The following is a 72,089-nucleotide window of genomic DNA, read 5'->3' on the forward strand; positions in this document are numbered from 1 at the left end:
TATGGATTTAAGCAAGCTTGTTCAACTGCAGTTATCCTAACTGGCATTCCTTATTATATAGCATGTAATACATAAGATAGGCAAGGCCACGGCAGTAGCCATAGATATATCCAGGGGCTTTTAGAGGCTTTGGCACGAAGGCCTTCTCATGGAAATTAAATCAAATAAGATTACTGAACGCATACTTAATTTATTCAACTCTTTTATACAAGACCAAATGCTAGGTTGTCATTTAAATATTCATCCCCAATCTGTAAAAATGTCACTTCACTCTCTAAGATTCCGGAACTTTCCTAATTTTCAAAACCAACGGATATTTACCGGAATTATTTACTATTTATTCTGCTTTTGGACAACAATTCTTGGAGCTTCAGATATTTTGAATGTTTGCCCCGGACTAGATTTTTTCAAATGTAAAGGATTATTCCATTGCTGTAGTCGTTTTCTTTAGATTATCATTCGTCTGATCTGGCAGAAATATTCTGCAAGCAATGTACCTTAATTCACCATTTTATTGCCTAGAACGGATGATATTCTTCAACTATGCTTTTCAAATAATTTTCAATAACATTTTTAATATATGTGCTGATAAGCAAAATATATGTTTACTCATAATTAATCATTTTGCTAATTACATTTTTCTCTAATGATATGAGCCATTATGGAAAATACATGGATTAAGGAAATGAATATAATTTTTTCCGTATATTCCTTGTTTTAAATAATAAATTCCTGATTTGATTATATTTATTCATTTTTAATCCACAGAATTAAACTATAATTCCTCTTGTCTAGTCGCACTGATGAGCTGTAAAACTGCGAAACCGTACTGTATGCGGATGACTATATATATATATATATATATATATATATATATATATATATATATATATATATAAAAATATATATATATATATATACATATATAGATAGATAGATAGATAGATAGATAGATAGACAGAGAGATAGATTTAAATCGATACGTCGAGTTTTTCTGCTTATCCGTTCTGAGAATTAATAGGATATTGGCCCCGAAGACGTAGAATATCTGGAAACCTTATTATAATAAAGGCAAAAAAAAAATAAAAATAAATGAATTGTATCCACTTCACTCATAGCTATTTTAGTTTCGAGCACAGTTGGAAGGAATGGAGACCAAATTCCGTTCCAATTTGATAAATCTAATCTCCTTTTTTATTCTTTCAGTATACATTTTTATTTATTTATCAGTCTTTGTATCTGTTTACAGATATTTATCTGGATATCTGTAGATTTTTTTCTTTAATGTCTTGTGTTCATATTAATCACAATTTTTGTTCGTTTGCTTAAGCGTTTTTGTCTATCTGTCTGGCTGCCCGCCTGTCTGTATTTAAATATCTGTTCACGTACACATTGCAATACATCCCCACTTCATTCTAACACGCACGCTCTACAACCCACTGATTAAATTATTTCCCATTCTTAACCGAAACTCCTACCGAACACACCCATCACCCACACCGTCCATTTTTACATCATTTCGAATAAAATCAGCGACGCCATTAATTGAAGCCCGGGTCCTCCCATATCTAGAATTAATGGTAAACAGAAGTCATAGCACTGCTGGTAAAGCTCTTGAGACATTCTTCGTTTCGTCCATTTCTCATCACTTTGGCGAGGCCTTAAAAGTTTCCGGCTAAGAACTCCTAATAAAAAAAGTAACAAATAAGAGCCCGATAATCAACGTTCGTTTCCTTGCTATCCATTCCCCTCCAAGTAACACGGAAGAATGAGAAACACATTATTCCAAGATAAATGAGGAAATTCTGACTCTTAAATTATTACAGACGAGTTGTCGATTTAGAGAGACGAGACTTGATAGCACATGTAGGCATCAGTAAATTGCAAAATAACACCACACTTTTATCTGGAGGTAATGGCGGAGATGAGATTGCATTATTATATATATTTAACCTTTTAGCTTCCGATGTCGACAAATGTCGGCACATAACGCAGGCAGTCAAAATCAGTTGACATTTTTTATAAATATATTGGCTTTAATGAGTGTTAGTAAATCTTAAAAAAAATAAAGAATCCAATTCATTCCTTCGTATGAATGATATTATTCAACTGTTAACATTAGTTTCTCTGGTTCTGCTTATAATCTCAAAACGCTTCAGTGTGTATGCCCCATTAGAAGGTTATGGGGAATATATTTACCAGTTTGGCCTTGTGTGGTAATTCCTTCTTGTTCAGCTGTCAATACCTGTGTGATAGTATAATCGACTTTTTTTTTTCAAGACCCAGGAAGATAGACAACAAACCTGTCGGTTAAGATGTGACAAATGACGAAATCGAACAATAAATAACGATATATTAAGTTTTATAACATTGGTGAGTTTCTATAAGCAAGAGACAATAGAAACGATTTAATGACAATAAAGTTGGACTTAACCATTGTGAGTGTCTTTTAACAGTAGTGGGTTGGAATTTTTATGACAGTACATTTAACGACAGTCGACTTAACGACGGTCCAGTTGACGACAGTCAGAGTGTAGTTGAAAGTTTACGAAAGATCAGGGTTCGAGGGTGTTGGAGACAGACCATTGCTTGGGCCAGAAAAGCTTTGGGGGATCGAGGTGAACTGGCAGCAACAAAGCATGGAGACATATACTCAGAGTTTAATCAACCTATATGTGAAATACTGCCGATTCTGACGTATGCGCCAGCAAGTTGAGGGAATGGCGTCAGGAAGGCACTAATGTCTCGATATTGGATTTGCGAAAAGCCTATTTACAGGTGCGAGTTGATAAGACGTTGTGACCGTTCCAGACAGTTTGGTTCCCGGGGCAGAGGTACTGTCTTACACGCCTCGACTTTGGCCTAAATGTGGCACCAAAATCATGAAGACTATTGTCAACACAGTATTGTCCCAAGAAAAGCCCATGAGGGACTCAGCGTCAGCTTACATTGATGACGTATACGTCAATGAAGATGTACAGTCTGCGTCGTGTGTCAAAGAAAAGTTGGCTCAGTTTGGTCTGGAATGCAAGAATCCCGAACGTTTAAGGGAGGAGCACGTGTATTGGGATTGGATGTTTATGAAGAAGATGGCACCCTACAATGGAGGCGTGGCAGTGAAATTCCAAGCATCCCCAACATCGTTACAAGGCGGACCGATTTTTCTTGGTGTGGAAAACTTGTTGGTCACTTACCGGTCTGTGGCTGGCTCTGCGCAGCTGTTGGTGTAATTAAACGCAGAGCAAATTTAACAACCACGGGTTGGGATGACATATCCGATGATGCCCTACTAACTCTGATGATTAAAGAGACACTGGAGAGAGTGAACAAGAAGGACCCTGCCTGTGGGCGGTGGTGTGTTAACGGAGACACCGTAGGTGTGTGGGTTGATGCCAGTTCTTCGGCGTTGGGAGTATCGTTGGAGCAAGGAGGAAACGTGTTCGAGGATGCATGTTGGCTATGGCCCGTAACAGATTCTCAGCATATCAACCTGGCAGAGCTGGACGCTGTTGTAAAGGGGGTAAATCTGGTCCTGCAGTGGCAGTCTAAGAAGTTGACCTTGTACACAGATTCTCTCTGTGTCTACCACTGGGTGTCTGACACACTTTCAGGACGGACACGAACCCGTACCAAGGCAGCAAGCGAAATGTGAATACGGAGAAGGCTAGACACGCTAAAAAACCTGGTATCTGAGTATGGGCTATCACTGAGCGTCACTCTGGTGCCATCACATTGTAATTGTGCTGACCAACTGACCCGAGTATCTCACAAATGGTATGAAGCCGCGAATATGGGAATGAAGATTACTGCTCGATCTTGTGCAGTTGCAATCGACTCATGTCAAATACAAAAAAATCATGCACAGAGCGGACATCCGGGTATCAAGAGGACCCTTTATTTTGTGAGGCGCGTATACCCAGCAGTGACCAAGATGGATGTCAGGCAGATCATCAGAAATTGTGAGGCTTGCCAGTCTATTGATCCTGCACTAGAGCGATGGCAGAAGGGTCGATTGGAAGTTGAGAGTGTGTGGCAGCGGCTGGCCATGGATATTACCCATTACAGTGGCAAGCCCTTTCTAACTCTCATTGATTGCGGGCCTACGAGATTTGCGGTATGGCGGCAGATGACCAGACAGGATTCAGCAAATGTTGTTCGCCACCTATCATCCATTTTTTTTGAGCGAGGTGCGCCGGAAGAGCTCCTGACTGACAATGATGCAGCGTTTTGTAGCCAGCAAGTCCGGCAGTTGTTAGATGAGTGGGGCGTCCGACTACGGTTGCGATGTGCGCATGTGCCGTCAGGAAATGGCATTGCTGAAAGAAGCCATCGCAGAATCAAGAGAATTGCTGCCAGGAAGCGATGTACTATTACGGAAGCCTCATATTGGTACAACATTACGCCAAAGGACGGGACGTCCCCTTCAACCGCACCTGCAAATGCTATTTACACGTACCGAGTCGGAGTGAAGGGAATCAACACTACGCAGCCAGACGACAAGGGAACATATAACAGATATGAATGGGAGATCCAGTGCGGGTGCGGCTCCCAGGAAATCGGTGCACGGACAAGTTTAAGCGAGGACAAATATCTGGAGTGATTAGCCAGCAGTCTGTTTTGGTCGATGGAACCCCACGACATGTGCGAAATCTTCGCCCAGCTATCGAGGTGCGTCAGACAACTACAGAAGAAAGCAGTGAAGCGTCTAGCGATGAGCTGCCGATGCACGGATTCAGTGAGCCCCTTCCAGAGACTGATAGCGATACTTCATCTGATGAGGCGGAACCAGATCCAGAGCCGGAATCTGAAACAGTGAATGTACCTCTTCGCAGAAGCACACGCACTAAAAGGCCGCCCCCAGTGCTCTCTATGTTATCGTAAGATCAGAGGGGAGTGTAATGTGCATCCAGGAGATAAGCGCCCGCGTGTTTGCGTGTTGTGTGGGTGCGTAAGAGAGACGGACGAAAAGGAAAGACTTACCTCGAGACCGGCTCGGCGTCACCGACCGAAAATAGATAAAGAAGGATCAAGATGGCGGCCGCCGTCTTTTGTAAAGGATGATATCTCGCAAAGTCACACGAATTCTCGCAATATGCAAATTAGCCGGCCTACAACGACCATAAAAGCGGGTGATGAAAAAGACGTTGGAGGAGCGACGATTGAGTTGGTCGGGGAATCGTGTTGATGTTGCTTCTCGTGCCGTGTGAGGATATCTTACCGTTGTTGGGTCCGGTCTGAGTAACCGTTCTCGTCCGTCTAGGCACCTTGCTAGTTGGATTCCGTGCAGAACCAGTGTATACTGGTTATTGAATTGCTGCAACATTTATAACATCTTTTCCTGAACTTACCGTGTTAAAGAGAGAGTCGGGCGCCATCTTGAATTTTTCCTTATACATCTACACAGGGCGCGGTAGTCTTTTTTAAAGGACTTTCCTTACACATTTTTCTACACTAGCGTCTGTGTTTTTCTTGTGTTTGGATTTGTTTTTGTTTTTTTATATTTTAATTGTAAGCCCGCGAGTTCCCCAATCGAGTGTTGCTTGTGTGAAAAGACGGCGACACAACCGGAACTCATAATGGTGAAAGAAGAACAGAAGACGAAAAAGAAATCCACGGTACACTACCTTGCGGTAAAAATGTGGCTCACCGGGCAAAAATGCAACACGCATTGATGTTATTGTTTTATTCTCTTTTTTATGTGCAAAACTCAATCATGTTCAGCCAAGTCAAATAAAAGCAACAATTTTCTGTAACAGAACAATCAAACCAAGACCGTAAATAAATATTGAAACACAAACAGCGTAAAAATTAAATTATTTCAAAACTTTATGGATTGGTAACTAAATCACCTACAAGGGGGTTATATAGCATATGACAAAACACAACACACTCTATGAAATAACATTTCACAATAAGAAGAATTTGAAGATAAAACTGCTTAAAAAATTAATGGTTTTGGCATTAGAACACCAAAAATAGTTGATACCTTAAAAAAAAATAAAAAAACTAGCACAATATTTTTCTAATCCAAATATTTTCTAAATTGGAACTGGGTACATATAGGACATCATTGTAAATAACTTGGCTACAATTTCCTCTGTAAACAAAGTATATAATAATAATCATGGACTTTCCAATTCTCTTGATGTAGGGTATTTATTTATATGATTATTACCAGAATCTTGTTCTGTGGGTGGCGGCTCTAATATTGTTCAGTGCCAAATTATCGCAGTGAAAAACTTAGTTCTGAATGCAATAGCAGTGCCACAAAACGAGAAAGCAGCCATTTAGATTCCATGTGGTAGAAGACATCACATCATCATAAGATAAAAATAGACGATTTTGTGTCTAAAAAATAAAATAAAATATGTCATTATGTCGCGTATAAAAAATCCAAAAGGGATTAAAATTAAAGAGAAGTGTCACGTTATAGGCAAGCTATAAAGAATAGTGCGACGTCATATGCAAGTTATAAATTCAATTGACTAAGTCATTGTGTAAGAATTTATTACTGATCAGTACAAAAAAATCCTGTATGGTTTGATATGAGCTTATTTTGCTACACAATGAACGTAAAAAATAAACAGAGGCAAAACTTAAAGCTTTTGGATTTTAAAGATTAAAACCGCTACGGTAAAAAAAGAAAACTACATGTAGTAAGTAAATAACCGCAACCGTCCATAAATACTTACTTTTACGACACACAGAAATGTGACTACATATATATATATATATATATATATATATATATATATATATATATATATATATGTGTGTGTGTGTGTGTGTGTGTGTGTGTGTGTGTGTGTGTGTAGTCATCGACATAATTCCAGTTTCGTTGTATCACAACTCATATATAAAAGGGAAGGAAAAAAGGAAAACTGTAAGTTGAAATGTACAATCAAAATTTATTGTTCGATTGAATACTCCAAAAACAATTTATATATATATATATATATATATATATATATATATATATATATATATATGCATACATTTTGTACACGATTAAACGTATCGACTCGTGCATACACTCAACACCCTAGAGACGAAATGAACGGTGATATAAACATACATGAACGTAGACGAGGTAAATATAGGCATACCTTATATGGATTGCGTATATATAATATAATGGATGGAGTTTGAAAACGAAGTTTACATTTTAATTTCTGCATGTTGTTTCAATTAGTGAAAAAGGAAGCGTAATGGAACATTCAAAGTTTAGCAGTTCAATGAAAAAAGTAGTACTTTAGAAAGTCAGTCTGCATCAGGAAATAGATGTGATTTGGCTGATTGTCAGATTATGCGATTGGGAATCAGTAAACCAAGTGCAGTGTAGCAGACTCTATTCTGATACTATGAAAACAAGAAATGGTATAACAATTAAACGAGAGCAGTGGCTTGCTTGATGGTGTAGACTCTTTTAGAGTAGACACTTTTGGACCTTTTTGTAGAAGTCAGTGATTGTTGCACCGGCCTACGAGGTTAAACAATCGCCCATGCATGCAAAGATGATATCCTTTTAGAGGTATACGATACTAAAAAGCGTCAGAAGTTCTAGAGACGAGTTGCTTTACGCCTCATCTTTGTCGCCTTAAAGAAAACAACACTACAGTTTATTTTTAAAGTTTTATATGCTGTCATAACTTGGGTCAGTAAAGAGCCTGAGTTGTACAGCGACGCGTCTTCGATCTCGCTCGTCATTTTCAGACATGATAGAAGACTCCTATCGCTCTTGGGGTTTGTACAACACTGACAGCTAGTAGATGGATTGCATTCAAAAAGGAAGCCGGTTTTCATCAAATGGAAATGATATCATCTTTTCATTTTTAGGGCGACAATTTTATCGTTCCATCGTGTATATATTTTATACCCGTGAATGTTAAGTCGAAAAAGATTTTTATGATTAGTTATCGATGATTGAAAATGGTTTTATAGTGGAAAGGAAGAGATCATTGTCTTAGTAACCTTAACTGTATATTCTATTTAACCATTATTCAACTTCAGTCTAGAGAACACATTCTAAGTATTAACTCATTACCTTCAATTTGTGCGCCTTCTTTTTTATACTTGTGTGTAGAATATTGTTGATTAATAAACAAATATATCCATCTCGGGCACAATTTCATTTCGAAATCTGTTTATTTTCGATCTAGAGTCCTTTTTACTACGTAATATAATACTTTTTTGCATTATAAAATGTAGGTAGGAATAATATAAAACTATAAAATGCGGAAGTGGAGGTAAGGTAAGGGCTATTATATTGAACTAATATTCATTTGAGGTGAAAAAATGAGGAGAGAGATTGAATTAGATAATATTTAATAATAATTTCTTACATATTTATTTAGGTAAACAGACGTAAATATATCTACAATGAACGATATTTGTAATAATTGTTTTTCTGTAATTTATACAATGCTTGAAAAATACTTAAAATTTATTTCAAGCAGAATAAACAAAAGATGCATAGACAATATGGAAACATAGAAAATGGCGTCTATCGGTCGCACTTAACTTTGGAATATAATTGTATTTCACTCTTTATTTGATATTTTTTGGATCATTTGAAATCCCCTTATTAATGTAGAATGTATACTCACAACTCACAATTCTGGACCGTCTTCAAGTGGAATATTTATATCAAACTAATTAAATCTGTACGGAATTCGAAACGAAAGCATTTATTTTTAGTCGGAGGAAAATTGTTGGTGTTCTACCAGAATAAACCGAATACGAGTTTTAAATAATAGTGGATTGAATTCTTAGAATTTTCAATATAAAGATTTTAGCTTCCGCCTCATGAAGACGATAATATTATTTAGACTATTATCCGTTCCGCAACGTGTTAACGTCATATCGATTGAAACGTTGTAAGTATTAATTTAAACTAGAAAACTGTAGTTTGAATCGTACTTGTAATGCAGAACTTAAAACGTAGAAACACTTTTTCAGTTGTAAAAGGATATTTATTTTGTCTGTCACGTTTTCATTGCTTCTCCAAATAATTATACATGATCTCAGTCAGAGCAGATGAAGTCTGAAATCAATGTTCCTGCGTTGTATCCGCAGTTTCATTGGCAGATTCGATAGCATATCCCTTCTTGAAGACGCATGGATAATGTATATAATAAGTTACTTAATTACTATTCTTATCTCTTCTCTCTAATACTTAATGCACTTTTACTTATACGGAGATAGGTTTTCTGATAAACTTGGATCTACTTCGCTACGAGGATGAGACGGAATTTGTCTCGAACGCATCGGAAACCAAAAATAAAATATATTCATTAATCCAAAGCTTCTTCTCGGGAATTAGTAAGAGTTCTTCTAACAAATAAGTGGAAAGGGAACTCCAATCTAAACTTCTTATGATACGTGAACTAGAATATATATATATATATATATATATATATATATATATATATATATATATATATATATATATATATATATATAAAGAGAGAGAACGGATGAGAGATAAAAGAAGAAAGCAGACAGGGAGAGGGAAATATAGCGATACATTTCGCATACAGTAAGATATGGCGACTGTTTCTCTTGCATTGATTTGATTTTAAAAGTAATAAAAACTACATAATCAAATTACGTCATTTTTGGAATATGCTACCTATATTATGTGACTGGTTCGTACATCATAACAATTTTTGCAATTTCGTTACTTTGAATTTATTACTCTAAATGTAAGCTTAAATAAGCACAACATATGCTTTGTTTAATGAGAAAAAAAATAAATGAAAGAGACACATGAACTCCCACTTTGACACTAAGTTCACCTGATTCTATAATCTGACTTTCTCCTGAGTTTTTTCGTTGGTTTAATTCACATCAATTTACTTAGAGCAATGATGAATAAGCACAAAAAATTATATATTATTAATTATTATGATTTTAAAGGGGTGGCGAACTTGAAATTGCCAATTTATTTTCATCAGTTACAGATTTAGCAACCATTGGTCAGTGTGAATTTGTGAATTACACTTGATTCGACAATTCATCATTTGTGTAAGCAGGGCGGAGCCACATGCCACACAGCAATTTTAGCTTATATATATATATATATATATATATATATATATATATATATAAAATATATCCATTCGCGTGAAATCACTTTTTTCTTCACCCTATTCCCTCTGCTTCACTTTTTGTTATCAAGTAAGATCTTTGACTTACTTGTAGTTTCATCAAATACTTTTGAAAGCTAAATCCTACCCACTGATGAGAAGGAAAGTATTTCTTCGAAACTCCGCGGATTAAGGACTATCTACTTATTTAATGTTTCCTTTTCAAATTAAATATGTTTTTAACTCTTTTTCAAAGTGTTTTAACATGTTTAATTAACTATTTTCTCTTATATCCTTACTTTCATGGATTTCTAAATATATATATATATATATATATATATATGTAGTCATCCACATGCAGTACTGTTTCGCTGTTTCACTGCTCATCAGTGCGGCTAGACTACCTCAAGCCAGCATTGAAACTCGACCATCTGTATGACACTCAACAATCATTACGCTATTAGCGTCTGCTGAGCGAGTAGTGAGTTTAACGATGTTTTGACATCGTCCGAAATACCTCCGCTCGATTTGTTTACACAAGGAACGTCGCTTAGATGCTAATGGTAAATCGTGTATCACTTCTCAATATGCTCAACTCAAGATGAGGAACATTATAGTCATCCACATACATTACTGTTTTGCTGTTTCACAGCTCATCAGTGAGGCTAGACAGGCAACTACCTGAAGCCAGGATTGAAACCTGACCGTCTGTAGATACAGAATTTATATATAGTTTTAAATAAAATAGACGGAAGTTTCTCAAGAGCTCTTTCGGCTATCATCTCATCAGGAGGAAATTGATAGCATAAAAAATAATATTATGTCGAAACTTTAAAGAGTTCTAATGGGGAACTATTGAATGTGCCAAAAGTACGGGGACAACTAAAATTAAGTTTATTAACGTTTAAAAAACGATTAAAATATTGGCACAACCAGGGGGAAAACAGGAGAAAAGATTCAAAGTTCACCAAAGAGAAACAATGCGTTTACTGTTTCCTTTTGCCGGCACAAAGAAAGTTTACGCACCGCAATAGAGACAGACTCCAAAATCTTTAAATGGTTTATAGAGTCCGCTATATATAGCACCTCAAACCAGTCTAGTTTATATCTATCGGCACAGAACCGCTTGTCAACCAAATGCTGGCCGATAGCAGAGTCTAAGGCAGCAGAATGAGGGAGACCCCATCCTCCCTTGTCTGATCTTCGATAGAACATGCTGGTTTATACGAGTCAAAAGATGCAAGGATGTTCGCCCAACATAACCAGAATCGCACTGGCATTTGAATTGATACACAATATTGCTTTTTTGGATGTAAGGCAAACTATCCTTGCGAAAAAAAAGAAAAGCAGGTCTCGTAGTATATACCAAACGCAAACACAGAATAAAAGTAGTCGTAAATACTTCTGCGAATCTGTTTGGAAAGTCTGTTACTCTTTTCCCCAATCCACCGTAATTTTAAATAAATTGGGCATTTCAAAGGTCCATAATTTTTAGGGGATTTAAAATCCGAAACCTTTTTTAAAATACAGTCATAAATAAGGTCAACAGGATAGCAATTATTGATGAATGTTTCCTAGATCCTATCGAGTTCGGCGTCTAATCTCTTAGGCGAACAACTTAGAACTCTTTAAAGTTTCGACATAATAATATTTTTACGCTGATGAGATGATAGCCGAAATAGCTCTTGAAAAACGTCCGCCTATTTTATTTAAAACTATATATATATATATATATATATATATATATATGTGTATATAGTGCCGCCAATATTAAAAGTCTGCAATCGTCAATTTTTTAATAACCTCAAATTTAAGCAAAGTTGATTGTAAATGTTTAAACAATCTATACAATATTTGATTCGACTTGTATTCGTTTATATTTTTACCTGTTCATATTTGATATTTAATTGAAGTATCGTAGTGTTTACCTCAATTTAAAAATATTACTTCAAATCAAGAAGGCGAAAAGAAACTCCGCACAATAGAAAATTTTTTATTTAAATGTAACTTTAGAATATTAATGCAACACAATTACCATCGGAACACAATGAACAAGTTAATATTTAGTAGCATATCCCTTCTGGTATTAATGTACTTGGTCGAATTAATTCAATCTTGCAAGCGAATTATAGCTCTGGACTATTGGCACTAATAACGCTCCACCTCAAAACTGAACATCTATCACTTTGCAGCGTTGAGACTGTGGACCTAAGATTAAAGTGGTCGTATTTCTTTCGACGCATCACTACCTTGTTGATTGATCTTGTTTTCGTCGCTAAAATCACTTTGGAACAATATGAAGAATCATGATATCCATTGGATCTGATGGATTCTAGATGGCGCTTTCTGTTCTTTACAGAAATCTTTTGCTTGTGTCTTGGAACAGACCCTAGCAAATTAAATTCCTTCAGTCTGTTTTTAACTGAAGAAAGGGCACTTTTTAACAAGATTGCACCCTTGTTGGATTTCGGGAACCGTTTCAAATCTTTTTTTCTGGGGCTACAGATCTTGATAGCATTGTCTCCCCTATCAGAAGTACGTCTAACACGAACAGATTTAGGGGCATCACGAACACTGCCGGTGTGTTAATGCTTTTCACAGTCATTCGTACCGTTTTCTCACCTCATTTTAATCTACGACCGATTTCCCAATTGAATAAACCAGAAAAGTGGAAATTAATGCGTGCCTATGGATTACTGAGAGAGGCTCGAGATAATTGAACGACATGTTACGTTGTATAACCTAGAGACAACAGCAATTACGATTAGAGATGTTTACAGGTGGATATTTTATGATTAGAGATGCTAAACGGTGGATATTTAAAGCCGCTTTTAAGCTCATTTGTTGCTGCGGAGTTTATTATTGCCTAAGCTTTTAAACTGAGGTGAACACTAGGATGCTTAAGTAAAAGTCAAATATGAACAGGTTAACTTATACAGAAATAATATGTGAATCAAGTGAGGTATAGAATTTTTACTCAGTTATATTCAATGTAGCTTAAAATTGCGGTTTTGAAAAAAAAATTGACAAGTGCGAACCTTCCTTGTTGGCGGCATTGTATATCAGTTGACTTTACTTAAATCTTCTGCTGCAATATTTGGTTAATCGAAGCCAGCGTTACTGAATATATTAATAAAGTTGCAACTATTAAAAGCAAAATAGGTTAATTAAAAAAATAGTATATTGAATACGTTTCACCAGGTTTTGTAGCAAAATTATTTTCCAGCCGTGTACTCATACCTAAAGATATTATGGTGCTGCGCTTTGTGTTATGTTTTAATATAATCTCGATAAGTTTTCATACAATTGTGCTGTGTTTTCATATTTTTATATTGTGGTTTTATAATTGTGTAGTGTTTTTATATTAATGTGTAGTGGTTTTTTAATTGTGTTGTGTTTTTATATAATAATGCTGTGCATTAATAGGGTATTGTTTTGTTTTGTAGATAATATAGTGTTGTGTTTTCATATAATTTTGTGGTGTTTTTATATAATTGGGTCGCGTTTTATATTATGCGTTCTGTTTTATATCATTGCGTTGTGATTTTTTTTTTATTACATTTTCACCCCAAACAAGGCAAATTGCCACTTTCGTGTAGGGGGCTACTATCAGGCGCAACAACTACTGGGGTACTATGTAGGGATTTGGGCAGCAAGGTGTCGGTTCACGTTACACTTGAACTTCTGCACGTCAGTACTGTTGGGGAAGCTGGGACCTGGAATGTAATTCCAGAGTCTTGCGGTTCTGGGGAAGAAACTATTGGAGTAAAAAGATCTTTTACATCTAGGGATCTCTACAGTGTGGGGGTGGGATCTAGTAGCCTGTCGGGTTTGTCGAGGGTGCTCGCGTCGTGGGGTCACAAGTGATTGCAGTTCGTCAGAGCATTCACCACTAAAATACTTGTAGAAAAGGCAGAGGGATGCAACATTTCGTCGATGGGACAGAGGCTGAAGCTTAGATGCCAGTTCAGGGCCTATCAGGTTTGCGACTCTCTTTTGAACCTTGGCAAGGAGCGAGAGACTAGTAGCAGATGCACCAGCCCAGATGTGGCAGCAATACTCCATACATGGGCGAATGGTGGCCTTATAGAGGTACAGGATATTTTCGGGTGTTAGTAGTTTTCTAGCACGGTAGAGAGAGCCTACCTTTCTTGCAGCGGCCCTGGCAATGCCTTCAATGTAATTGTTCCAACTCATGTTTCCTGTGAACGTTAGGCCAAGGAGTTTGAAAGATGGACTCTCAGATAAAGAGTCGTTGGCCATTGCTATGGGTGGTAGAGAGGATTTCTTGTAATTATTGAATGAAACTATTTTAGTCTTGGCAGCATTGAACGCGACCAACCACTTTTGTCCCCATTCCACTACAGATTGGAGGTCTTCCTCTAGTGTTTCTGCTATTTCTTTAGAAATGTGTTCATTCGTCTTCCTGTCGTGTCTGCCATAGAGTGTAGTGTCATCAGCATATATACCCATCTCAGAGGCAATGTTGTCGGGGAGGTCATTTATGAATATCAGGAACAATAGAGGTCCAAGGATAGAACCCTGGGGCACTCCCGCATTTATATCATATTGTTTAGATGTGCGACCGTCGAGGACTACTTGGATTTTTCTCTTATCTAAGAAGGATTTAATTATGTTAAGTATTCTACCAGTGATACCGTATGATCTGATTTTACTGAGGAGACCCCCATGCCATACCCTGTCAAAAGCCTTAGATATATCTAGAGCTACCGCTCTGCCTTCCCCCGCTTTGTCCAGTGAATGGTATATATTATTCTGTTGTGTTTTATATTATTGCGTTGTGTTGTGTAAGGAGTTTGCTTATAATTTTATTGTATTTTCATACATTTGTGTGATACATTCATATATTTGCATTGTGTTTGCTTATAATTGAGTTATTCTTTTATATAAATCTGTTAATTTTCCAGATAATTCTGTTGTGTTACCATATATTTGTGTTGGTTGTTTTATGTAATTGCGATAATTTCATAAAATTGGGTCATGTTTTCCTATAATTCTGTTGTGTTTTATATAATTGTTATAAGTATTATATTTTCATATAATTGTGTTGCTTACTTATAACTGCGTTGTGCTTTCCTATAATTGTGTTGTGTTTTCTTATAAGTGTGTAGTGTTTTTTTCTTATAAGTGTGCAGTGTTTTTTTTTATATAATTGCGTTGTTTTAGTTATGACTAACAAAACTAGAGTGTAAAGTAAATAAAGGGTTCGGCTCGAAATTTCATTTCGATTCCCGAGGTCGACAGAAAAATTCCTGAGTAGGACAAGATGCAGCTGTAAAATGTCAGAGTTTACATCGACTGAAACGTTGTGAAAATGATACTGAAGATCGGAATCATAGTTTGAAAATTTCAAATGATACGAATATTTGTTTTAACCTCTACGGCCATTTCCTTTTCTAAAGTGTGCTTCTTGAACACAGCTCACAGAAAAAATGTCATTCTGTGACGTTAAAATAAGAAGAGAGTACAGTAAGTACAATACGATTTATTCAGCTCGGTTTAGCTTTTATTGGCGAAAAGAGACAACCATTGTTTGTGTATTTTTTCATGTATTTTGTCTGCATTTGTAAATGATGACTTTGCTTTAATGTTTTTGTGTAATTTATTTATGATTGGTTTGATCCCACTTTGTCTAAAGCAGATGGCGATGGGTGGGTGTTAACGTTGGAAATCAGAGTGATTAAGATGAAGGTGGAAAAAATAGAAGCAGGAAATTAGGAAAGAGAAGAGAAAAAAAGAAGATTAAGAATGCACTGTCAAGAAAGTTTGCAGTAATTCTAATTATAAGAAGTAGAGAAAGAAACGGAACCAGAAATAGAAAAGATTAGAGGAAGGAAAATGCGGGCAAGAAACAGAAAAAAAAATGAAATTAAATGCGGTGTGTATGTGAGCGAAGATTAGAATAAGATAGATAACAAGATTTAATAATAATAATAATAATAATAATAATAATAAAATCAATTTTATTATTATTATAATAATAATAAAAATAACAATGATAATAATAATTATAATAATAAAACATAACAATAACAATAATAATAACATAATAAAAATAATAATAATAATAATAACAAAATTAATAATAATAATAATAATAATAATAATAATAATAATAATAATAATAATAATAATAAGTATAATAATACGGAAATATTCAGGACAACTTTAGCATGCGGAATCTAACAGCACACATAAACTACACACAAAATGAACACAAAGAAACTGCTACAGTTGTAAAACACAAAGAAACATCACATAGAATCATGAGAATTGAAACTGTATAATTGTAAGGTACCCTGCTTTTGGCCACTCCACTTGGTTGTGTGTTTGTCACCATATACTGACAGCAAACCAAATAAATGATGATGGTCCAAGAGAATAAAAAGTCTGAAAAGAGAAGCACTAGACAACCTTCCGCTGGATTAGTGCGAAGAGGACTGGGGGCACGGGGAGGCTTTTTGCTACCCAAATACCAGTGAAGAACAATAGTCACTGCCAATCAAAAATCAATGGTAAGTGAGTGTGGCGATAACGCAAATTCTTTTGCAAAGTTTATCGAAAGTGGTGGACAGTAATATCCATCTGGGGAGACTAGTTGTCACTCAGACACCAGAGAACACCACACGTTGTTATCAAAGATAATTCTTTGATGATGGCCTGTGTGACTTCTGCTAGTGAGTAAATAATAATAATAATAATAATAATAATAATAATAATAATAATAATAATAATAATAATAATAATAATAATAATAATTGGCTTCAGCATCAAATAGTCGTAAGCTGTCAAGGAGGATATAAGACCGAAAAGAAAAATCACTATTCAGACCTCCATTGGATGACTGCGAAAATGGACTGGGAACCTGAGGAGGCTTAGTGTCACCAAAATTCCAGTAAAGACCAATGGTCGTTGACAGCAGAAATTAATGATAAGCGGTTGTTGCAATATCGCAGTTTGTTTGTAAAGGGTATCACAAAAAATTGAGAGTACTGCAAATCTATGTGGCTGGTAATCTAGGCCTCATAGAACACAACAGTTTGTTGATACAGAACTCCTTGATAACTTGTGTTTGAACTGCTGGTGAATAACATTTATAATAATAATAAAAAACACAAATGAAAATAAAACAGAAATAATAAAACCAAGTGAAAAGTATAAAGGAAAGAGTAATTAAAAATCGATTTTTGTCTTTCAAATTCGCGATAACTTTAGGATTCAAATAAAAATAACTTGTTTTAATTCAACTGATAAAAGACATTAAAAACATTTGGATGCTAGATTTTAGCCTAATTTGTTGGTGTTGCATTGGGTGCATTATGGATTATATAAAGAAGTCTATTAATGGTATTATATTTTAATTTTATTATAAAAGAAAACTGAAACGATAAAATAAAAATGTATATATACAAATATATATATATATATATATATACATATACATATATATACGTTTTATATCCATACTATATGCTATATATACTTCAAAAAATAAAAATTGCATTGTTTTATTCTTCCAAACGTATCCATTTATATACGTAATTATTTCCAATTTAAATATTATTCAATACATCCATGATTACCTTTTTTAATTGCATTCTTTTAAGTTTATTATCATCGTGCCATTATATATTTATTGAAAAAAATGACCGGATTACATTCTCACATGCTGTTTGGGTGGGGGCGTGCAGGGAGATGAAGAGAGAAGGTATGTTACGTATCTATCGTATACTTTATGTTTTCAAACTGACAAGCAGGTAAATTAAATATATCTATTAACCACAAAACTACAGGTTTATCAATTCTATTAATGCATGAAGTCCAACCTTATATTTTCGAATTAATTTTCGAAAATGGTAATTAAATGAAATAAATGGAACAGCTCAATACAGGGAGAAACGATGAAAATGTCGTTTTAAAGAAGACATCAGTACAGTTTTATTTAAAAAATTTTTTTTTGAAAACCTAATTCACGTAACTTGATTATGTATTAGAGATGATATCTGTTTAATGCAGTCGCCTTAAACCTCAATCACTGTTTCGATATGTGTCCGAAACTGAAAGCATGTCTTTTCAACAAGTTTCGGGAAGAATCGGCGAATTAGTTGTGACTTGGTGTTGTGGGAGGTCATGTTGGTAATGTTCTTAACGTATGAACAAACGAAGAGTTCAGGTCGGAGGAAGAGGAAACCAGTGAGAAAAGGATACAAAGTCGTAGAAAATGAAGTCAAACCTGGGTCTCTTTGGACTTGTGAAACAGCGCCGAGACCTGCTGTCACATCAAGTTGTTCCACATCCACCTATTTCAACAACATTATTTAGCACACCCAGGTAGACTTCGGTGTTGATTTAAAGCCGACTTCCAATAGGATTAGTGAATTTCTCGACAAAGGCTACCTTTCTATGGCAATTGCTCTTGACATATCAAAGGCCTTCGATAAGATTTGACATAGGGGCCTACTTCACAAGATTTCCAGCTACGGTATAACTGGAAATGTTTTCTCGATCATTAAATCATTTCTCTCTGATAGGTTCATAAGAGTAGTGGTTGATGGGCAGCAATCACAGGCCTAAAGTAGTAATGGTGGAGTCCCCAGGGGTCAATCCTGGGTCCAACCCTCTTCCTGATCTACATCAATGATCTCCCAAAACACATAATTAAATCATTCGTTGGCATCTATGCGAATGACACGACCATCTACGGCAACACATCAAAGGCTGTAAATCACAAAGCTTTCTGATTCTCTCCTCTGATCTTGAGCGCGTGGTTCAGTGGGGAATTGATAGCTGGCTACTTTTAATGCATATGAAACCAAGCTCCTAACTTTACATCATCAACGCTCTGATCCTCATCTAGCATCAATTGAAATGAATGGCTGTCGTCTTGGGGAGGCTTCATGTTTTGACAAGCTTCTGGGATTGACCTTTACTTTAAATGGAACATGTATATCAAGTCTGTTGCTCGGGCCGTTGGGAAAATGGTGGGATCCTTCTACCGCACCAGAAGATATCTCACTACTGATGCAATTCTCTATCCCTATAAAAGCCAAGTACGTCAAAAGATGGAGTACTGCTGCCACATCTGGGCTGGAGCTTCAAAAACAGCCTATCCTGCCTTGACAAAGTACAAAATCGTGGCTTGGTGGGGAATGCTCTCTTCTCTTTCCTGCAACCACTCTCATACAAAAGAGACGTTACGAACCTGTCTTTGTTTTATCGTTATTTCCATGGCAAGTGCTCGTCCGAGCTCCAATCTCTGGTCCCCCTCGCCAATCCTTCATGATGAACACCCGTCTAGCTAAAACCACTGTCAGTAATTTCCCCCAATCTTTATCTGTGCCTAAATCTAAACGTAGATTCTATGAACAGTTTTTTTTTTTGAGAATTGCACGCCTGTGGAATTCTCTTCCGTTTACCTGTTTCCAACCTGGCTACAACTTTGACGTATCCAAGTCTAACATAAACAAATTTCTGATTAATCGCCCCCTTAAGTAAGACACTTTATCAAATCTCCAATACCAACTATTACTACGATATTATCCCATTGATTATTGTACACAAAATAACCCTTATCCCCGATTTGCTTCCGGGTCTTGATAAGTGGTGATTACCATGTAAAAAAAAAAGATGTGAGATGATGATATAATGATAATATGGCGTTTATCTGAAACCACACCATAACCGTGGCCAGAAATGTTGTTTTCATCAACCTGGGCGCGTCCTTGTACTTCCTGTCAATCTACCGATGCATTTTTGAGGATGCTCGCTATTATATTTATGTTATAACTTGAATCGGTAGAGAGCATGAGTTGTACAGCGGCGCATCTCCGATTTCTCTCGTTGAACATTTAGTCACTTTCAAAAATGATAGAAAGCTCCTGTCGCTCATGGAGTTTGTACATAACTGACACACTAGTAAATAATCTGCAATAAAAAACAAACAGGTTTTCATCAAATGGAAATGAAATCATGTCGTCTTTTCTGGAGCGAAATTTTTGTCGTTCTATTATGTATTCAAAACGAATTTCCTAACAATAATAGCAAATAAAATTAATCATTCGAAATATAAATCTACAACTACAAATAAAAATATAACCTCACATCACAACTAAAACAACATTCATATGTTCTGTTGTAATCAAATATAACCGATATTTTGATGGGAACAAGAAGCAATAAAAAAAGTATGATTAAATCTGAAATAATTTTCTTTTAAATTAGAAATACTCGAGGTTATCTTTATTAAAAATCCATCAACCTTTAATTATTTACATTAATTCTAAACATTTTAAAATACTTAATGCCATACAAGTTCAAATGCTGCTAATTCTAGCGTCAGGAAATTTAAACTGTTAACGTCTCTCTTGTAACTTTGTTCGTTTTTTTTAGCATCGAATTGACTTCACGTGCGCAGTTTGAACTGTTTTTTTTTTCGAAGTCTCGTCTTTTTTTTTAAGGATTTCTCTTCATTTGTATTTGTTTCCTGAAAGAATCTTAAGCGATTTTGATATGGAACACGCATTAATTATTTTGATTGAAACGCATAAAAGAACATTAAAAATTAAAAAAAAGATTGTATAATATAGCAAGAAGTCTGCTGTATTGTAAACACATGGCTGCTAAAATTAAAAATCTTGGCAATGCACACACACACACACATACATATATATATATATACATATATATATATGTATATATATATATATATATATATATATATATATATATATATATATATATGTCTCGTGATGCGGGGTTCAAATCGTTCGACTGGTAGTAATCGTAACACCCTGCACTGAAGATTTCCGAAAGGATGAAACACTAGTGTCTGTAGGTATTTAATTATTATAGTAGAAAAATAATTATGGCAGCCCCTTTAAGAAATTCATTTCTTATCGTTGAGCACTTTCAGTTGAATTAAAAGTCGGTCAATTTAGCTCTTATGCGTAGATCATCGTATAACGATTAGATCACTGTCTGCCTGACGTAAATGAACACTTAAAATTAAGATGTTTAAAAATTCAACGTTATTTCAAGCGGTTAATGGTAGCCGAATGGATACGGTCTCCGCTTATCGAGCCAGAGATGTCTCGTGATGCGGGGTTCGAATCGTTCGACTGGTAGTAATCGTGACACCCTGCACTGAAGATTCCCGAAAGGATGAAACACTAGTGTCTGTAGGTATTTAATTATTATAGTAGAAAAATAATTATATATATATATATATATATATATATATATATATATATATATATATATATATATAAATAAATAAAGATACCCGCGCATCGCACGGGACTTTTCTGCACACTTATGTACGCGATTTGTGGGCATCTTTCCAGTAAGTGGATGTTGTAAATTTCAACTCGATGCTTAAATCTTTTCTAACACATTCAATACTGAAAACATACCAAAATCAGATCATATCAGTTTTTCATCATATCCTTTTGTAGAACTTTTCATTGAAGAACCTCGTGTTAAACGACATTTCAGCTTCTTTGATTTGGAGCCAAAATGTAGAGTTTTTCTGAACTTCATGTCCTTATAGAGACGTAGAACATACCCTGACTGTAGCAGTCTGATGTCAGGTGTACGCCAATGGTTTTAAACGTCTGACCTTGTCTTTTATTTATACTCATTGCAAAACACACCTTGACAGGAAACATTTCAAAATAGTACAATTACAAGAACGCCTCCAACACCCCCCCCCCAAATCCGGTTTACGACTTCCGGTTGTGTATGTGTACATACACATTAACCCATAACAGCGTAAACAAATAAACAACCATATTGTGGTCAGCTGAAACTCAGGAAAAAAGAAGATAATTCCATAGGCGTCCAGTTAAAAGAGGGAATATTTGCTCATGAAATCTACGTTTAGGTTTAGGCACAGATAAAGAGTGGGGGAAATTAGTGATAGTGTTTTCTACTAGACGGGTGTTTCTTGTGAAAGTTTGGCGAGGGGGGCCATAGAATGGAGCTCAGCCGAGCACTTGCCATGAAAATAATGATAAAGCAGAGACAAACTCGCAACATCTCTTCTGTGAGAAAGAGGTTGCAAGGAAGAGAAAAGGGCAGCTCCTACGAGTCTACGATGTCTAGTTTGAACTCTATCAAGGCAGGAAGAGTCTTTTCAAGCAGGTCCTGCCCAAATGTGACAATAGTACTCTATCCGTCGACGTACCTGGCTCTTATATAGATAGAGAATTGCATCAGTAGTTAGATATCTACTGGATCGATAAAAGGATCCCACCATTTTTCCAGCGGCCTTGGCAACGGATTTTATGTATGTGTTCCATTTAAGATCAGGAGTAAAGGTCAAGACCAGAATCTTGTCAAAACATGAGGTCTCCCAAAGACGAGAGCCATTCATTTCAGTTGATGCACGATGGGGATCAGAGCGTTGAGGATGTAAAGATAGACTCTTGGTTTTTAGATGCATGAAAAGTAATAAGCTACCTCTTTCCAAAATGTACCACTTGCTCAAGATCAGAGGAGAGAGAATCAGAGAGAACTTGGTCGTTTATGGTCTTTGATGTGCTATAATAGATTGTAGTATCATCAGCATAAATGTCTATGAATGATGTAAGGATGTGATTTGGAAGATCATTAATGTAGATCAGGAAGAAGTTGGGCCCAGGATGGACCCCTGAGGGACTCCAGCATTAATACTGAGAGCTTTTGATTTCTGCCCATCAATCAATACTATTATAAACCTATCAGAGAGAAATGATTTAATAATTGAGAAGACATTCCCAGAAATACCATAGCTGGAGATCTTGTGAAGTGAACATTAATGTCATACTCTATCAAAAGCCGTTAATATGTCAAGAGCAACTGCACTTGAAATATGGCCTCCAACGAGAGATTCGCTGATTCTATGAGATATAACTGTAAGCACATCTGCTGTAGATCTAGCAGAACTGAAACCATATTGTGTCACTAAGAAGGTTATTTTTGCTGAGATGGTTGATTACTTCTCTATTTAACACAGATTCTAGCAATTTATTCAGGACGCACAGGAGACTTATTGACCTGTACTGAGAGAGAGAGAGAGAGAGAGAGAGAGAGATAGAGAGAGAGAGAGAGAGGGGGGGGAGATATGAGCGATCACCTGAATTTTTAAATACAGGGCATACTGATGAGATTTTCCAGGGTAATGGAAAGTAATTTTCCACACACACACACACACACATATATATATATATATATATATATATATATATATATATATATATATATATATATATAAAGCTGAACGTCTGTGTTTGTGTGTGTGTATGTCTTGTCACAAATAGGCTCCTATATGGTTGACTATTTTAAAAACCTGATTACATATACTAATAGAATATGTATCGTGGATCAGGAATTGATATGTTCGATCTGGCAGAATGGTGTTTCATAAAAATTGTGGGGTTTGCGTTCGCGCCTGGCCCCCAAAATATGAAAATAAAAAATGAAAAAAAAAACGTTTACAGAGGTTTTTGATATAGATTTACATAAGAATACTTTGATAAGTGGGTTTCAACTTTAATAGGGATGGTATAATAAAATTGTTGGGTCTGCGTTCGCGCCTTTACTCCATGGAAACAAACTTTTACAAAGATTTTCATATCTATTGTCGTAAGTATACTTTGATAATTATGTTTCAGTTTGAAGAAATATGGTATAATAAAATTATTTGATATTTGTTAGAGAATGTCCTCCATAGAATATAAATATGTCACAAAGTTTAAAAAGGTATTTTTAAAAGGGGTGAGGGTCCGCAATAACACCTTAACTTTAATCTTAATTCACGTTTTAAATGATGATTTTGTACCCACCCACCCTGCTATCGTTTACACCATCCCTATTAGTTTATATCTCAGGTTCCTTTTTAAGGGATACTAGGTGGTTTCTATATCTGTCCTAAAACACTGTTCCCGTGGCTCCAAGATATATCTTCTTTTTTTTTACACAGTGATCACCACTTATCAAGGCCCGGAAGCCACTCAGGGATAAGGGTTATTGCAAGTACATTACGTTAGTGTGGAGATTTGATGAAGTGTTTACTTAAGGGGGGTTCATTAGGAATTTGTTAACATTGGACTTGAAGACATCCAAGTTGTAGTCCGGTGGGAAGCAGGCAGACGGAACAGAGTACCACAGGCGTGCAGTTCTAAGAAAGAAGCTTTGTTCATGGAATCGGCGTTTTCATTTAGGCACAGATATAGAGTGGGGGTACTTTTTCACAGTGGATTCAGCTAGACGGGTGTTTTTCGTGAAATTAGTGAGGGGGGACCAGAGATTGGAGTTCAGACGAGCACCTGCCATGGAAATAACGATAAAACAAGGATAGGCACGCAACGTCTCTTCTGTGGGAGAGAGGTTGCAGGGAAGAGAAAAGGGAATCCCCCACTAAGCCACGAAGTCTATTTTGTACTCTGTCAAGGCATGATAGGCTGTTTTTTGCCGCTCCTGCCCAGATATTGCAACAGTATTCCATCCTTGGACGTACTTGGCTTTTATATAGATAGAAAATTGCATCAGTAGTGAGATATCTTCTGGTACGGTCGAAGGATCCCACCATTTTTCCTGCGACATTGGTCACAGACTTGATGTATGTGCTCCATTTAAGATCAGGTGTAAAGGTCAAACCCAGGTGCTTATCAAATCCTGGGGCCTCCCTTAGACGAGAGCCATCCATTTCAATTGATGCCAGATGGGGATCAGAGCGTTTACGATGTGGGGATAGGGGCTTGGCCTTAGATGCATTAAAGGTAACCAGCCATCTCTTTCCCCACTATACCACGCGCTCAAGATCAGAGGAGAGAGAATCAGAGACAACATCATCATTTATGGCCTTTGATGTGTTGACATAGATGGTCGTGTCATCAGCATAGATGTCAACAAAAGATTTTAGTATGTGCTTAGGGAGATCATTGATGTAGATCAGGAAGAGAGTTGGGCCCAGGATTGACCCATGAGGGACTCCAGCATTTATATTGCAGGCCTCCGATTTTTGTCCATCTACCACTACTCTTATGAGCCTATCTGAGAGAAATGATTTAATGATTGAGAAAACATTTCCAGTTATACCGTAGCTGGAAATCTTGTGAAGTAGACCCTTATGCCATACCTTGTCGAAGGCCTTTTATATGTCAAGAGCAATTGCCCTAGAAAGGAGGCCTTTGTCAAGAGATTCACTAATCCTGTGGGATATAACCGTCAGCACATCTGCGGTAGATCTTGCAGAGCGGAAACCATATTGTGTGTCACTAAGAAGGTTATTCCTGCTGAGGTGGTTGACTATTTCTCTATTTAATATGGATTCCAGCAACTTACTCATAACACAGAGGAGACTTATTGGTCTGTACTGAGAGGGAGATGACTTATCACCTGAATTCTTAAATACAGAGCAAACTGATGAGGTCTTCCAGGGAATCGGAAAGCACTTCTCCCTAAGGCAGCGCTTAAATAGATTCGTAAGTATGGGAGCAAGTTCTGGTTGAAGGTTTTTTAACACTATAATTGGGATGCCATCGGGGCAAGTTGCTTTACTGGAATCTAGGTTCTTGATTAGCTTATGACCTCATGCACGGATATTTGTATGTTACCTAGCTTGTTCTGTGTTATAGGAGGAAATATGGGGAGTTGATGGTCATCGACGCATAGGGTAGAATTAGCTGCAAAGTTCTTGGTAAATAGTTTGGCCTTGTCTGACGCTGACGAGATGACCTCTGGTCCATTGATAATGCTTGGGATAGAACACACACTTCTGTTTAGGATCTTATTTGTTATTTGTCAAAACTGGTGGGAACCAAGCCGCTGATCAGCTAGCTTGGATTTAACAGACTGGGCATATAGCTGTCTTGCATGTTTTATTACTCTTTTACAGTGGTTGCTGGCAGTCCTGAAAGCAGCCTTAGTCTCAGTGCATCTATTACGTTGGTAGCTATGGAAAAAAGTGATTTCTGTGCGCGATAGCAGCAGAACATTCTGGGGAGAACCATGGCTGGCTGTTAGGTTTTTGTTGGAATTTTTAGATGGTATGAATTGGTCTATACCTACAATTAACTATTCGGTCAGATCTGATACTATAGAGGACACTTCCTTTTTAAACATGGAGTGCAGAGGTAAATCAGATATGAATGTAAGTGTTGTCGATTTTTATCTCGCAGTCATACACTATTTTCGAGGATAGAAATTTCCCATCCAACGGACAATTCCCAGGTATTCTGCAATTACATTTTCTGTTTTTGATACTTTCATTTTAAATTTTAATGCAGACTTAAATAGCTAGGAATTTTATAATCTAATTGAAGGATCAAAATCTAACATGCGAATATAGTTTCTATTATTCTAAACCGGGGAAGAATTATAAATAAAGTATAAAGCTCATCTGAGAATAGACTTTTTACCATAACGGTTAGAATTTTTGTACTCAGTTGTAGCAGTATTGATGGTGACATAAGTGATACTCTCTTCAAATCAATAAAGCAACTTAACAACAAACTAGTTATTATAACTAATTGAATTTGCAATTTGATGGCTGAAAATTACTTATTGATTTTGTCATCTGACATCTGAAGTTGGTAGAATTCGTGCTGATTTACTTATTTAATTACTTTACTCCCTAAATGTTTTTACCCATAAATACAGCTGTAGATATCTTCTCATCGGAGTGAAACACCTTTGTAGCTATTGGGGTGTTTTGCTGTCAGAATACTAATTAGAAAATACAACACACGAATTAAAAGACATGGGCAGCATAAGTGATTAATAACATATGTGGGTTAAACCAATGGGTAAACACCAATTTTTTAAGATTAAAAACATAATATATAGCCTTAATTTGTTAAATAAGCCATCGGAGCACGGTCTGGATCTGCCTGATTAAATTAGTTATTAAATCATAGACGCCTTCTACATAATCAATAGACCGAAAACATCAAAACGTCTGAATTATCTCCCTTTAACTGTTATCGGAAATAAAATCGACCTCGTTTCCAACAGAATTAACTAGTAGCAATTAACAACATAATTGGATTATCTTCCTTCATAATTGTCTTTAGTAACGATATGAAAGCATATTTAAGTAGAATGACAATAAACATTAAATAATAATAAATAGATTAGAATACCTTACTCGAAATGTTGGTCAAGGATTTATATATATATATATATATATATATATATATATATATATATATATATATAATGCAGCCTTTTTATTTATACTCATATTCAATTAAACTTTAAACCTAAAATGGTTTTAAATCTAAGAACAAAAACAACGATAATTTGAAACTAAATATGCCAATAATATGAAACTAAAATTAACCGTAACCTTATTGCAAGGGTGTACCGGCTATACTATAAAAATAGAAATAAAAAAATAATTATTGGGAAATAAAGAAACAGCGAGATCTAATTTAGGAACTCAACAGATGGGATATATTAAAAAAAAAATTTAATGACTTAGGGTTTTCTGTGAAAACTTCTCATGACTCTGTTCTTAAATAAGGATACGAAAATTCGGCGATATATTAATATTTAAATGGGCTTCTTCATAGCTACCACAAAGGTAAATGTTTCTCAGATGCTGTTCCCGTTAAGTGATTTTTTTCTTTTTCTTTCTTTTTCTTTTCTCTTCAAAAATGCTCTATTGCCAAAAGTGTTTTTATTCATAAAGTCTGAAGAAATGCTGGGTTTTGAAAATTTTAAAACGATATAATGTTTGAAATTGTTGACTGGACAATGGCCACCAAAAAGTGTATTTTATTTTACGTTACATTTTACGTAAGATATATATATATATATATATATATATATATATATATATATATATATATATATATATATATATATATATATATATATATAACTACATAATTTACTCACATAAAATTAATATACGAAAGTATAGATTTAAGCATAAACATTAAGTATTTACTTCAAAAGTGCTCAATACGTAGACAGAGCAAGTTAGTAAGTTATAAAATATATATGACGATTAAGCTACACTGAATATTCCGCGTTTAATCCACCCTAGGACTTTTCAGGCTTATGCGCGAATTTTGTGGTTGTTTGTCGTTTTTATATGCGCATATTCAATTGAGATTTTAGTTAGCCAATCTCAATAGAAGATGCGCATATAAAAACGACAAACAACCACTGAATTCGTGCATAAGCCTGAAGACTCCTAGAGTGGATGAAACGCAGAATATTCAGTGTAGCTTAATCGCCATATACATTTTATAACTTACTATATATATAATAGGATAACAAGAGTATGAAATAAAGACACAAAACTATATAGTGGTAGATATAGAATAGATCATTTATTGAATAATGGAATACAGGCAAAATGTTGGGGATAGAAGGGACTCTTTATGCCAGTGCATTTCGAAGCCTATTGCTTCTCATCGGATGAGTAGATAAGGTGCTAGGTAGCATATGGGGGAGATGCCGCGTCTAGCGTAAGGTTCATTAGGGATGAAAAAGATTAAGAGGAATTATAGAATGTTGGGGGAAGCTTTATTGAATTCTAAATAAATAAGGAGAAGATTATTATATATAGTATGATATATAAGATTGTATATGGTCTTTAACATTGCCATCCGCACCTTTTTTGAAGTCTTGATTTTGCTTTCACAGTATATATATACATATATATATATATATATATATATATATATATATATATATATATATATATATAGATAGATAGATAGATAGATATACTTTTGCTGAAACCTTATTTTGTTTAAATTCTACGTAATTATAAAGAATGGAGAATATATATATATATATATATATATATATATATATATATATATATATATAATTGATCTAAAAGACCACAGGCAGTTATTTTGGAGATATGATTCTTATCTTAAAGATGAATATCATTTTCTTGTGTTTGATTAATTATTTATTAGATTTATATATATATATAGACGCATTTATATATATATATATATATATATATATATATATATATGCGTCTAATAATTGATATGAAACACTATGCGTGTCAGTCGCATGTTTTAGGCGAATTTGAAATAGAATTATAGCTTTGCAAACAGACTTTGTATAGCCATTATTATTGTACGTTCGTCACGCGTGTTTTACTTATCTAACGCATTTTATTATTGATCACTTATGTGTAAGGTTTCAAAGGTATTTCAATCGACATGCGCGTAAATTGAATGGACACATCTTTTAAATAAACGATTCATAAATGAACAAAATAATTCATGCAAGCAAAAGTAGATGCAAAGTAAATTTAATCAGCGTAAAATCGTCATAATACAAAGATAATCATTTTTCTGTTTTGTTTTGTTTTTATTGACAAAATCAAATATCTTCGTTGGTAATTATTGTAATGCTGATTCCCAGATGTACATTTTGACACAGAGCTTTCTTCGGTAATCTGATTTTAAATTGTCAAAACGCAAATTTAGTCGGAAGACAGTTCCAAGAAAAAACATAGAATATTGTTCCAAGAACATTGCCAATTTTTTCTCGATTTTTAATTATGAACAACAACAACAACAAACACTACAACAAATACCACAACAACAACAACGACAACAACAACGACAACAACAACGACAACCACAACGGTAACGACAACAACAACAACAACAACAACAACAACAACGGCAACAACAACAACGACAACAGCAACAACAACAACAACAACGACAACAACAACAACAACGACAACGACAACGACAACAACACCAACGACAACAATAACAACGACAACAACAACAACAACAACGACAAAAACAACCACGACAACAGCAACAACAACGCCAACAGCAACAACGACAACAGCAACAACAACGATAACAACATCGACAACAACAACATCGACAACAACAACAACGACAACAACGACAACAACAACGAAAACAACGACAACAACAACAACAATAACAACGACAATAACAACGACAACAACGACAACAACAACAATGACAACAACGGCAATGACAACAACAACGACAACAAAAACAATGACAACAACAACGACAACAACAGCAATGACAACGACAACGACAACAACAGTGACGACAACAACGACAACAACATCAACAACAACGACAACGACAACAACAATAACAACGACAACGACAACAACAACAAACACAATGACACCAACAACAACAACAACGACAACAACAACGACAACAACAACAACGACAACAACTACAACTACAACAACACGAACAACAACAACGACAACAACAACAACAACGAAAATAACAACAACAAAGACAACAACAACAACGACAACAACAACAACAACAAAAAACTACAACTACAACAATTACAACGACAACAACAATAACAACGACAAAAACAACTACAACAACAACGCCTACTTGAGCCTTCAACAGTTTAGGTGGTACTAGTCCTGCTTATTATTATTATTATTATTATTATTATTATTATTATTATTATTATTAATGTTATTATTATTATTCCATGTCCTCTTTACGTCTTTCGATAATCTTTACTAAAGAATTTGCTTTATTGCAAAGGCCGCTGGCCATTGCTTTTTTGTTGGAAGCGGCCATTTGTCCTCATTGTAATTTATGTGGCAATAAGCCTTCCTCAGATCCGTGTCCTATTTACTCAGCGGAAGTTTGGCTAGTGCTTTCTCTCCTCGCATAAAATGAACTTTGTGTGTCTGTGAGACGTTTCTCTATGGACTCGATTGAAGATTTTTTACGAAATCTTCTACGGAGATACTGGCAGTTTTCCTAGATATACTTTGTATCGGAATATCTCAGATAAGTATCAATGATCGATAATCGAAATAATCCGATAAAAAGGGAACGGGTGATTTTGACCAAGTTAATACCTTACATAACCTGACATTACAAGTGCATTTGAGAAGTCTTATAACAACACAAACCGAAACGTTCGATATATAATCTAGAATATGTTATTTCATAGTAGCACGTTCAAAACCACTGTTTCTATTTAGAGCACAATTAAAATATGATATTTGACTTTTCTATTTTATATTTTCATTTAAGCTTTTATAAAAAAAAATAATAAAATCGATAGTAGGTTCTCTAAAATGTAATATAGTCTACAATGTTCTGTGAACTAAGTCACTGCGAGAGGTATGTGAGCTTTCCTCTGATGTCTCGAACTAGAAACGCATATCAATCGATTTGATTGAAAAATAGGCAGTTTCATCAATCCAATGACATTACAAATATGGGAGTGTGAAACAGTCGTCGAGCATCACTACATCCCGAGAAACACTGAGAGTTACCTAATATATATATATATATATATATATATATATATATATATATATATATATATCAAAACATCGTTAAACTCACTACTCGTTCACGCAGCCGCCAATAGCGTAATGGTTTGAAGCCTTGACTGCCGTATAAACGGTCGGGTTTCAATCCTGGCTAGAGGTAGTTGCCTGTCTAGCCGCACTGATGAGCTGTGAAACAGCGAAACAGTACTGTATGTGGATGACTATATATATATATATATTATTCATAATAATGAAATACAATGAACTACTGATGTTCAAATTCATTACAGCATTTAGTATACACTTTTAATTCGAAGTTAAATATCTTTTTTCCTGCATCAATATACAATTTCTCTTATTCTATGTAGTTATTATGATTTAAAAACTTTAAAAATTAGCGATAAAGTTGGCAAATTGAAACCTAGAGATACATACATTCTACTCAAAGACCACAAATGTGACTTCAATAATAATCCCAGCACCCACTTGATAAACCCAACAAAACCATAAATAGGAAGATTTAGCAAAGCAATACTTTTTAGAGTAAACAAACAAACCTAACATGACCTAGAATTTAACCAGTGTGCAAATACTGCCGAAGCAATCACTTGGTTTAAAAATATAGAAAACAAAAATAAATGTACGTTTATACAGTTCGACACCATAGACTTTAAACATTTTATATCCGGAGAACATTTTAACATTGCCCTAGAATTTGCCGAGGCATACACTGATATATCCTCGGAAGAAATCAACATCATTATAAAAATGTAGAAAATCAGTTCTAATAAATAACAATAACCAATGGATAAAGACTAAAATGACAAATTCGTTTGATTTGGCGATCGGTGCCCTGGATTCTCCAGAGGCATCAGACTTTGTGGATTATTCATTCTATATACCCTCACAAGCATATTTGATACTACGGATAACGGCTTATATAGAGATAGTCGATTAGCTATAATAAAAAACTCCAACAAAGTCAAGGGAGATAACTTTAAGAAAATCATACACAATGGAATGAAAACATTAGGCCTAAAAGCAGATGTGTCCGCTAACATTAAAAAAAAACGTCCTGGGCGTAACGTTAAATTTAGATAAAAACACATAGGAACACTACTTAAAAGATAATGCTACTCCAATATACGTAAATTCTAAGTCCAATCAATTATAAAACAGATTCCTAACTCGATCGTAAATAGACTCAGCAATAACTCAAGCGATGAAAATATATTTAACAGACAAACCAATATCTACGAAACAGCCCTAAAAAAATAGTGGATGCAAAATTATTGATATAAAATATAAGCACCAAACACCAATAACTATAATAAAATTAAAAATAGAAGAAAAAGAAATATAATCTGGTATACGGCGCCATACAATCAAATGTTAAATACAAAACGTGGCAAGAAATTTCTAGATCTTATAGAAAAGCACTTTATCGCTTACACAAAATTTTCAATAAAAGTACCCTAAAGTTATATTACAGCTGCTGCGAAAATTTAGGGATGATAATTAAAGAACATATTAACAAAGCATTAAATAAAAACAAGGAAAACAACAACAAAAATAAACAATAAAAAAGTGGCCAATATGACAAAAATAAAACTAACACAAAGGACACATATATAACTAGCAGAAATAATAATAATAATAAACCAATTCCAGACAACAACAACAAGAAATAAAAATAAATATACTAATAACGAACAATGTAAATGCAACTGTAGATACCGCACGCATTGCCCACTTCAAAATAAATGTCTAACCAAAAGCATAGTTTACCAGGCCACAATATTTGCGAAAGAACCCCCGAATAACAGGAAATATTACGTAGCTATGACGTCCTTAGATTTCAAATCTCGATATTATGACCACAAAAGTGCATTCAATAATAAAAACACCATATGAAAAAAACACTAACAAACAAATACTGGGAACTCAACGAAAGCGGACGTTCGCCGATGGTCGAATGGAAAATAATAAGACAAGCAGACACGTGTAGAGACCTAGATGATTCAAGTAGAGTATGGTTTCATGAAAAATTTGCTTTCCTATACTTTAAAGAACCGCAACATCTATTAAACTGTGGGAGAGAAATAACGAACTACTGTGTTCACAGGATAAAATTTACTCTAGGATAAAGATACAAAATAATTGTATAACTAACAATAACAATAGAAAATATACAAATAAAAAGAAATAAATAAATAAACATCTATAGACATAAACTAGCCCATATATATATATTTATATATATATATATGCATACATATATATATATATATATATATATATATATATATAAACTAACATAATAAACAAAGTTAACCTAGATTTAAAACAGGTCAAGAGACTAGATATCTACACTAAATGGCACACAAAAATGAACCGGTAAACTGGGGTCAACTGGGCATTTGTCCTGTAAGTACCTGCTCATTGGCTGATTAGAAAGGGTGCAATGTATACTAGAAAGTTGATTGGCTTACTACAAACTACATAGAAGGTGCGTATATAAAACGCGAGACAACCACAAAATTCTCGCATAAGCCTGAAGAATCCTAGAGTGGATGAAACGCGGAATATTCAGTGTAGCTTAATCGCCATATATATTTTATAACTTACTTACTATATATATATATATATGTGTGTGTGTGTGTGTGTGTGTGTGTGTGTGTGTGTGTGTGTGTGTGTGTGTGTGTGTAGAAGCTGTTCTCTGAAAGATTATTCAAGTAAATATATATATAAATTATGAGATGGATAAGATATAAGGTTTCATTACGCCAATTTTCAACAGAATGATGCAATAGTTATTAGTGACTTTCAGAAAAATGAATTAGATTTTTAAATAATAAAAACAGTTTGGTAGCTATTTACTTAAGAGATTTTTAAAATAGTTCTCTTGGGCCACTAATATTCTCAAACAAAATTTCACTCTTAAACTAAAGGTAATATAAGAAAAAAACAAGCTTGAGACATGTATAAGAATGATTGTCTGTATGAAATGCAAAGACAAAAACAAGCGAATGTGTTAGGGTCGTTCCAAAAGTAAACCTTCCTATATTTTACCTCCAAAAATTGTACGTAGACGGAAGTGGTACGATTACATTGAGTGATCTTTTGTGCACCAGAACTATTTTTCTACATAGTCACTAACATTTTCAATTCATTTTTGTTAGGAAATAAATGATGTATCACTGCTGCTAACGCCTGCCCCTGATAGAAGTAACTTTCTCAGAGTCTCATACCGTCAATATTTGCGAGTGAAAGATGGAATTTTGGGGTCAGGAATGCATAAGTCTAATCATCGTAAGCATGCAATTTGCTATGTATTTCTATTCATTCGGACGATATAAAAATTACAAGGCATTTATTTTGGAACCTTACTTTATATATATATATATATATATATATATATATATATATATATATATATATATATGTATATATATATGTGTGTGTGTGTGTGTATGTGTATGTGCGTATATATATATATATATATATATATATATATATATATATATATATATATATGTGTGTGTGTGTGTGGGTGTGTATGTGTGTGTGCGTATATATATATATATATATATATATATATATATATATATATATATATATATTAATAGAATGAACGAACTGAAGATATTTTGGAGAAAATTTAATAAAATATTTAAATTTATCTCTGTGTTCTTATTATATATTCTCTAAGAATGCAGGTATTTGTTTATTTTAGTCTCGTAGCTGAATAAATACATCTATTTGTTTGTATTTTTCGTCGACACTTCTACGGCAAGGAAATACAATTTTTTGTTGCAGCCACCTACACGCCGGTAAAACACAGTGTTTATTTTCTATCACATTTCAGAGATGTTATCGATGCATTAAATTTTTTTAAAGAAAAAAACGCGTAAAAGTTTATGATAATTCAACGCGAACAATTCAAAGTTTGATTTCTGTCTGAAATGTTTATAGGTGTTAGATTTGACACGTGCAACTCCTTGCCTTTTTTCGGAGTATTTTTTAAAACAGTTTGTGTGTGTGTGTGTGTGTGTGTGTGTGTGTGTGTGTGTGTGTGTGTGTGTGTGTGCTACTGTGTAACCAAAGTAAATATTTAATGAGGAGAACGGACATTCTAAAACCACGTCCATTCATCATAGTATGAAAATTCAGGAATTGTTATTAGACGCAACTGCTATTATGCAAAGAAGCCTTAGCTTATAACGAGATGCACCTCTTTGAAAGCTAATTAAAACTTTTAGTGTAACGTACAAAGTTCACATATCGACAGGCTCGTGAATATTTGCTTCGTCATGTGTTGTTCTCTGGCTCGTTCCCGGTGCAATGTTTCCAAAAATGGAGGGTTAATTTCTGTTTTCGGTGTTGTCTAATGTTTTGAGTTGATCTAAATGGAGATTGTCAATACTTTCTCAATATTCCTCATCACTTAACAATTAACCCTCTTAATCATTTTACTCGCGTATGTTGTTTTTTACGAGTGGTTCAGTGGGGGAAGTCGTGACTGGTTACCTTTAATGCATCTAAAACCAAACTTCTATATTTACATCATCAACGCTCTGATCCCCATTTGGCATCAATTGAAATGATGGCTCTCGTCTAGGAGAAGCCCCATATTTTGACAAGCTTCTGGGCTTGATCTTAACTCCTGATCTGAAATTGAACACGTACATCAAGTCTGTCGCTGGAAAGATGGTGGGATCCTTCCACCGCTCAAGAAGGTTTCACACTACTGATGCAATTCTCTATCTATATAAAAGCCAAGTACGTCCAAGGATGGAATACTGTTGCCATATCTGGGTAGGAGCTGCAAAAATGCCTATCCTGCCTTGACAGAGTACAAAATAGACTTCGTGGCTTAGTGGGGATGCCCTTTTCTCTTCCCTACAATCTCTCTCCCACAGAAGAGACGTTGCGAGCCTATCCTTGTTTTATCGTTATTTCCATGGCAGGTGCTCGTCTGAACTCCAATCTCTGGTCCCCCCTCGCCAATCTTTTACAAAAAACACCCGTCTAGCTGAATCCACTGTGAAAAACTTTCCCCACTCTTTATCTATGCCTAAATGAAAACGCCGATTCCATGAACAAAGCTTCTTTTTTAGTACTGCACGCCTGTGGAACTCTGTTCCGTCTGCCCGCTTCCCTCCTGACTACAATTTGGATGTCTTCAAGTTCAACGTAAACAAATTCCTGATGAACCGCCCCCTTAAGTAGACACTTTAAATCTCCACACTAACGTACTGTACTTACAATACCTCTTATCGCTGAGTGGCTTCCGGGCCTTGATAAGTGGTGACCACCTTGTAAAAAAATAATAGTAATAGGTGACCCATTAGTAAATAACTATCGCCATATTTCAGTTGGATGTTCATCAATATCTAAAGTATTTGATTTTGAAATATTTATAAGCGTAAGTGTGAAAAAAAATAAACTTAAATTTAAAACGTAAATGTAACCGAATGCAAAACGATATATGGATTTAGCTTAAAAGATTATTTTGAATTAAAGTGGGGCAGAGCTATTAATCCCTTTAAAAGCGCCTAATATAATAAATCGATAAAACTTAATATTAAATCGCAGATAGTTAGATTTTTGTGCGCTTCATATACAAATTTTAAATCGAGTCGTAACTCATGAAAATGTCATTTTGAAATTAAATATTAACGGGCACAGCAGGTGAAAAAACGTTTACAACGGTGGCAATAATATTTCAAACTTACATAAGCCCGGAGAATAATCCTCTATTCAATGTTGCAATTTTATATTAAAGTACTTAGTTTGCTGTCAGACAAATGTGACGTCATACTACCAGGGCGACATGAATCGGTCGTTCTGAATGACTCATGTAAAAATAAGGACATTCTAAATAGAAAAAAAAAACGATAAAACAATCGAGAAAAAATAAAAAATTGAACCAGTGCATTTCAATTTTATTAATAAAGTGATTTTCATTTCAAATATTTATTGCTACTTTTTTGTGTAAATTAAATATATCTAGCCAAAGTGACATTTAAAGCAATTACATTCTCTGGTCAGAGAGTTGATATAATATTCCAATCTCATTGGTCAGACTTTAAGGACGTGATAACGGGTGTGTTTAGTTATCATGGACTTTAAATAAATAAAGAGATCTGGGCGAAGTAATAACATTTTCTGTATTTCTTACTGACACTGAGCGCGGACACGGTGGCTATATGTGCTAAGTGACGTCACGGTAAGGAAAAAGAAGGCGGCTATGAATAGAACATGTGCACAGACCGACGAGCACGTTAGAGAAGACGATCATGGTAGAGCCATAGCTTAAGTCACTTGTGACGGGAAATGAAAAATAAATGTATTTTCTTAAAACCTAAAACAGTGAGTCGACGTTTTTTTTTTGTTTTTTTTTCATTTTCCTTATCTTCTGCTTTTGCATCGTGTTCTCATAATAAAGACTTCCTTGCATTACCTCGGGTTACTCCAAAAAGTACGAAGGAACGAAAACGAGGTTAAGTGACCAATGAAAAACGCCATTGGTTTGGTATTTTATTACAAACGTCTTCCCTATGCTGAGAGAGTGCTAATTAATTGACGACTAGAAAGAGGATACCGATCTATGCGCTCTCAATCTCATTCTTTAGAATAGGGAATGTGGGTAGTTATATAGTAACGCTAGTGGAACGTTGATGTCGGAACTCTCGCTTCTCTTGTATTGTCTTTTATTCCTGACAGCCATGAGTGATATTTCTGATAATCTAGGAAATATTGTTTTCTGGGTCGGAATTTGTCCATATGTCATTTATTACTTCTAGTTTTTGTTATTATTTTTGGGGTCAGGCATCATATTATTTTGTCAGGAGCGGTTTCCATTTAAAAAAAAAATTATATCGACCTTCAAGTTTTGTCAAGCAGGCGAAAAATTCAGAAATAATATTCTCTAGCTAACTCTCTCTCTCTCTCTCTCTCTCTATATATATATATATATATATATATATATATATATATAATTCGTGTATAAAAATAAAAATACCAGCGGTGGTTGGCGTTATGTTTTGAAAAAAATAGAAAAACCGAATGAAATTATTAAAATAATCAACGTTTCGTACCTATTTCAGAGGACATCTTCATGATATTGAAGTAAAAATGCAAGAAAAGAAAAAGTCATAGACCATACGAAAAAGAGAACAGTTTTTGAATCCTACCCATGTCGGGAAGGACAAACATATGTGTGTGTATGGAAAGTTTGGGTTGTTCAATGTCTATATATATACACACTTTAAAAAAAAGCATTAAATAAATATGTACTCTTTTTTTCTCTCTCTAAACTTATTCATTTTGTTGAAATATTTAAGGAAAAAGTGTTAACCCGGATCTGTTTTGATATTTTGTTCTTTGATTATTATTTTCCCTATGCTAGGGGCTTAATGGTAGAAGCCTTTTCTTTGCCTAATGGTATTCGTGTTTAATATTAGTGCTGATTCTAAAAGTCTTCTGTTAGCTCTATCTATCACGTATTTTATAATTTTCGCAGGATCTAAATTAAACGAGTGATGGTGTTTCGCACAATGGCAAAAGAGTGCATTTAGGGCGTTACAATTCCTTATATCTCTTCTGTGTTCGTAAAGTCTTAATTTCAATTTTCGCTGTGTTTCACCTATGTACGCTTGTCGACAGTTGTTACATGGGATGGAATATATACCGGTGTCGGATGTGAGGGTTTGGGGAGAGTGCTTGGTAGTTTTTAATGTCTGTTTTATTGTTGTGAAAGTTGTTTGTATCAAGTGAAAACCAAGTCTATTAAGAGTGTCGTAGATTTTTGTATTTTTGGTGTGGGTGAGAATAAAATATATATACATATATATTGCTATTTTCTGAGTATGGAAAATAAGTTGATACTAACAAATATATAGGCGCACCAAGTGTATACATAATGCTAGTCTAAAAATACTCACTCAGGAAAAGCAATTTAATTTACTCCTTATCGTTGCCCAAATCTCAACGCAAATTCAATGAAAAACAGTATTTCCTAGATCTGTCTGCCTGTGGAAATCTGTTGCGCTGGCTTGCTTTCTATTTTATTACAATATAGTCGTATTCATGTCCAATGTAAACAAGTTCTTGTTGAGCCACCCCATTAAATAATCACATTATACCAAGTATCCACCTCTAACGAGTATTATGCCGTTGTTCCGGTACCCACCGAACACTCATTAGTTCTTATCCTCGAATGGCCTTCACACCCTGATAAATGATTATGATGTATACGGGAAGGAATATATATTATTTAGACATGTGCCTTGTATATATATATATATATATATATATATATATATACATACATATATATATATACATATATATATATATATTCTAAATTCGTGTACTGTCTGATGGTATAAAATATTCCTATAATGAATGGGTGTATACAACGTTGTATATACGTGTGTTCGCTTAATCTAGTTATTTCTATTGTTCATCGAATTGATGCGTGTATAAAATATACGACAGTGGTGATATATTAACAAGTACAGGTAAACAACAGACATGTAACATTTACAGCAGAAAGGCACAAATAACTGTATATGAGGGTTTAGCATCGGGTAAAGAGAAACATACATGCTCCGTCTTTGGTCTTGTTTGAAGGAAAACCGAAAACAAAAATCATCCCAATGCATCAACAAATCTCAAGTTGTCATTTCAGCAACTTTATTACTTACGCAATGGAAAGTAACCACGCAGATCCTTGACTATCGCAAGTTTTAATCCTCCCTACTAGGAGCTATGATAAGCTGAAGCCGTTCTATGTCCGTCTCTCGACTCTGACTCTTAATTCACAAATGACACGTGTCTTTCAAGCTCTCTCCCCCATTGAACCCATGTCATTTTAAGTGTCCGATACGTAATGCTACGTCAGACCCTAGAGGTCAACCTATTTTAATATTATTATTTGTGTTATAATATTCTTTCCTATTAAGACATCTTTACATAAATAATTTTGATCTTTAAATATTTTCCCTATGATAACATTCTTTCTGATATTTTATTTTCACAAAAATTTATAATGAGCATAATAATCGTCGACTATCACCTTTCCTGCGTTGCCCGGTCAATATCTGACATTGACGCTTTTGTAAAAAACAAAACAAAAAACTCAGTTGCTCTACAGGCAAAACAAGAAAACATTCCGGAGGCTTGTGTTTTTTTTTTTTTTTTTTTGTGAGATCTAGTTATTCATTATTTAACTGCTGACAGCGAAGGCAAAATCAGACACCAATTACTTTTTTCATAGGAGATCGAAGCTATCAAAATCCGACATTCCTAATCAGAAATAAAAAAAAAATCCAGAAATAAAACATATAACCGATGCTACACTTTTACCATAACCTAAATGCAAAAAAAAAAAAAAAGATATTGTCTATGTAAAAACACGTCTATCAATATCTAGGAAAATTTCAGATTACAACAACGGAACCTACCGATCAAATTCTAGCATTTATTAAATACTCGTCTCAGTATCCATCGTTTCCAGATTGTATTTGATACATTTGAATATTCCGTCCTCATACATAATTATCTGATTGATCAAACGAAACATAAACTGCTAATGGCTTTTTTCCACGCCCCCGTTAGGTAAAAGTGTCACTAAAAAAATGAGCTCCAAATATTTTTTTTATTTGTTTAGCACTTTCATGGAGTCGACAGACGAGAAGAACCTAATGAGAAAGTCTTCGATAACATCATAGCCAGACAACATTGCAAAATGTTTTAGCAATATCTGAATAGCTTAATAATCAGGTCACTATTTGAATTTACCGTCTGGACACATGGTAAGTTTGAATGTTATTGAACCAGTGCCCATGAAAAGGAGGTGATTTGTGACTAGTACTGCAGATTGATCATCAAATAAATGTTCCTCATAATAGTCTCCAAAATGAAAACGAAAAACGTGGTTAACATGCAGTATTGCAGAAGTACCGGATTTTTCAGGCCGAAGTTCGATATTCCTCTCACATTTCGTTCGGCACTCTTAAATCGATGAATTCATATCCTAATTGTGCTAACATCAGCTACATTGGCTTCCTGTTGGCAAATTGTTGATGTTGACCGGTTCAAATTTTCTTGCTTGGAGGAATACACTTACGTATATCTGTTCTGACGTATATCAATGACAGAGGTTGCTTTCTTAGAGTTTCACACCGGCAATATTCCCAACGGATAGATTTAATTTTCAGGTTATGAATGCATAAATTAAGTCATCATAATTGTATTTGAAATCTTTTTATCGATGCATCGAATGAAATTTAAAATCCTTTCTGCTGCATTCGGGAGGAATAAAATAGAAAGGGTTAAGTAGAGACATTATGTTTAACAAAGATGGCGGTAAAGAAGCAGTGCAGTCCCGATACTGAGTGTGAAGTAATTGCTAGTAACGAAGATGACGGCGAAGAATCAAATGCGGTTCGTGACTTAGCCAAAGATTGAATCCAATATTCGACAATTTTTTAGTAACTTTGGAAGCTTTCCATTGGTTGGTTATCATAAATTCTGGTTATAAAAACGACCGTCGAAATCATTAGTGTCATACCTCTATTAGGAATCAAAAACATTTAACAGAAAGAGTTACTTTTCAAACGTCCGTTGTGCATATATGCTGTAACACCAAATCTATAAATATTTTGTTAAGGTGGTGTATTAAGAAAGTTCAATAAGGTCATGATAAAATCTCATAGTCTAGAACTCAAGATTTGTGTTTTTGATTTTCAATTATGTTGAGACTTCTTACGAGATTTTTTTTTTTTTGATCATGGACAGTTCTTGCTGTTCTGTCACTTTTTCATGAGTTAATAAAAAGTGTGACACAGGAACCGACCGCCGAGCACCTGATCAGTTGTTTTTTATTTGCATTTATTTTTAAATGGCGAGCTCTCTTCTCTTGTAGCTCTGTTATTTGTACTTTTCTTGTCATCTATTTATATTTATTTATTTTTTTTCCATCATTGTAGTAAGCCTCATAATATCGTTATCCCATGTAAGCGATAGGATCTCTAAAATGTACACAGCTTACTTTTTATTTGTCTGCCATAAAACTGACATAATATACATGGCAAATATTGAGGTATACTAGCATGTCTATTTTGTATTCATCGAAAAATAATTGCTAAGTGTAACCTGAGATTAACGGATCAATACGTTCTTGATGTTTATTACCAAATATGCATTGAAGGCCATGTTTTATGAGCTTGCTCCATTCTCAGGAATCTGTCCAGCAAATAATTACCTTTTTGAATTCACGCTCAAAGCAAAAATTCTTTAAACATCTAACTAATAGTATTGTAGTAGTAGTAGTAGGAGGAGGAGGAGTAGGAGTAGTAGTAGTAGTAGAAGTATTTTCGCTATCTACTTGAATATATAACACAAGGCTTAATCAATGATTGCTCACAAAAAAAAACAGTTGGTGATGCACCATGGAGTATGTTTGACAACAAGACTCTCAACTAAAGTTTATTGAATCTTAACAGTACAGCATATATATATATATATATATATATATATATATATATATATATATATATATATATATACAAGCTTTTAAGCCTGACGTTGCCCAGGTGTTCGGATGTGTATGTTGAGCAAAAAAAAAGTGCTAAAACCCATACCACAAAGGAGGAAAAGAACGGGGTAAAACCTAACGTTTATGCTGTTACGACCAGCGCCGAAACCGGAAGTGACATTTTTAAAAATTAAGGCTAGACAATCTAAAGGAGAGGATAACTTTTAAAAAATCAGCGAAAAAAGTGCCCCCGTAGAAAAGTGCCTTGTTGAAGAGGAAGATATTAATGTTTTTAGCAAATTTTTCGATATTTGTCGTATGACAAGTCGAACTTTAAAACGATACTTATCTTGGATAAATCCGTTGCCCTTATTGAAAGTTTAAGGCAGACATGCAAACAGATATACATGCATATATTTATATATTGGTAACTAAAATTTTTCGACCAAAACTGATGAAATTTGCCCTATCTCTGAATATCCTTTATGTAAAATTTCAAATATTTAGACCAGAAATTGTCCGCGTAACTACACATGAATATAACAAGCTTATTAAAGAAAATATTACAAAAAATTACAACAAATCAAATATAGATATTTGCAACAAAATTTCCAAGGATAGTAAAGAAATAACTGATAGGCTTAAAATTTGTAATAGAGTGGGAATTTTACAAAAAAAAAACAGTCATATATTTTGCTTAAAGACCATAAGATAAACTTTGAAAATAAACCTACAACTAGGTTAATTAATCCTACGAAACCTGAAATTGGTAAATTAAGTAAAAACATATTAGAAAGAGTTAATTATCAAATTAAATCAACATATAAACTAAATCTATGGATTAATACAGCGGATACCATTAAATGGTTTTCCAATATACAAAATAAAAAGAATTGTACTTTCTTACAATTCGACATTGTGAATTACTATCCCTCCATATCTAAGGAACTATTCGAAGAGGTGATGGAGTTTGCTAAACTCCTGTCTGATATACAAGACACTGAAATTGAAATTATACGGACATGTAGAAATACTACATTGATTAGTGGAAATGATCAGTGGTTGAAAAAAGATCAAAATGACCTGTTCGACATTTCCATGGGTCTTTGGACTCTGCTGAAATGACAGACTTAGTAGGTCTATTCATACTATACAACTTAACCAAAGACATCAATGTCATGGATATAGGCTTGTATCGTGATGATGGACTGATGATCATTAAGGAATCCAACGGCCCTAAATGTGAAAGAACCAAAAAGATTATCTTAAATGAATTCCGTAGAATTAAGTTAAAAGTTGATATTGTATCAGATGTTAAAACTGTAAATTTTTTGGATGTGAATTTTGATTTAAGGAAAGGTATCTACCAACCATATAGGAAGGAAAACTCAAGCCCATTTTATGTACACCCCCTATCAAATCATCCAAAATCTATCATTAGGCATATCCCCAAATCCATTAGTAAAAGAATCAGTGACAATTCTTCCAATCTTGAAACATTTAATAAACATAAATATTTCTATAACAGGGCCCTTAAGGAAAGTGGATACAAAAACACCCAAATTGAGTTCATAGAATTAACACACCCAAACACAAATACAAATAGAAACCGTAAGAGAAAAATCCTGTGGTACAATCCCCCTTTTAATCTGAAACTTAAAACAAACCTAGGAATGAAATTCTTAAACTTAATTAAAAAACACTTCCCTATTAGTAACATACTACATAAAATTTTCAATAAAAATACAATAAAACTTAGTTATAGCTGTAGTGAAAACCTTGAAAAAATAATTAAAAAACATAATTACAAAATATTAAACAAAAATAGTACACCCATTGCTACCGAAAGGTGTAACTGTAGAATTAAATCAAAATGCCCTCTTTAAGGAAATTGTCAAATTACTTCTGTAGTGTAGCAAGCAACTATTTCTACTAAGGAAAATCCTAACGAAAAAAATATTACATAGGAATGACAAATAACAAATTTAAAGAAAGGTTTACCGGTCACAAGTGCTCTTTTGAAAATAATGAGTACAAAAATAGAACTTCCTTGTCTAAATATTACAATGAACTAGTAGAACAAGATTACTCCCCAATAGTAAATTGGAAAATTTTAAAGAAAGCTAAAACCTGTTCATCTTTAAACTCACCTTGCTACCTATGTCTTTTTGAGAAATTGTTTATACTTACTTTTAGAGAAAGAGATAAATTATTAAATAAGAAGCACGAAAATTCAATTAATTGCAAACACTATAAAAGCCATCTTTTAAGTAATTTAGTTTAGATATAAAATTTAAATTAATTTAAAATTGTCACTGATTTCTATAATTTATTAATATACTTTCTCCTCACTTGATTTCATTCATAATTTCCCCTATCTTATATACCTGTGTGTATATGTGGACATGTAAGTGTTTATGTGTTTATTTTATGACCGTGTGTACTTATGCATATATATATTTGTTACTTTATACACCTTACTTTGTTGTGTACTCCCATAATAATGTTTATTCAATCCATTTGTATGCTTTTATGTGGGTATGCATCTACCTATACTCTTGTCAAATAATTTTTATTCGTATGTATTTTTATATATGGTTTATGTGAATTAGACATATTTATATGTGCGTATATATATGTGTGTGTGCTTTGTTGTATATTAGTATATGAGTGTGTGCATATATTTGTGTACTTTTATGTATGTATCTGTATACATGAAATTATATATATATATGTATAGTTGTATGTATGTTGGTTCTTTGTGAGTATATACATATGTATTTTATCATTTTTAATTTTGTTACTATCTACCTGTGTGTTGTTACTTTTTTGTATTTTGTCGATTTAATTACTTCTTTTGCCTGAATATATTTATATATTTATATGTTAGTGTACTTGTATCTATGTTCTTAGTAATACTGTCTTGAATGTGTTAATTTGTGATTTATTATGACTTTATATTTATACTTAACTAGCTTAAACTTTCAACCTAATAGTAAAGAGTTACACTTTTATTTATATACATACATACATGCATGCGTGTTTGTATATATATATATATATATATATATATATATATATATATATGTGTGTGTGTATGTATATATATATGGATATATGTGTATATATGCGTATGTATGTATGTTTTGTATTCTTTTTTATATGCATAAACATTAGTAGATTATTCTTTATATATTTAGTCCTATTTACTTTCTTCAATCCCCTCTTATGGCTAAATATGTTATATAAAAAAGATAATAAATATTAATTTTATTCTGTTTTATTATTATTATTATTATTTTTATTATTACTTTTATTATTATTATTACTATTATTTTTATTATTACTATTATTATTATTATTAATAATAATTTTAACATTTTTTATATATTTATTGAATAAAAACGCGAAAACTTTAAACTTATATTATTTAATATAAAGGGCTTAATTAATTGTAGACGTATGTTTAAACTGCGTGGATATTACTCGTGGACGTATGTGAGATGATAAATATGTTTGCTACTTACATTCGCTGTCACTTTTGACATATACACTTTAACGCTAAGATTGTATTTTCTGTTGGTGTTATAATAACGTGAATACTGAAATGTTTAATTGTTCATAAATTAGTTGACACGCAGGTTTTTTCCCCTTTCTATATCCTCTAAACATCTTAAGATTCCCTTCCTATTAATTCTTACTTCCTCTCTTTCTCTCTTAAACTATATTTCATCATTCTTTCTTTTCTCTTCTAGCCTTTGTTTTCTTTATAATAACCCCTTATCTGTTTTTCTTTTTCTTCTCCATATTATATTTTTCTTCTTCTGTATTTTCTTTCTTCTATTTATTTTATTTCTCTATTTCTTTTTTTTCTCTTCCGAATCATTCTCTCTCCATTATATTTTTTTAGTTTTCTTTAGATTTCCCTCTTTACATCTTATAATTAAAGTTCTGGGTTTTAAAGTTTTTTAACTCCAACTTTTAAAGAGTTCCTACCTAAAATAAAATAAAAATCCATTATTCACTGAACATTTAAATAGTCAAGTCGCTGCCTGATGATATCTGATGTTTGATTGAAACAAGTGGCTGTTTGTAGCAGCGGGATGCAAACATGTTTATATAACAATAAACAAGTATTATCAGCTCTTTTTATTGAGCACTATCTAACAACCTCGTTGAATTCACTAGTCCATTACTTTTGAATAAAAAAACTCCGAGTATATATATATATATATATATATATATATATATATATATATATATAAACCTATGCTTATACATGTATGCCCAAGGTATAACATAATATAATGCAATATAAGCTTGAAATTTCTAACTTAGTAAAGAAAACATAACGACGAATGAAAAAATAACAAATATATAGTAGATTTTGTTTTCGCAAAATATTATCTTATAAAAATATACAATAAAAGGAATTCATTCAACGATGCTGGTAAATATTTGCGTTTGTTTAATATAAAGTCTGTACCCAATAAAGCAAGACAGGCGCGATATCTGAAATTGTCTTTTATGCATTGGTTTTTTTGAAATCTACTCAATAAAATATATATATATGTAGTTGGGTATGTGTACATGTATGCTCCTGCATATATTTCTATGTAGTGCGTGTGTATATGTGCATATGCCTGCGTGCGTATGCGTGTGCATGTGTATATGTACATGTATGTATATGCATGTGTGTATGATTGTGTATGAGTGTGTGCTATACATGGGGAAAGAAAGTCGTAAAAAATAATTTAAAAACACATAAACACCTTCACCAAATGAACCAAATGCCCCCTCTTTGAACTTAATTCTGACTGAACACGACCAACACTTACTGTTGCGGACAGAATGTCTGAGAACGCATCACACTGAAAAACACATTTAGTATCAGCAGCTGTACAAATAACATTTAAAACTCTCATTTAAAAAAAAAAATTACGAAAATATCTGAAAAAAATAAACCAAAGCTAGAAACGCGTTTAAAAACATTTTAAAATAAAAATATGATATAAGGCTGAAAACCCCACAATTGTTAATTGCTACACTCTTTTGTATATATATATATATATATATATATATATATATATATATATATATATATATATATATATATGTGTGTGGGTTGGACAAAATAAGAGAAGCATTTTTGGCATCATACTTTTAACGTGTTTTAAACAATCAAATCTTGACATATTTTAATGCATTTTGGTTTATTATTCATGTCATATGATATGCTTGATTAAAATAAATTTCTTTTACAGGTATTTAAATATATCAAAATCTTTTCCTACAAAATTGGCAAACCTTACGGACTTCCAAAAAGGTCAAATTGTTGGAGTCTGTATGGTAGGTGCTAGTTTAACAGATGCTTAGCGTTTAAAGAAGCAATTTCTCAAAAGTAATGACTGCTTTTAAAAGAGAAGAAAAAACGTCCCCAGAAAAGCACAAATGTGGTCGATAGACAGAGACGTTTGAAAGAGCCCGTCAGATTATATAGCAGATTGTTTGTGGAGATCACAAGACCACGGCTCCTAAAATCACTGCAGGGCTCATTAACGATCTAAAGGACATAGTTCCCCTAAGAACTGTCCGTCGAGATTTGCAAAAATCTGGATTTTACGGAAGAGCTGCAATTAAAAAAAAAACTCTGCCTTCAAAGACAAATGTTTCAAAGCGATTAAAGTGGTATAAATAAAAAACAAAATTGGTCCATCGAGCAGTGGAAAAAATGTAATTTTGCTTGTTTCGGACCACCGAGTGAGTCTAGATTTGCAGACAGCCGAACGAAGCATTTCATCCAGACTGCCTTCTCCCAAGCCTAAAACATGAGGGGGTCGGTTCTGTGATGTTTTAGAGTGCTATTTCTTGGAAGTACGCTGGACCAATCGTTACTCTTCATGGAAGAATTAACAGTCGAATTTAGGAATTTCCAATGACTCTGTTCATCCTATGGCTCAAGGCCTGTTTCGCGACGGATACGGCATATTTCAAGATGATAATGTCCCAATCAATACAGCTAGAATTATTAAGGATTTTCACAAAGAGCATTCCAATTATGTTGAGCATCTGATTTGGTCACCAAAGTCCCCATCACAATATTATTCAAAATGTATAGTAGATTTTGGAGATTTAAGTGAGGAATCGATTTCCGCTTCCATCTTCTCTAAAGAAACTGTACGATATTTCAGCTGAAGAATGAAAAAATATTCTATTGGAAACAATTCACAATTTGTATAAAATGATTGAGGCTGTAACTGCCGCAAAAGGTGGGCCTACACTATATTAAACTAACTTTTAGAACTGGACGCGTGTGGAATTGTCTTCCGTTTTCCTGCTTTCCGGCTGACTACAATATGGTTTTCTTCAAGTCTAACGTAAATAAGTTCTTGATGAGCCGTTCCATATAAGTTATCAACTTTGCCAAATTTGCATTACTAATGATTGCTATAATGTCCAATTTCTACTGTACACTCTTTAACCCTTATCCTTGAGTGGCCTCTTGGCCTTGATAATGTGGTGATGCCTATGTAAAAAAAAAAAACTTTTGTTGATTTTAAAACTGTGTCTTTTATTTCGTCCAACCTCTCTCTTTCTCTCCCCCCCTCCTCTCTCTCTCTCTCTATATATATATATATATATATATATATATACATGGAGGGCTCGTGTGTGTGTGTGTGTGTGTGTGTGTGTGTGTGTGTGTGTGTGTGGTTTCGTGTATGGATGCGTGTATGTATATATTGACTCTTTCGTATCTATTTTTAATTTAATGGTTTATTAATAATTGATGTGTTCCTCTAGTTTTGTTTATTCTTTATTCATGATTTAACAAGACTGTGTCGATAAATATTTCTGAGTGCGCGTAAAATTTAGATGCGCAACCAAATAATATCGAAATACTTTACTGAGTGTGTTGAGGGGAATAAGATATACGATTATGCATTTCTTTTTTAGATTTTGTATTGTTTGTTTCAATGTATACATAAATATATATATATATATATATATATATATATATATATATATATATATATATGTCAACTGTTTCGTCTTTACAGGGGTAAGCCATCCAAATTGTTTCCCACAAACCTCATAATTTTTCAGGTTAATCGTCAGCGACCCCGACCCCCAACTCCCGTCCGTGGGCCCCAAGATGACTTTCCAGGCGAGCATTTTACTGGCACAGTCTGACACACATATGGCAGAAAATTGTATGTAAAACTTGTTTCACTTCTGCTTATGTCATGTGTGTGTGTGTTTTTTTTTGTGGTTAAAGTAAGCCGCTTTTGCGAGGAACACAATTACAATCCCCACATTTCCATCTTTCAATTCAATAGGAAAAACCGACAGATTGCCGAAGATTTCTCTTGAGTTCATCATGATCGATTCTTTTCCTCGCAAAAATGTTTAGATCCTCCTTTTACTAACCTCCTCCATTTGGGCTGACAGTTTGACAGGGTTTACCAGTTCTAAGAAATCTTGAATGCTTTAAGATCGTCTTTTATGCAATCATTGAAACACTTCTTTGGTCGATGTTGAGGACGTTTCCCAGTCTTAGGCTCGCTGTAAAACAACTGCTTAGGCAGCCTCTCATCCTCCATTCGACCATCCCTAACCCTAACCCTAACCCAGCGCAACCGGTTCCTCGTCCCCTATTGCTTCGATATTCAAACACTCAGCCTTCCCGGGAATATCCGTGTCAGGTTTCAGTGACTGCAATTTCACGTTTAGAATTTACCTGATATATTTCTGATGGGATCTCCTGAGTTGCTTAAAGTGTCGACGTTGTGTTCTCCAACATTCCGACAACAGACAGTGCACATGTCGAGTAAATACTGATCCTAGTTTAGTCAGAGAGTCCACGATCACACCACATCCACTTTTTTCTAGTGTTCCAAATGCCGTGCTGGCCCTTTGGATGCAAGGACTATCTTCGCATCCACAGAAAGATCGTCAGCATAGAGCAGTTCTCTTTCTAATCCTCCAAAAGTTTGTGACACGGTATTAAAACTTCTTAGATTAAATAATTTGCCAGTAATCCTAAAGCAGAGAAAGACACCTCTATCGCAATCCTTAAATGCGTATGCAAGAAGTCTTGCGAAGTAAATTGAGAATAGAGTTGGAGCCGGAATATCCTCTGTTTCACTTGTTGTCAAGGGCAAACTCCCCAGATAATTAGCCGTTGAATCCAAGACGAGCCTTGATATTTTTTTGAGTTCGTGAAACATCCTGACAAAGGCAGGAGGACATCCAAATTTCCCAAGAATTACAATAAGTAACGCTATTGCAATTATAATAAAGCTACTGCAATTCAGGAAATCGCGTGTTAAAGTGATATAACATGTGAACAAAAATAGATTAATGAACGAATGTCTTTCATGTTTATATATATATATATATATATATATATATATATATATATATATATATATATATATATATATATAAGAGCAAATAGTTAATAAAACATGTTAAAAAACACTTTGAAAAAGAGTTAGAACCATATTTAATCTTAAAAGGAAACACTTAATAAGTGGATAGTCCTAAATCCGCGGAGTTTCGAAGAAATACTTTCCTTCTCATCAGAGGGTAGGAATTAGCAAAATGCGGGATCGGATTTTGCATACAAAAGTATTTGATGAAACTGCAAGTAAGTCAAAGATCTTACTTGATAACAAAAAGTGAAGCAGAGGGAACATAGTGAAGAAAAAGATAATTTCACGTGAATGGATAGTCTGCTGAAAGGTAAAGTTGGCTGTTAAGGGGTCAAAGTTCAACGATTTGAACTTTGAGAACTCTACCAAACTCTATCAAACGCCTGCGCCAATTTTGGGTATAAACAATTGAAATGTTATATATAAATTCCGTGAACATTGATCTAAACATAATAACTTGATTTCAGCCCAAAACAATAAAAACTAAGGGGTCATAATAAGGGTCAAATTAAGAAAAAAAATGACCGCTTTTTTGGCACATCCAAACACCCAGGCAACGCCGAGCTTAAATGCTAGTATATATATATATATATATATATATATATATATATATATATATATGTGTGTGTGTGTTGTGTGTGTTTGTATGAATGTATATATACAAAAAATCAAATAAAAAAGATTATAAAACGAATTAAATAAAATAACAAAAAAAATAATATTTTTTTAATAAGTGGATATAAATGGATTAATAATCAACAATTTAGCAAGAGAAAATATAGAAGTTACACTGAAACACTTATCACAATATTCTGTGGATCTATATTAAAAAACTTTGTTAAACTTTGTGACATATTTCCATTCTATGGAGGTCAGGCGCGACCGAACACCCCATAATTTTTATACCATATTTCTACAAACTGAAACATAATTATCAAAGTATACTTACGCAGATAGATATGAAGAGTATTTTTTAAGGTTTGTACATATTTCCATTCTATGGAGGCCAGACGCGAACGCAGACCCCACAATCTTATTACACCATCCCTATTTAAGTTAAAACATATTATCAATGTATTATTATGTACACCTATATCAAAAACACTTGTAAACGTTTTTTTGTAATTTATTTTTTTTATTTCCATACTTTGTGGACCAGGCGCGTACGCATACCCCACAATTGTAACGAATCATCATTATGCCAAATCAAACATACGGATTCCTGTGTCTCGATAAATCTTCTAACATTATATGTGATCAGTTTTCTATAATAGTCAACCATGTAGGAGCCTATTCGTGACCAGACACACACACAGACGTTCAGCTTTATATTATAGAATATATATATATATATATATATATATATATATATATATATATATATATATATGTATATATATATATATGCGTACTAGCAGTTCACCCCGGCTTTGCTCAAGCCAAGCCCTATGTACTGTTCATAACTTAATGTGCATATGCGTATATATATATATATATATATATATACATATATATATATATATATATATATATATATATATATATATATATATAAAAGTTTGACTCATGTCCAGGTAACTTACATTAAAAATTTCAAGGTTTAGGCACAAAATTGGCAAAGGAGTTCGATAGAGTCTGCAAAGGTCAAATCTTTTAACTCTCACCTCTTGGCAGCCAAATTCTCACCCAAAAACTGATTAAAAACTTGCTGCATGTCTGTATACCCTTTATGTAAAATTTCAAATATTTAGATCCCAAATTAGCTCAATAATTTGCCAGAAACCGCAAAAATCAAATCTTTTAAATTTTGACCCCTTGTCAGCCAGCTTTTCGACCAAAAATCGGTTATAAAGCTTGTTCTATGATTGAATCCACTTCATGTAAAATTTCAAATGTTTCGACTAAAAATTTGGTAGAGACCCTAGAGGTCGAATTTTTTAAAAAGTTTAACCCCAATTTAAACCTCTTCACATTTAATGTTTGGGACTTAAATAAAGTTAAAAAGTTAGATCCATACCTACCTCTAAAATTGTATGGGTTTTTACATAAAATTGGCGGAGGAGTTTGATAGAGTGTTCAAAAGTCAAATTGTTGAACTTTTACCCCTTGACAGTCAAATTTCTGGCCGAAAACCGATTTAAAAGATGTCCCGAAATCTAAATACCCCTTATGTCAAATTTGGAGTGTGTAAACGTAGACACAGACAAACACACATACACACAGACAATTTCATTTTTATAAATATATAGATTATTTTTAAAAAATTATAAGATGGATTTTACCGGTTTCTCTACGATGCAAGGTCTAAGCAACAGAGACGTTGTCTTAGAAACGCTGCTATATATTGCTGTAACTTGGGGTCATGTATTTCATTTAATGTATTTCATTTATTGTATTTCATTTAATGTATTACATATAGATTTTACTGGAATATAGTTTATTTATATGTTTTACTTATATAAAATTATTCGTTATACTGTATTTCGAATGTAGTTTAATGCATTATTTATTTTATTCATTTTATTATTTTTTTTTTACGTTTTAATACTTCTTTTATATTTATTATTTTTTTAAAAAATTTTAGATTAAGATAATATATAATTCCACATTTAGTATATTTACTTTAATTCCCGTATGTTATTATTGATCTTATTATATCATTTTTGTTTTATTTCATTTATTATGTATATATTCTTACTCATTTATTTTGTATTTACTTTTTCATTTATTTTATTAATATGCTCATCTTTCGAACTTTTGTTTTATGTTTACTTTTGGTTTCCTCCATATTGGATTGCACATCATATAATCTATGTGCCAGTACTTTTTTGATCTAACCTATAAACGGCCTAGAGTATTTCACTTGCGGCACTGCCTATATATTTATACCTTTTATTGGGTTTGACTGTATGATTAATTTTTAGAAGTTTTCCCGTCCTCCAAAGTTAGTTTTCACCTTTTCATTATCAGCAGTGCGAACTGTTCCATGCCGAATTCCATTCGAATATCTTGCTTGAAGATTCTGGTTTTGTTTTTTAGTGTCTCTACTTTTTTCTTGTTTTTTTTATTGGGGGGGCAGTTGAAGGTCACCCATATACATTATGTGGTCCATTCTTTCATCTGTAGTAGCAAACTTGTATTAAGCTTGACACTCTCTTAGAATCTTATCAAAGGGAATCATGGCTATACTGAATAGTAGTGGTGAAAGAGAATTCCTTTAGAAGATACTTCTTAGGATTTTAATCCCAGTTATGTATTGATTATCGGTTGTCAGTTCAAGTCTGCATTGTTCTCATACTATGTCCAATAAGATTGATAATCTTGCCAGGTATTTTGTACATTCGCAGGTATTCTCTTATCTACGCTTATTTTTGTAGTTTTTTCATGCCGTGCCTATATTTTTCCTGCTTTTTACTTCCTTCGGGATTTTTGTTTTTTTATACGTATAAATTTAAAAAAAAATTTTTTTTATTACATTTCCACCCCAAACAAGGCAAATTGTCACTTTGGTGTAGGGGGCTACTATCAGGGGCAACAACTACTGGGGTACTATGTACGGATTTGGGCAGCAAGGTGTCGGTTCACGTTACACTTGAACTTCTGCACGTCAATACTGTTGGGGAAGCAGGGACCTGGAATGGAATTCCAGAGTCTAGCGGTTCTGGGGAAGAAACTATTGGAGTAAAAAGATCTTTTACATCTAGGGATCTCTACAGTGTGGGCGTGGGCTTTAGCAGCCTGTCGGGCACAAGTGATTGCAGTTCGTCAGAGCATTCACCACTAAAATACTTGTAGAAAAGGCAGAGGGATGCAACATTTCGTCGATGGGACAGAGGCTGAAGCTTAGATGCCAGTTCAGGGCCTATCAGGTTTGCGACTCTCTTTTGAATCTTGTCAAGGAGCGAGAGACTAGTAGCAGATGCACCAGCCCAGATGTGAGAGCAATACTCCATACATGGGCGAATGGTGGCCTTATAGAGGTACAGGATACTTTCGGGTGTTAGTAGTTTTCTAGCACGGTAAAGAGAGCCCACCTTTCTTGCAGCGGCCCTGGCAATGCCTTCAATGTAATTGTTCCAACTCATGTTTCCTGTGAACGTTAGGCCAAGGAGTTTGAAAGATGGACTCTCAGATAAAGAGTCGTTGGCCATTACTATGGGTGGTAGAAAGGGTTTCTTGTAATTATTGAATGAAACTAGTTTAGTTTTGGCAGCATTGAACGCGACCAACCACTTTTGTCCCCATTCCACTACAGATTGGAGGTCTTCCTCTAGTGTTTCTGCCATTTCTTTAGAAATATGTTCATTCGTCTTCCTGTCGTGCCTGCCATAGAGTGTAGTGTCATCAGCATATATACCCATCTCAGAGGCAATGTTGTCGGGGAGGTCATTTATGAATATCAGGAGAGATCCAAGGATAGAACCCTGGGGCACCCCCGCATTTATATCATATTGTTTAGATGTACGACCGTCGAGGACAACCTGGATTTTTCTCTTATCTAAGAAGGATTTAATTATGTTAAGTATTCTACCAGTGATACCGTATGATCTGATTTTACTGAGGAGACCCTCATGCCATACCCTGTCAAAAACCTTAGATATATCTAGAGCAATCGCTCTGCCCCCCCCCCCGCTTTGTCCAGTGAATGGTATATACGTTCAGAGATCACAGTTAGGATGTCTGCTGGTGAACGGGCTTGTCTAAATCCATATTGTTTGTCAGTCAGTAGTTTAGCATCTGTAAGATGATGGACTAGAGCATGGTTAATTATTGTCTCAAATATTTTGGCAAAAAGTGGGAGGAGGCTAATGGGGCGATAATTTGATGGGTCTGTCCTTTCGCCAGAATTATTGAATACTGGTACAACAGAAGCAGTTTTCCAACAGCCCGGAAAGCAAGCTTCATTAAGGCATTTGTTGTAGAGTTTGGAAAGAACTGGAGCTACTTCGGCTGAGCACTTTTTTAATAGCACAGCTGGGATAAGCTCGGGTCCACATGCTTTTGAGGTGTCAAGGTTTTTTATGATAGCATGCACCTGAGAAGGGGTGGTTTTCAGATCGTCTAGTGTGGCGTCTGTCCGCATAGGAAAGTCAGGTAGGGGGTGGTTGGAAGGGTCCAGTGTGGAGTTTGAGGCAAACCGACTGGCAAGCATGTTAGCCTTCTCCGTTGCTGAGGAGACAACCTCGTGATTGTTGGTTAGTGGGGGAATTGTTGATTGCCCATTATTTACTACACTGTTGTAGATTTTCCAGAAGTCTCGAGTTCCTAGTTTTTGTGCTTCGATGCGCTTTTTAGTGGTTTCCGTAAATTCTCTCTTAGCTGTCGCTATTTCTTTCTTAATGTTATTTCTAGCTTCTATATACTTCTGTTTGTTTGAACTGGACTGATGTCGGTTAAACCTACGGTATGCATGCTGCTTTTGAGCAATGGCAGTTGCACAAGTCGACGTAAACCATTGGGGAGAGTGGAGCTTACTATAAAATTTCCGCATGGGAACATGCGCTTCGATTGCAGTTTTGAACCAGTCAGTGGTCTCGTTTGCACATTGTTCAGCAGGGAGAGAGAAAATATTTTTCCATGGAGCATCTCTAATTAGTTCCCTGGTGGCTTCCCAGTCAGCCTTATTATAATATCTCGTTGTTTTGAGCACTGGATCTTCATTTTTTGGTCTAGAGTTTAGGGTGATTTCAACCATTATCACTGCATGATCAGCGTTCCTGAGTGGGCTATGGGCCTTCGTTATGCAGTCATCGGGAACTGTGGTCAAAAACAGAGCTAGAAGTGATGCGTGTTGTTCTTCTTGGTCAGTGAAACGGGTTGGAAACGTAACCATTTGTGATAGGGAGTGAGATACAGCAAAACTATGTGTTGTGCTGCCCGCTGCTTCTGTGTGAGTAGAGAATCCAAGCCAGTTTTTGTGGTGGACATTAAAGTCACCAAATACATGTATTTGTGCGCTAGTTTCGAGGGACAGTGCCGTGTCTATGCTGCCCGATACTTTGTTTATTATGGAGCAGTCCTGAGTCGAGGGAGAGCGGTAGAGAAAATAATAGTAGCTAATATTGTGTTGCATGTTTAGTCTAAAGCACATAAAGGCTTGATCATCTGTTTCTAGGTTTGTTTCTCTAGTCAAGGGAAGGGTATTACGAATGTAAACTCCAAGTCCGTGCATATGTCTGTCAGAGTCCTTACGGCAGAGTGAGAGATATCCAGGCATGTTAAAGTGGTTAGAGGGAATGGAGGAGTGTAGGTTAGTCTCACTTAGTGCTAAGATATCCGGGGCATTTATTAAGAGAAATGCTTGTTGTTTTTGGTTTATATATAGTATAGCCAAGTTTTCCTTTTTGGCATACTTTCTGTTCTTCAGGGAATGGTAAATTTGTTCTATTTGTTGTGTTGTTTGTCTTTTACACATAATAAGCAAACATGTTATAAGTTTAATGTTGCTTGTAGTGGTTCCGTTTTTTTGGCTGTGTTGCTGGAAGTTGTTTGTTCTTTTTCTTCTTCTTTTTATTATTATTATTGTTATTATAATTATTATTATTATTATAATTATTATTATTGTTATTATAATTATTATTATTATAATTATTATTATTGTTATTGTTGTTGTTGTTGCTGTTGTTGTTGTTATTAATATTATTGTTATTATTGGCTCACATGGAGCTTTCACACAAGTCAACAAACGATCTGATTGGGAACCTATAGTGTTCTCTGGAAACTGAGTGACAACAAGTCTCCCCAGACGTCCAGCTTTCTCTACCTCCTTCGGTAGCATTTGCAAATGAATTTACATCATCGCAACAGCTTCTTACCATTGATTTTTCGCTGGTAGTGGTCATTGGTTTATGCTGGAATTTGAGTGGCACTCAGCCTCCCCAAGGTCCCAGTTCTCTTTGCCCTTGTCCAGCCGAAGTCTGGTTGGCGCTCGCTCCTCGGTCCTTCAGTCCTTATTGACCCTTTTCAGCCCTTTGGTATCATTTTTTTGGGGGAGCGGCGGTGATGTAACAATGGGGGATGTATGATGGGGGGTGTAGAATTTTTAAATATACAGTTTCGATGTTCTTCATTCCCTGTAATGCTTATTCGTTATATTGTCTTATATTATTCTCCGCATTCAAGGGTTTTCCTTTATATTTCAGTCGTTTTCATTATCGTCAGTCGTTGTACTTTTGCAGTTATTCCTCCAATTCCAATTTCTGACATTCTTTTTTCGAAGTTTTTCGGAATTGTTCCGAATGCTCCTACTATTATCGGTACTATTTTGATTTTTTTCATCATCCAAATCCCTGTTAACTCTCTGGCTATCTCTGTGTATTTGCTTCGTTTCTCCTTTTCTTTCATACTCAACCTGTGGTCAGCTGGGACTGCAAAGTCTACGATTTGACATGCTTTCTCTTTCTTGTTAATTATTACGACATCTGGTCTTCTTGCTTGGATGGGTTTGTCTGTATGTCCATGCCCCATAGGATTTTGTGGTTCTCGTTTTCGAGTGCTGTTGCGGGTTTATGCTGGTACTATTTATCTGTACGCTCAAAATGCAGTCGTTTACACAATTCCCAGTGTACCACCCTCCCCACTTGGTCATGCCTTTTTTGTATTCCTTTTGGGCAAGTTTGCTGCATTCACTTTCTATATGGTTTATCGTTTCGTCTCTTTGACCACAGAGTCTGCATTTGCTGTTTTCTTGTGTTTTATCGATCCTTGCTTTGATATGGTTGGTTCTTATCGAGTTATCTTGTGCTGCAGTTATTAGATATTCTGTTTATCGATTTATATGTCCTTTTCGCATCCATGTCCAGGTGTTTTCGTTATTCTCATCTTTTGTCATTCTTATGAATCTTCCGTGGAGTTGTTTCTCTTCCCATTTCTCTTTTCTCGTTTTGTCGTTTGTCTCTCTGTCTTCTGTTTTGTTTTGTTTTTTCAGTGTCTCTCGCTGCCATAATTATCCTTTCAGTGTTTTGCATTATGTATTTTTCTAGTACTTTTTTGTGTCCTTCACACAGTCTTCTATAGAGATCAGTCCTTTCCCGCCGTCTTTTCTTTTCACATAGAGTCTGTCAATATCGTCCTTTGGGTGTAGTGCATTATGCATGGTCTTGAGTTTCCTGGTTTTCTGGTCGAGTTGTCTCAGTTCTTCTGTTGTCCATCCTATAAACGGTCCAGAGTATCTTACTAGTGATACTGCCCATGTATTAATGCCTTTTATTAAGTTTCTGCTATATAATTTCCTTTTCAGGAGGTTTCTTGTTCTCCTGAGGTATTTCATTTCCAATTTTCTCTGATGGTGCCCGCTTCCAGAATTCCCAAGTATTTATAGTTGTCTTGTTCCCCTAGTGCCCTCATTTCTGTTTGGTTGTGTAGTTCCATGCCTTCTGCCGTTTCCAGTTTTCCCGTTCTTATAACTAGTTGTGCGCACTTTTCCATTCCAAATTCCATTTGGATAGCTTAGCTTAGGATCCTAGTGGTGGTAATTAGTGTCTCTAGCTCCTTTTCGGTCCTTGCAAAAAGTTTCAGATCGTCCATGTACATCAGGTGGTTAATTTTTTCCTCTGTATTGGAGAACTTGTATCCGGCTTGGCACTTTCTCAGAATACTGTTCAAGGGTATCATGGCTATGATGAACAGTAGTAGTGATAGCGAGTCTCCTTGGAAGATGCCTCTTTGTATGTTAATTTCTATGTGTTGTCCATCATCTGTCAATTCCAGTCTCCATGTTTTCATTGCATTTCCTATTACCTTGGTGATCCTCCTTGTTGATATTATTATTATTATTATTAGTAGTAGTAGTAGTAGTTGTAGTAGTAGTAGTAGTAGTAGTAGTAGTAGTACTCATTGGAAGTTCTCACACAGATACTCATAAGAAATTGATAACAATGACCATTGGTCTTCAATAGACTTTGAGTCGCAATAACCCCCCTAGCTTTATTCAGTCATCTAATAGAGGTTCGCTTTTTGTTCTCTCCTCGACTTTTCCATCCTCCTCGACCCTTTCGACTATTTCATTTGGTGACAGTTGACGCTACATTTTTTTTGGAGGATGGCATATTAAACTCACAATTATCGGTTGATTTTTTATGGTTTTCGGGTCGAAATTCGTTTTAAGTCCAGCGGATGAGTTCTGGTTTAGTTCAGCCGATGAGCGACCAACATTATCTTACTAATGATATTTGAACCTTTTTCATGTTCCTACTATATGAATTAATTGTTGATCTTTATTATGTTCTTATTTATGTATGCTCTGCTAAATTTTTTCTATTTCTATTTCTATTTCTATAATTAGTCTATCCGTTACGGAATAATATATATACATATATATATATATATATATATATATATATATATATATATATATACTTCATTTACTACCATAAATTAATATACGAAATATAAATGTATGCGTAAACTTCAAGTATTTACTTCAAAAATGATGCTCAATACGTAGGTAGAGCTAGTTAGTTAGTTATAAAATATATGTGGCGAATCCTAGAGTTGATGAAACGTGGAATATTCAGTGTAGCTTAATCGCCATATATATTTCATAACTAATTATATATATATATATATATATATATATATATATATGTATGTGTGTGTGTGTGTGTGTGTGTAAAATAACAATAAAATTTCAAAAAAAACATGTAGATATGTATCGTATTCAACTATTATTAAAAAAAAAAACACTGTGTGTGTTCGTTTCTTATGGAATCGAAAACGGTTAGTCCGATTTTTCTGAAATTTCACGTGAAGGTACTTGATGTTGTTGACAGTATTCATAGGAAGGTTTTGTGTCCGGATGTATTCGATAAGTATCGATAATCCATATAGTCCGCGGAACAAAGGAACAGACGATTTTTTAATGAAAGTTTAAACTGTTCACAGCCTTACATCACAAGGGCATTTCAAAAGTTTTATCACCACACAAGCAGAAAGGGCTGACATATAAAACCAACAGTAGACTCTTTGACAGGGAAGCTTGGTAAACAAATGTCTATGTTTAGTGCACAATTACACGATGACCCTTGACTTTTTAATTTTAAACTTAAATTCAAGCAATTATCGCCGGACAAACAGTCAGATAAGATAAATAAAACTTACAGCAAGTATTTTCATATGACAGAAGCACGGTCGATATGGGTATTTTTTTGTTTAGGGCATAATCGAAGCAGGATACGTAACTTTTGCATTTTAACCATGAATTCAAGTTATTATACATAAAATAATTGTATAAAATAAAAGTTATGGTTATTACACCAACCAGTTTCCACCTGAAGTACAGACTACAGTACGAAATATGGAAAAGATTCAAGGATTACACGTAAAATTAATAACTAAAAAGGGCTATTCAATTAACGAATTATACATAAAAGAAAGAATATAATTTACTAGCAATGGTGCCCGGCTTGCCTGGGTTTGAGGTGTATGCTGAGCAAAAAAAAAATTATTTTTTTTTAAATTTGACCCCTATTATGACCCCTTAAAATTTATTGTTTAGAGATCTAATCAAATTATTAAGTTAGATCCATGTCCAAGGAACCTATATCTAAAATTTCAAGTTTTTAGACGCCAAATTGTCGGAGGAGTTTGGTAGAGTTCTCAGATATCAAATCGTTGAACTTTAACCCTTTAACAGCCAAATTTCTGGCCGAAAACCGATCACATAGATTTTCCCACATCTCAGTGCCCAATATATCAAATTTCAAGTATGTAGACTAAAAATTGAGTTATTGCGTAGGAAAATGTACACAGACAGACACACAGACAGATACACAGACGCGTTCACTTTTATAGATATATATATAGATGTATAGATTTGTTTAACAAAAATATATACATATACATACATATATATGGAAACAATTTTGTGTTTACCATAAACATTTTTCGCAAATATTATGCAGTTTAAATCATGTAGAATATATGCATGAATATAATTTACAAATTTGTCCCGCGGGTTCAGGTCGGGGGAGGAGCTGGACCAGTAAGAGAAGGGTACAAAGTCGTAGCACTCCTTCTGAATCCAAGCCTGGTGCTCTTTGGACTTATGGGTTGTCAGCAGTCATCTAATTGCAGAAGGGGATGAGCACACTCTTCAGCATATCCTGGAACACTTTGGTGTTGGCTTTCAAGTCGACTTCGAAGATGTGAAGCAGTATAATGTGGCTCTTACATAAAATCACACCAACGGCCATACCCGTGGGTTGTCTGATGCGCTCAAGCGTTGAACCGTTAGTATTTCTATTTAAGGGTGTTTGCAATGGTCCTGTTTCATAACTTGAATCGGTAGAGAGCATGAGATATACAGCGCCCCATCTCCGACCTCGTTCGTTGAACATTGTGCCACTTTCAGACATGATAGAAGGCTCCTATCGTTATTAGGATTCGTACACAACTGACCAACTAGTAGATGGTCTGCAACAAAAAAAGAAAAGCTGTTTTCATTACCGGAGAAATGGAATCGGGTGGTCTTTTCTAGAGCAAGAATTTTATCTGTTTATATATATATATATATATATATATATATATATATATATATATATATATATATATATGTGTTATACTTATACTTATAGTTATTGTTGTTTCTTCTATCTATATCAACTAAATATTTCAATACTTCTGGATCCGTCTATCTATGAAATTCCACGTCACTCTTTCATTGTTTGTTTATTTCTTATCTAATTACTGACCGATCACTTGTTCCATCTATATAATCTAAAGTCTGGTCTAAATCTACGCAGTCTGTGTTCAACACGGTGTGGCGTGACCCCGGTCGCACGCAGTTACTTTTTCATTTCCTGAGTGTTGCCAGTTTGCCCATTAAGCGCAATAAATGGCGCGTCTCTGTCGTCGTCATCATTGTACTCTTTTCTCATTTGTGGTATTTGAATCTGGTGAACGAAGAGAAACTAGTAATAAACGCCGCCGGAAAATATGGCGTCATTCCCACGAGAGTGCAACGTAAATCTCGTTACTAATTTTTCACATTTCTTTTGTAGATAAAAAATAAGATGTAAAACATTCTCAAGTCTAAATATGATTTTAGCTTAATAAAACAACGCCACATTATGGCAGTGATTGTCACGCACTCTTCTGCTAAAAATTAATGTGCTGCATAATGACTGCAAATGAACCGTTAAATATCGGCACGACGTGTAACGTATTTCACTTGGCGTATAGTATTAAAGTACTGTATAACATCAATTTTTTAATGACCAGTAACGTTTAATGTAAAAAAAAGTTATGTATTTTCTATGATATCTTATGGCAGATGACGCATAAAATTAAGATTCGTGGTGAATGTTGTTGCGAGTAATCTCGCGATCAAATTTCAATTTTCAAAGTTAAAACACTTGTCATGTCCAAGTAAATTGATGTATGGTTATGCGGCGGAAAAATTGTCTGTATATGGTTTTCTCTTCTCTCTTATATATATATATATATATATATATATATATATATATATATATATATATATATATATATATATATATATATATAATTTTAGAACGAATTAGACCTGGAGTCTAAAGTGCAGAGTTTATTTTTATGTATTAGTAAATGTTTTAATAATTTTAAAAGAAAACAGTGCCCATTGTACTGCAAATATATAATACGTTCAATAGGTTGGTTAGTTGCTTGTATTTGTTTTACGGCATATCAACCCTTTTCGGGTTATTTAATGCCGAATCCAAAGATTTTGAAGAATTTTTTTTTTTAATAGAGTATATGTGTTGTTTTCACGTCAGTTTCTATTAAACTCATAGTCGGGACCCTAACAGGTACTACCACTCCGGGTCAGAGTGGACCTGTGAGCAATGGTAATTAAAGGGTGGATGCACACTCCCCAAGCCCACAAGCTGGGGCCTAACCCATGGATATAGTTTAAGGTCATATCCAGGACCCCCATTGAGGGACTTTTAAGGGGTCAGTCGGCGTATTCTAATGCCCCACCGACAGGACCATGTTCAATAGTTATAGATATCCTAGAACTATATTAATATTGTGTAAAACTAGTCATAATTGTGGATTAAAAATCAGTTTCAAAAGGAAAAACAAACAAAATGTTTCAATTCGGAGACAAAATATAACAGCATGTCAAAATATAGACTGGTTTTATAATGGAGCGAAATAAGGAATATCTGCCTTAATCACGATTAAAATGCTAGTTTCTTCTGGTGTTTTAACTGCCCCCCTCTATTTTTGCTAATAAGGAGACTATGTTTTAAAGAACAAAGCTTTTATCAAATTATTAGTAATTTCAAAAAAATGAACATCGTTTCCGAAACGATCGACAATCGAGGGGATTTTGTTTGTTTTTCTTTTGAAACTGATTTTAATTCACAATTATGAATCGTTTTACTCAATTTATATATATATATATACACATATATTTATATATATATATATATATATATATATATATATATATTAATTGCTTCGTCTCAACATTAAACATTCTTTATAATTGATCTATATTTATTTACTTCGCTTATATTGTTACAGTGAAATCCATAATACATTTGTGTTTATTTTCATACGAAACTAATTGTCAAATCTATTGATTTCTATACAATTTATTATACATAATCCATTAATAAAATATTGGATGACAGATGTATATGTCAATGTATATTGATTTTTTAATAAATACATTTAACGTTGGTGACTCCACATTACAATTCAGACATGGTGTGAAAGAATTAAAAGTAATTTCAACTTCTCTCCCAATTTTCGAATTTTGTAATCGCTGAAAATTAAGAAGCCATGTTTATCAGATGAGATAATAACGAAGTAAATTCAAAAATTGGTATAATTTCATGAGTTATTTTGCACTACTGAACACATGCTGTCAAGAATAAAGCATTTCGACGTACTTAAGGAAATAACGGTAGGATAATTAACACCTTGTAATTTTTAATATATTTTGTCATTTATATAATATATACATATATATATATTTACATTTATATATATATATATATATATATATATATATATATATATATATATATATATGTATAACTGTTGGACGACTAATCGGGTACGGAATCGGACATTGAAACATCAGACATTTTAGAGGTAACTGAATCGGTATCAGAATGTACTTTCTGATGCCAAAGACTTGATTGTTTTAATTAGTTAATTTTTCACTTCGTTTAAACTTAATCGTCCATTACTGCTTATAATTATGATATAACAATATTTTGTAAAAGGAAAAAAATGTTGTCCCCCGTTTTACACTGAAGTTTATTCTTCCGTGTCTAGGAATGTATCTTAATTTATTTTCCAAATCTCCACTAAGAGCAACTACGTTAACATGCCTGGTTATCTCCCACTCTGCCGTAAGGACTCTGACAGACATATGCACGGAATTGGAGTCTACATTCGTAACACCCTCCCCCTGACTAGAGAAACAAACCTAGAAACGGAGGATCAAGCCTTTATGTGCTTTAGACTAAACATACAACACAACATTAGCTACTTTTATTTTCTCTGCCGCTCTCCCTCGACCCAGGACTGCACCATAATAAGAAAAGTGTCTAACAACGTAGTCATAGCACTCTCCCTCGACACTAGCGTATAAGTACATGTATTTGGTGACTTTAATGTTCACCACAAAAACTGGCTTGGATTCTCTACTCACACAGATGCAGCGGGCAGAACAACAGATAGTTTTGCTGTATCTCACTCCCGATCACAAATGGTTACGTTTCCCACCCGTTTCACTGACCAGCAAGAACAACAAGCATCACTTCTAGATATGTTTCTGACTACAGTTCCAGAGGATTGTACAACAAATGCTGACAGCCCACTTGGGAACGCTGACCATGCAGTGATAATGGTAGAAATCGCCCTAAATTCTAAACCCGAAACTGGGAAGCCATCAGAGATCTAATCCGAGATGCCCCATGGGGAAATATTTTTCTCTTCCTGCTGAACAGTGCGCGAATGAGACCACTGAATAGTTCAAAACCGCAATCGAAGCACATGTTCCCATGTGGAAATTTTATAGCAAGCCCCAATCTCCCCAGTGGTTTACTTCGACTTGCGCAACTGCCATTGCTCAAAGGCAGCATGCATACCGCGTATTTAACCAACATAAGTCAAGTTCAAACAAACAGAAGTATATAGAAGTTAGAAGTAACGTTAAGAAAGAAATAGTGACAGCTAAGAGTGAATTTACTGAAACCACTAAAAAACGCATCGAAGCACAAAAATTAGGAAATCATGACTTCTGGAAAATCTACAACAGTGTAGTAAATAATGGGCAATCAACAATTCCCCCGCTAACCAACAATCACGAGGTTGTTTGCTCAGCAATCGACAAGGCAAATCTGCTTGCCAGCCGGTTTGCCTCGAACTCCACACTGGACCCTTCCAACCAACCCCTGCCTGACTTTCCTTTGCGGACAGACGCCACACTAGACGATCTAAAAATCACACCTGCTCAGGTACACGCACTCATAAAAAACTTGATACTTCAAAAGCATGTGAACCTGATCTCATCCCAGATGTGCTATTAAAAATGTGGAAGTCGAAGTAGCCCCAGTTCTCTCCAAACTCTACCACAAATGCCTTAATGAGTCAGGCTGTTGGAAAACTGCTTCTGTGGTACCAATATTCAAGAATTCTGGCGGAAGAACTGACCCATCAAATTATCGCTCATTAGCCTCCTCCCACTTTTCGCCAAAATATTTGAGACCATAATTAACCATGCTCTAGTCCGGCACCAAACATATGCTAAATTTCTGACTGACAAAAAATATGGATTTAGACAAGCCCATTCCACAGCTGACATCTTCACTGTAATCTCTGAACATATATACCATTCACTGGACAAAGCGGGGGAGGGCAGAGCGGTAGCTCTGGATATATTTAAGTCTTTTGACAGGGTATGACATAAGGGTCTCCTCAGGAAAATTAAATCATACGGTATCACTGGTAGAATACTTAACATAATTAAATCCTTCTTAGATAAGATAATTAAATCCTTCTTAGATAAGAGAAAAATCCAGGCTGTCCTCGACGGTCGTACATCTAAACAGTGTGATATAAATGAGGGAGTGCCTCAAGGGTCTATCCTTGGACCTCTATTGTTCCTAATATTTATTAATGACCTCCCCGACAAAACTGCCTCTGAGATGGGTATATATGCTGATGACACTACACTCTATAACAGGCATGACCGGAAAACAAATGAACACATATCTAAAGAAATGGCAAAAACACTAGAGGATGACCTCCAATCTGTAGTAGAATGGGGACATAAATGGATGGTCACATTCAATGCTGCCAAGACTAAACTAGTTTCCTTCAATAATTACAAGAAACCTTCTCTGCCACCAATAGTAATGGCCAGTGACTCCCTGTCCGAGATTACATCTTTCAAACTGCTTGGCCTAACGTTCACAGGAAACATGAGTTGGAACAATTATATTGAAAACATTGCCAGGGCCGTTGAGAAAAAGGTATGCGCTCTCTCTATCTCTCTTCCCTGCTAGAAAACTACTGACAACTTAAAGTATCCTGTACCTCTATAAGGCCACCATTCACCCAGGTATGGAGTATTGTTGCCACATTTGGGCTGGTGCATCTGCTACTCGTCTCTCGCTCCTATACAAGGTTAAAAAAAGAGTCGCCAATCTGATAAGCCCTGAACTGTCATCTAAGATTCAGCCTCTGTCCTATCGACGAAACGTTGCATCAATCTGCCTGTTCTACAAGTATTTTAATGGTGAATGCTCTGACGAACTGTAGACACTTTTGCCCCCACGACACAGACACCCTCAACAAACCCGACAGGCAGCTAAATCCCACCTTCACACAGTAGAGATCCCTAGATGTAAAAGATCTGGCTACTCCAGTAGTTTCTTCCCCATAATCGCTAGACTCTGGAATTCCATTCCAGGTTCCTGCTTCCCTAACTGTATTGACATGCAGAAGTTCAAGTGCAACGTGAACCGATATCTTGCTGCCCAAATCCCAACATAGTGCCCCAGTAGTTGCTGCCCCTGATAGTAGCCCCCTACACCAAAGTGACAATTTGCCTTGTTTGGGGTGAAAATGTAAAAAAAAAAAAATAAATAAATAAACTATATCGCAAAATATTTTAAAGCTTACTAATATTTATACTCAATGTCGGTAATGGTATCCGAATCGAAAACTTAAAACAAAATCGGTTCACACCAATACTCATCCATTAATATATCTATCTATTTATCTATCTATCTATCTATCTACGTGCTCTCTTTCGCTTTATATATATATATATATATATATATATACATATATATATATATATAAATAAAACCTTGATAAACAGCTGTAGATGTATATATGTACGTATGTGTATACGTGTATATATATATTTATACACACATTTATAATTACGTATACACTTACGTAAATATATACATCTACAGCTGTTTATCTAGGTTTTAAAATGCATATAAGGAAATAGGTTTCCATATATATTCAATTTATTTTTCAGGGAGGAAATAGGTAATCGATTATCTCCAAAGGAAACGCACCTGTGAAGCTGGTTTAATTCCGACTAGATTGGAATACGACAGCGATAAAATTTCAGAAGTTGATAACAATATTTGCTTTTTGCAGGTGGATTTTTGCAGGCAAGATAAAATAAGGATTATCATTTTATTTTCGCTTTTGCACGTAACAGAATAATCGATTACCAACTGGACTGCAAATCCGTAACAATTTTTAAATTCTAAATACATGTACAAACACGTATGCATATATATATATATATATATATATATATATATATATATATATATATATGTGTGTGTGTGTGTGTGTGTGTGTGTGTGTGTGTATATGTGTATATATTAGTTGGAGATTGAGTCAGTCTATGCAAGATCTATTTATGCATTCGTTTATGGAATATATATATATATATATATATATATATATATATATATATATATATATATATATATATATATATATATATATAAATAATTCAACTAAAATTTTTACACGGATGGTAAAAAAAATTCCAGAAAATATTTATTGTCTTTAAATGATAGTGCTCAATTATATATAGCTTACCTTTCTGGTAATATAAACATTGTATTTATGCAAATATAATTTAGCTCCACATTTGCAAACATATATCAGTCACAGCTATAACATTCTAGATTATTCAAGCCAGAATCTTTATACTTTATCCTACAGTTAGGTCCTGGATATGACCTAAAACTATATCCGATGGTGAGGTCCCAGTTTGCGGACTTTGGGGAGTGTGGAGCCACCCCTTAATTGCCATTTCTCCCAGGTTCTCTTTGATCCAGAGTGGTAGTACCTGTTAGGGTCGCAACTGTGGGTTAAATAGAAATCGACTTGAAAAAAAAACAAAAAACAAATATATCCTATTAAATTGTTTTTCTTCTGAATAACTGGATTCGGCATTAAATAACTTGAAAAGTGTTGATATGCCGTTAAACAAAAACAACCAACCAATCTACAATTTTTGCAATAGAGTTACCTAATTAATTCGAATATTATAGAAACTAACAACCTTTTAATTCTTTGTCATTAAATCTTCCTAATGGAATACTTTCAAACACTCAAAAACAGTTGATTTATTTATTGCGGACTATTGTCCTCGTCTTTTAGTTGTTTTCGTTTTAGTGTCCCATGAAGAAAATGAATAAATATTACTCATCTCAACAAACATTTCAAATAATTAAAAAGAGTTGTAGTTCCGGTGTAATTTTTTGACTAACTGTGTTGCATCTATCAGCGTATGAAGCAATAAGTTCATACAGGTAAGTTGATCTAAAACGTGAAAAACTACATAGACAATAGTTCTGGTTTTATATGACAAAACAGACGGCCTTATATAAACCATAAACGCATGCATAAATAGATATTTCATAGAGTTAAGCACTCCCCAACTAATAGCTGAAAAGGAAAACTATAAATTGATTTGAAGTAAATACATCCTATATAAAATATGATATATTTACGATAATATTTCTCGAACAATTCCAGGGCTACACAAATGCGCACAGGCATATATACCTGCATACAAATATAAGAGTTTGGCGTTATACTAATCAGGTAGCAAATTAAACGATACACGACAGTACTCTACCCAAAAATGGAGGACTTTAATTTAGCAGTTATCCATTTATATATTGGTAACTAAAAATGTTCGACCCAACCTGATAAAGAAACTTGCCCTATCTCTAAATAACCTTTATGTAAAATTTAAAATATATAGACCAGAAATTTTCTGAGTAATTTGAAAGAGACTGCAGAGGTAATTTTTTTTACACTTTGACCCCTATTATGATATGAAGTGTGCGTTCTATCCCAACCATTATCAATGGACCAGCATCAGACAAGGCAAAACTATTTGCCAAGAACTTTGCAGGTAATTCTATCCTATGTGACGAAGGCCATCAACTCCCCATATTTCCTCTTATAACGCAGAAGACGCTATGCAACATACAAATATCCGTGTATGAGGTCGCCAAGCTAATCAATAACCTAGATTCCAGTAAAGCAACTGGCCCAGATGGCATCCCAATTATAGTGTTAAAAAGCTTCAACCAGAACTTGCTGCCATACTTACGAAACTATTTAAGCACTGCCTTAAGGAGAAGTGATTTCCGACTCCCTGGAAGACCTCATCAGTTTGCCCTGTATTTAAGAATTCAGGTGATAAGTCATCTTCCTCTCAATAAAGACCTATAAGTCTCCTGTGTGTTACGAGTAAGTTGCTGGAATCCATATTGAATAGAGAAATAGTCAACCACCTCAGCAGGAATAACCTTCTTAGTGACACACAATATGGTTTCCGCTCTGCAAGATCTACCGCAGATGTGCTGACGGTTACATCCCACAGGATTAGTGAATCTCTTGACAAAGGCTTCCGATCTAGGGAAATTGCTCTTGACATATCAAAGGCCTTCGACAAGGTATGGCATAAGGGTCTACTTTACAAGATTTCCAGCTACGGTATAACTGGAAATGTTTTCTCAATCATTAAATCATTTCTCTCCGATAGGCTCATAAGAGTAGTGGTAGATGGACAAAAATCGGAGGCCTGCAATATAAATGCTGGAGTCCCTCAGGGGTCAATCCTGGGCCCAACTCTCTTCTTGATCTACATCAATGACCTCCCTAAACACATACTTTAATCATTCGTTGACATCTATGCTGATGACACGACCATCTACGACAACACATCACATTTGTGATGGATGGCTCTCGTCTGGGTTTGACTTTTACTCCTGATTTGAAATGGAACACATACATCAAGTCTGTTGCCAAGGTCGCTGGAAAGATGGTTTGATCCTTCTACCGCTCCAGAATATATCTCACTACTGATACAATTCTCTATCGATATAAAAGCCAAGTACGTCCAAGGATGGAATACTGTTGCCATATCTGGGCAGGAGCTGCTAAAAACAGCCTATCGTGCCTTGACAGAATACAAAATAGACTTCGTGGTTTAGTGAGGGATGCCCTTTTCTCTACCCTGCAACCTCTCTCCCACAGAAGAGACGTTGCGAGCCTGTCCCTGTTTTATCGTTATTTCCATGGCAGATGCTCGTCTGAACTCCAATCTCTGGCCCCCCCTCGCCAATCTTTCACGAAAAACACCCGTCTAGCTGAATCCACTGTGAAAAATTTCCCCCACTCTATATGTGCCTAAATCAAAACATAGATTCCAGGAA

Source organism: Euprymna scolopes, chromosome 23 (assembly GCF_053919585.1).
Source record: "Euprymna scolopes isolate OS-2025 chromosome 23, ASM5391958v1, whole genome shotgun sequence".
NCBI classification, from domain to species: Eukaryota; Metazoa; Mollusca; class Cephalopoda; order Sepiida; family Sepiolidae; genus Euprymna; species Euprymna scolopes.